At 44.2% G+C, this 71,914-nt stretch overlaps 1 protein-coding gene across 1 annotated transcript; it reads left to right on the top strand.

Moving 5' to 3' along the window:
• Positions 1-10,454: 10,454 nt before the first annotated feature.
• Positions 10,455-50,896, top strand: Aebp2 (AE binding protein 2). The gene is made up of 9 exons (XM_051173426.1): positions 10,455-11,179; positions 21,992-22,199; positions 31,421-31,528; positions 36,210-36,396; positions 39,333-39,457; positions 44,147-44,214; positions 45,650-45,763; positions 48,827-48,853; positions 49,383-50,896. The coding sequence occupies exons 1-9, from the start codon at positions 10,506-10,508 to the stop codon at positions 49,426-49,428; spliced, it is 1,557 nt and encodes a 518-aa protein (XP_051029383.1). The 5' UTR covers positions 10,455-10,505; the 3' UTR covers positions 49,429-50,896.
• The last annotated feature ends 21,018 nt before the right edge of the window (positions 50,897-71,914 follow it).

Genomic DNA, 71,914 nt, shown 5'->3' on the forward strand with positions numbered 1-71,914 from the left:
TGGTACACAGAAAATGCAGTTCTTGTTTGAGTTCAGCCAGCCTTGACTACATAGGACTCTTGTTACAAAACAGAAACAATTAAACATGAAGACACAGCCCCTTGACAGACAGCAGATACTCAGATTGCTGCCCTGTAAGGAGGCCCAGCCCAGCCCAGCCCAGTAGCCTCATGGATAGAAGTATTGAGACAATTTCCTCTTTAGATTTTAGTTCCATTGCCCCACCCCCACCCCCAACACACGCAAAACGCTGTACTGAGCCACAGGACCTCTTGAACTCCCTAGCTAGGGTTTTTTCTGTACCCCTAAATGGACAGTCTATTAATCCTTACCTCATAGAGTCCAGAAAATTATAGCAGCTAATTCAGGCGAAGGCCTTAGAGTAGCTCGTGGCCCAAACGGAGATTTCAGCATGTGTTAGTTTGTTGCCATTTCTGTCTCTGTCTTAGGCCCTGGCAGCTCCCATCTCTGGAAGGAAATGGAGTCACCAGTTAAGGTCTAGTGCTAAGGAAGCAAGGACATACTGAGCACCAACTACACTTGAAGAAGAGCGTGCCCCCTGCATGCTCCCTCCCTGCCTCCTCCTGGGAGCTCTGCGGATGATTGATTACTGACATTGCACTGGGAGGGGCACTAGACCACAGAAAGCAGCTCAGGTAAAGCCCCAATGGTCCCTGACAAAGGACTGGCTTGGATTGCAAAAGGCGTGTGTCTCCTTCTCAATCTGACCTGTACTCCACATCACCGATATAAAAGGTGTGGATCGTAAGATCTGAGTCCCTGCGGCTTCTGTCGACTGTCTACCACACAGACAGCTCTGCCCTAGTCGGCAAAGCCAGACTTTTTCCTTTATTTTTTTAACTCAAGAGCAGGACTTTCACATAAGCCTTAGTGTAATGTTAGTGTTAAGCGTCAACCTGAGAGCATCTAGAAACTGTGAGTTAGGTCTCTGGACATTCCTGTTGGGGATTGTTATTCGCTTGATTGGTTTCACTGAGATGGGGAAACCCATCCCCTGGGCAGGGGACCCTGGGCTACACTGGAGTGACAGAGTGACAAATGGAATTGAGCAATGACATGCGTGTGTCGACTTCTCTCTTTGGACTGGGCATGAAATGTCACCAGGTGCTTCAAGCTCCTCACGTTGGGACTTTCCTGCCCTGGTAGATTGTAACCTGGGCCTGCAAGTTAAAAAAAAAAAAAAAACCCTCCATGGCTTCTTACAGTTATGTTTGTTAGTGTGGGGACTGGGGTATGGTGAGCCATGGCATGTAGGTAGCGATCAGAGGACAGCTTTGCAGAGTTTGTTTGCTGCTTCTGCCTTTACGTGGGTTTGAGGGACTGAACTCAGGTTCCCAGAGCAAGCACCTTAACACTCTGAGCTGACTCTGGCTCCCTAATGTTGCTTGTCAGCATAATTTATCACAGCACTAAAGAATCAAAGACAGGGCTGGAGAGATGGCTCAGCAGTAAAGAACACTGGCTGTTCTTCCAGAGGACTCTGGTTCAATTCCCAGTACCTACATGGCAGATTACAACTGTCTGTAACTCCACTTCCGGGGGAGCCAACTCCCTCACACAGACAGACATATATGCAGGCAAAACACCTATGCACATGAAATAAAAATAAATAATTTAAAAAACAAAAGCACAAAGCCAGCAAACTCCTTATGTAGACAGGATGTCCTTGAATTCCTGATCTTCCTCCTTCCACCTCCTAAGTGCAGGAATTACAGGTGGATATGCCTCACTTAGCTAGCTAGCCATGTGCTGTGTGTCCTATGTAGGGCTGTGACTGTCCTGTGACAGAACCTTTTTGAAGTTACAGAAAAGCTTTTGGTGGATTTCCAAAGGCCCAGGAACGTGAAATCATAAATTTCCTGGGCATGGTGGCATATGCCTCCATCCCCAGCATTTGGGAAGCAAAGGCAGGAGGCGCTCTGGTCAGTACAATGAGACAGTGTCTCAGAGGGGCACAACGGGGCTGAGATGGCTCACTGGGTAAAAGCGCCACTAAACCTGGTGACTGAAGTTCAGTCTTGGAAGCCACATGGTGAAAACAGAGAACTGACACCAGAAAATGATGCTCTGACCCTGCGCACGCACACACACACACACACTCATACACACTCTCTCACACACGTGTGCACACACACAGGCTCTCTCTCAAACACATGCTCTTACACACACACACTCACACACCTCTCTCTCACACACGCAGGCTCTCTTACATGTACACTCAAACACATACACTTACACATACACTAACACACACTCACACACAATGCTCTCACACACTCACACACGCTCACTCACATACACATACACACACTCACATACACAGGCTCTTTCTCACACACACACACTCAAACACATATACTTACACACACACACCTTAAATAAATCTAAAGCAAGTAATGCTTTCTCACACACTCACACAGGCTCTCACATACTCACATACAACTCACTCACACAACACACACATACACTCACACTCACACAATACACACACACACACACCTTGAACAAATCTAAAGCAAGTAAAAGCCTGGTGGTGGTGGTGTGAACCTTTGATCCCAGCACTCGGAAGGGAAGGCAGAGACAGGCAGATCTCACTAAGATGCTAAGGTCGGGGAGCATTGAGCATAAGAGCAGCCTGGGCTAGACAGTAAGATCCTGTCTCAACATTATTATAGTTATTTTTTTTTATGGGTCTTTATTGTTTTTCCAAGACAGGGTTTCTCTGTGTATGTAGCCATGGCTGTCTTGGAACTAGTTCTATAAACCAGGTTGAGCTTCTTTGACTCTGAGATTAGCCTATTGCCTGCAGAGTGCTTGGATCAAAGGTGTGGCCACCTGTCTGTGTGGTGGGTGCAGGAGCTGGAGTTGTGAGTTGTCACGTGAATGCTGTTGACAGAACCCCAGTCATCCCCAAGAGCAGTTCATGATGTTCTAACCACTGGACTGCCTGTCTCTCCAGCCCCTAACACATCATAGGCTTCAATTTGCCAAGTTACAAGAGGGTGTTTCAGGGCTGACGATATAACTCAGTGGTACTTACTAAGCACATTTGTAAGTTCTAGAGTGAATCACTAGACCTGAAAAACAAGCAATCAAATAAATAAAAAGCTAGACTTCCCTTTTTCTTTCTTTTCTTTTTTTTTTTTTTTTAAATGAAAACTTTGAAACAGGGCATTTTTCATTTGAGAGATTGAAAAGAAATTTATGTTTATTTCTTTATTGTGTGTTGTGTGGGCATGGGCATGGCACCCGTGTGGGGGGTCAGAGGACAACTCTGAGGGAGTCATAACTTCTAACTCTGTGGGGCTGTTTCTCTCCTTCTACTATCTGGGATCAAACTCGGGCGTGTAAACTTGGCAGGGAGCACCCTCACCTGGTGAGCCATCTTGCTAGCCTTGTGTTTAGAATTTCATTTTCTTTTTCTGGAGGAGTCTCGTCATGCATTTGAGGCCATGGTAAACTACTTAGCGAGTCCCAGGACAGACCGGGTTCTGGAACAAGACACTTTGTAAAAATAAAAACAAAAGGAACAAACAGGCCCAGCACTAAAACCATGAAAAGCAGTGACTGGGTATCCAATGCGGCTCCTGGAGAGTTTGGCTAGGGTGCACAAAGGGCCTGAGTTCAATTCCTAGGACCCTAATATGTGTATGTGGTAGCGTATAGCCATGAACAGAACAGAACAGGTAGAGGCAGGGGATCAGGGGTTCAAAATCATCCTCAAGAACATAAGGAGTTCAAGGCCACCCTGGGATACAAGAGAACTACTTGTCTTAAAGAAAAAAAAAAAAAAAAAAAAAAAAAAAAGAATAAAATAAAAAGTGGTTTGTGATCCTTGAGCTAGGGGAACTGCATATCCTGCCCTGGCTCGGGCTCCTGGGCTATAATTTACATGAAAATAGTTCCTTACAAAGAGTGTAATGTATTTATGTGTAAATTAACTTTAATCTACTCTCTAGGGGAGGTGAGTTACCATTGGAGTTCTATTAGGATCTCACACTCCAGGGGCTGTTGGTTACAGGCTGAAGTGCCCTAATCAGGAATCCATACTCCCCAGGTGGCTACTTAACATTTCAAGATTCTTTATTGAAATTTATACCACGAGGTTCATTAATTAGCAGAAACGATGTCAGAAAAATATTTTCATTGGTCAAACGAATGCTGTCCCAGATGTCCCGTGGGCTAGGGTGTCCTCAGCACCTCGCCACTCTTTGCTGAGTGTCGAGAGAGAGGGAGCGTGACCAGAGTGGAAGTTTCATGAGAGCAGGGGTGTTTATGGGCTTTCTTCACCGCCACTTACCCGGCACAGAGAGAAGTTTGTGCAGACCTCAAGTCAGCTGTAGCCGCTTGCCTACCTTGACTGAGGTGGGTTTAGTGTCTGGACTAGGGGGGAAAAGCAATGCGGTGGTCTACATAGACCAGTGGCAAGCCGGACAGACTTGAGTTCAATCCCCGAGACCTACATCATGGAAGGAAAGAACTGTGTGCCCCATGGCACACGTGTATACACACACACACACACAGGAACACAAATGATACATGTTTTTAAAAGGAATTGTGTCTAGAAAGTAGACTTTAAATATACTCAATGTATGGGGAGCACGCTGCTTCTGAGCTTGTAGTCAAGACTCAGCTTGAGTCCCCAGGATCAGCCTCTGCTACCAGGCAATGACAGGCCTGCAGAGGAGGGTGGCTGCTGCTGCTACTTAGGTGACGCTCAGAATTTGCTCCTCTCAGGGACATACTTTGGAGACAAGCCTGGGGACATCGAGCAGATTCTTAGCCTCATACAAACAGCCATGTGACTGCTTTAAAACAACAACAACAAAAAAAACATTTTGTTAATGAAACAGATATTTGGAGGAATTTTCTAATTGTTGTAATCTACTACTGAATCAGCACAGTGGAGAGGGTGGGGGACTGGGGCGCAGGCCTTTTTGTTATCCCGATGCTCTGGTGCCAGAGGCAGAAAGCTTGCAAAGTCAGGCTAACATGGGCTACAGCAAATGCGAGCTAGACCGGACAGTTTAAGGAGGCCCTGTCTCCCACTGACAAGTAAAAGGGACAGGGCACACTTGTCAGGTGGCAGCTGAAAGCAGATCCCCAGAACCCAAAAAGCCATATGTGGTACTTTTCACAGCAGAAAGGAATCCATGGTCGCCTTTGGCTACACTGGGCGTTCCTGGCCAGCCTAGGCTACAGAAGCCTTATCTAAAACAAGGAGAAGTAGGAACAAGGAGGGTGAGGGCTTGCTAATTTGGGTAAAGGGTAAAGTTTTTAGTGGAAAGGGAGGAATGGGGAGGAAAGTTGAGTCACAAATGTCAGAAGTTCAAGGTCATCTTAGCTACATAGGGAGTTTGAGGCAAACTTAGGCTATAGGAACTCTAAAAATAAAAAATAAAAAAAAAAAAAACAATAAATATAAATAACCAGGGCAAGCTGGGCAGAGGTGTCCTATGCCATTAATTCCAGCACTAGGAAGGCAGAGGCAGGTAGCTCTCTGGGTTCAAGGCCACCTCCTACATGGAGCAAGTTCCAGGACAGCCAGAGTTACACAGAGAAACCCTGTCTCAAAACAAACAAACAAAACCAGAAAACAAAACAAAACAAATCCCCAAAACAAAACAAACAAACAAACAAAAAGCCAAGGCAAACCTAATCTGACTATGCAGTGAGACAGACTTGTAATATAAGCACTTTCTGGGGGAGGGGACCAAAAGTTAAGGTCAGGACAGGAGAGATGGCTCAGTGGTTAAGAGTTTGCTGAACTGAATCTTCAAAAGACTCGAGTTCAGGTTCCCAGTATCCACAGTGAATAGCTTGCAATTGCCTGCAGCTCCAATTCCTGCAGGATGCAATACCCTCTTTGGGACTCAAATTAATTAAATAAAAACCTTTAAAATAAGAATTCAAGGTCATGGCCAGGCAGTGGTGGTGCAGGCCTTTAATCTCAGCACTTGGGAGGCAGAGGCAGGCAGATTTCTGTGAGTTCAAGACCAGCCTGGTCTACAAGAGCTAGTTCCAGGACAGGCTCCAAAGCCACACAGAGATCTTGTCTCAAACAAACAAACATCTTAAAACCGCATTAAACAGGGATGGAGAATTGGCTCAGCAGTTAAGAGCATTGACTGCTCTTCTAGGCAACCCAGGTTCGATTCCCAGCACCCACATGGCTGCTGACAACTGTCTGTAACAACTCCAGTTCCAGGAGATCTGACACCCTCTTTTGGCCTCTGTGAATACCATATATAAATGTGATGCATAGATATACGTGCAGGCAAAATACCAGGACACATAAAACAAATGACAACAAAAATTAAACAATCTGGCCATGTAGCATACATCCTTAATGGGGGCCAGCGTGATCTACGTGTCTGCCAGTGCTAAATAGTGACACCCTGCTTTAAAAAAAGAACTAAATGAGAAATAGAGATGGGCAGACAGAGATAGAAAGGGGAAGAAGTTCAGGACCACCCTCAGTACAGAGTCTACCATCCATATAACCTTTCCATGAGACTTTTTTCTTTTCTTTTTGAGACAGGGTTTCTCTGTGTAACAGTCCTGGCTGTCCTGGAACCAGGCATACACTACCACAGCCCAGCTTAATATGACCTCTTAATGGGTTCCTGTGGACGTAGTCTCAAAGCAGCCAGGTTACGCTGACGGACATCAACTCCAAACCTATAGTCACACGAAAGATGGCACAGAATTCTTGTCAGTTCCTAGCTTTGCCGTCTGTGAGATGCACTCCCTCTTCAAGAATATTTCCTTTCAATGACAAGTCACTCAGGGGATGAGGTCATCCTGGTACTATTGATCTTGCTCACTGGGGCAGTATCCACACACAGAAGCTAAATAAAGGGACATAAGACCAAGGTGCAAGAATGTAGCCTGGCTGCCAACTTTAGAGAAATTTTAGAAGCATCTAATTTGCAGTGTGGCAGGAATCCCAGTTTACAGCCGAGGTGGGCCTGTCGCTCTGTGGCCAAGCACGCCTGGGCACGCCTGGTGACCTGCGTAGGCAAGGCTGAGACAAATTGGATTGCTTCCTAGAACAGGACTCATTTTGCTTGAGAGAATGAGAGGAGCCGTGTGAGGAAGACTTAGTCACTCGGTGGAGAGTCATAAATGTAGCTTGGGGTAGCTGTGACTCAAATCTGTCGCAAGTCTAGGCCCACGACAACCCATCTGGGTCTCTAAAGGAAGCCGAACTCAGAGCAAAGGCGCAAAGCACTTTGTCACAGGAAGCCTGGGACACTGGTTGCAGCTCTCCACCCCAGGTTTCCCCTAATAGTGCTGCCCGCCACCATGGTCTCAGTTTCTCCAAAGTTCACGCTGCGCTGGCTTTGCCCGTTTGGTTTGTCTTTCAGATTCTGGTAGACATGGTTGGTGCCCAGAACAGCAGTCACGTGTGGGAAGGCAATGGGATGGACTGTAGGGTGCTTTCTGGACCTCCCCCCCCCCAGTGTCTTAACTTAGGTGGAGGGTGGGGTGGGCAGGAGAGTCAGTGAGATCCAAGCCAGTGATAACTGGCCCCCATTTGTTTGAATACAGTGCCTAATCCAACATATCCCATGAAGTGATGTACTATAGGGAAATTGATAATTTTGCATGTTAGAAATTTGGGACCAAGGGGGTCGGGACATGGCTCAGCAGTTAAGAGCACTGACTATTCTTACAGGGAATCTAGGTTCGATTCCCAGCACCTACATGACAGCTCACAACTGCCTGTAATTCCAGTTCCAGGGGATCTGGGGAATCCGACAGGACACCTTCATACCAATGCACATAAAGAAAAGTTAAACTATTTTAAAAAAGAAAGAAATTTGGGGTCACAAAGAAAGTGGCCATCACTGCGCCGGAAGGGACTGAATTAGGTAACCACTCTTGATCAAGTGGGTGTGCTCATGAGGTTGAGCACAGGTGGTGGCTGTGCCTTTTCCCATTGGCTGGGGTTGGATCTCATGATCTTCTTCAATTGGCTAGAATCCTGGCACAGGAAACTGAGGAAAGCAGTCACTACTCCAAGGGCAAGAGGGTCCCTGCTCCAGGCCATCAGATTCCTAGTGTGGGTTTTATGGTGTGAGAAGGATTAGAATATTCGCATTACAGTTCTCAGCTAAAAAGACCTGGATTTCGTCTGTCAGCCACAATGAATCCTGATCTCCAGTGTGTAACAGAGCAACTGGCTCACAATCCAAGATGATTGACTCGTCTGGAAGAACGACTCTGAAGGTTAGTGCCTTGCGCGGTAGAAGCATTTATACACTACATTTGTCCCCTATCACTACTTTATTTTCTGCTTTCTCTTGAGGCAACTTTTGCTTTTGGAGAGAGGGCTTCTCTGTGTAGCATTAGGTGTCCTGGAGCTCGCTCTGACCAGGCTGGCCTCGAACTGCCTGTAATTCCAGGCAGTTGTAATCTCGAAAGGCAGAGATAGCCTTTGTCTGCTGTGCTGGGATTAAAGGCATGAGCCCACACACCCCCCACAGCCTGGCGGAGACAACATGTTTTGAGGATGTTTCCATCCGCTGGGGGAAGAACACTTTTGGCATGAACACATTACATGTAATAGTATCCTAAGGTTAGGGCTGTGGCCGTAATACTGGGGTGTTTGTGGTGACAAAGGCATCTACCTTGTGGCCCACACTAGCTGGTCTCAAAATTGCAGTAATTCTGCCTCACTAGAGTGCTGCGAATAGAATACCTTGTTAGGCTGTGTTGTCATTTGTGTGTGTGTGTGTGTGTGTTTTAAATTAGCCCAGTGAATTCTAGAAAAGAGAAAGTGCTCTCCCTGGGCGTGGGAGGAGCTGAGACTGTGTGCCCCAAAGCTCATTGTCGTTGAGAATGCGAGAGTGCATCTCAACCAGAGCCTCAGGAGATGTGCCCTGGGGTCCGGGTGTGATCTGGATTCTTTTTATCAGCTTTCCTCAAAATGTCCTGGCCTTCATTTTTACAAAACAAAGGCCCAACTTTTCCTTATCAAAAATTTTAGGAGGGTGCAGTGCATCCCTTAAAGCCCTTGGGCACTAAGGAAAGGGACTCCTGCCCCTGCACGGGGAGGGGCTTTTCCAGTAAGTTTGAGTGATCTTTTCCTTCCAGGCTTGCTTTCTTTCTTCTTCACGCCCCCCCTTTCTCTGTTTGAGACAGGGTTTCACTGTGTATCACCGGCCAGCCCAGAACTCACCACGTAGACCAGGCTGGCCACAGACCCTCCCGCCTCTCCCTCCCTGGCGCTGTTTTCTGTTGAGTATTCTGCCCGCAGCCACTCCTGTGCCCCACCCACGTGACCGGTGGCAGCGGTGGCCGGGAGAGGGCGTCAGACCGTGTGGAGTGGAGTTAGGGACAGTTGTGAGCCGCCTTGGGGGTGCTGGGAACCGAGTGCCGGGTCCTCCGGGAGAGCGCCCAGGCCTCTTACCGGCTGGACCATCATCACTCTGCGACTTCTTCGCAGCCGCACCCGAAATTTTACCAGGGGCTCCTGAACCTAAAAAATCAAAAAAAAAAAAAAAAAAAAAAAAAACCAAACAAACAAACAAAAAAAAAACTTCGAGGACCTTGAGCCAAAAAAAAAAAAAAAAAAAAAAAAAAAAAAAGAAAAGAAAAAAGAAAGAAAGAAAGAAAAAAGACAGAGAAAAAAGGAAAAAATCGCTAAGAAAGAAAAAAAGAGAAAAAAGGAAAACATCGCTGCCTACTTGGCCCGAGCTGCCTCCTCCCTGGCACCTCGGTTGGGACTTTGGGACAGGTGAGCAGGCCCGGCTGAGAGGGAGGCCGTGGCACCCTGTTGTGCCCGCGGGCTCGATCCCTCAAAGGAAAAAAGGAGAAGCCGACTTATTCTACTTCCCGCACATTTTCGTGGGCTGCCTGTCAGTCTGTGTGTCTGAGTGCGGCCAGACACTTGCTGCACTTAGGCTCCCTCCTCCAGGACACGCTCGCTGCCCACACCCCGTGGGCGGACGGCGATCTCCGAGAGGAGCACAGGGCCCCAGAACCCCCCCGTGACTGGGGCTCGCCCCGCCGCCGCCGCCGCCGCCGCCGCCGCCGCCGCCGCGCCCGGGAAGGCGTGGGAAGAGGCCGCGAGCGAGGAGCCCGGAGGGGCGGGGCCCGCTGGCTGCCGGGGGAGGGGGTGGAGCTGGAGCGAGGGGGCGTGGCCGCTCGCCGCGGGGGGGGGAGCCCGGCGCGCAGGCGCGCTGCCGCCTCCGCGTCCCTGCGCTCGCTCGAGCGCGCGCGCGCGTTCCGGCGCGTGTCCCCGCGCGGGCTCCGTAGCGCGTGTGCGGCCCCGACGCAGCCCCCCGCGGGCCCTCCTCCCCGCTGTGCGGCGGCGGCGGCGGCCGAGAGGAGTTCGGGGCGGGCGTTGCGGGCAGGCGGGCGGGGACGGGGAAGGGGCCGGGGCCGGGGAAGGGGGCGGGGGCGAGGCGGGGCGGCGCGCCGCGCGCGAGAGGGAGGCGGCGGCGAGAGGAGGCGGAGGAGCAGCAGGCGCCGCCATGGCCGCGGCGCTCACCGACATGGCCGACCTGGAGGAGCTCTCCCGCCTCAGCCCGCCGCCCCCCGGCAGCCCCGGGCCCGCGGCGCGCGGCCGGCCCGAGCCGCCGGACGACGAGGACGACGAGGACGACGACGAGGCGGAGGCGGAGGCGGTGGCCGCGCTGCTGCTGAACGGCGGGGCGGGCGGCGTTGGCGTTGGCGGCGGCGTTGGCGGCGGCGCGGGGGGCGGCGAGGCGGAGACCATGTCGGAGCCGAGCCCCGAGAGCGCCAGCCAGGCGGGCGGGGACGAGGACGACGACGACGACGACGACGAGGACGGCGGCAGCAGCAGCGGCGGCGCCGAGGAGGAGAGCAGCGCCGAGAGCCTGGTGGGCAGCAGCAGCGGCGGCTGCAGCGGCGACGAGGCGCGCTCGCTGAGCCCGGGCGCGGCGAGCAGCAGCAGCGGCGATGGGGACGGCAAGGAGGGCCTGGAGGAGCCCAAGGGGCCGCGGGGCGGCCCGGGCGGCCCGGGCGGCGGCGGCGGCAGCAGCAGCAGCAGCGTGGTGTCGAGCGGCGGCGACGAGGGCTACGGCACCGGGGGAGGCGGGAGCAGCGCGACCTCCGGGGGCCGGCGGGGCAGCCTGGAGATGTCGTCGGACGGGGAGCCGCTGAGCCGCATGGACTCGGAGGACAGGTCAGTGCGCCGCCCCGGGCTCCCTGCCCGGCGCCGGTGGCGGGGCTCGGGGGACTCCTCCCTGACTCTCTCGGAGGGGACTCCGCTCTGCGCGCACCCCGTCGAGGGGGCTCCTCCTTCCCACCTCCCGGAGCCGGGGCCCAGCCGGGCGCCCTCCGCGCCGCGATCCCCCCCCCCCGCTCTCTCTATCGAGACTCCCCGCCTCCGCCGAGGGGTCCGAGGGGACTTTCTCGCCGCGATCCCTGCCCCTCCTCCCCGACCCCGCCCGCTCGCCCGCCCGCCCTGGGAACGTCTCGGTCGCGATCTCCCCTGCCCCCCCGACTCTGGGACCCCAGACCCGGAATACTTTTCCCTCCGCGGTCTCCCGCTCCCCTGAATTCTCGGCCCCTCCCCTCCCCCAGATCTCAACTCGGAAATCCCTGGCGGCCGCCGCCGCGCCCCTCTCTCGCCGCTGAGCGGCTTCCAACTCCTCACCATCCCCCTCAACTCTCCTTTCCCCACCCTCCTTCCCTCGCCGCGGCTCTCTTTCGGACCGAAGGACGACTCTATCCCGGAGACAGCCCCCAGACGCTCCAGCCGAGCTCCAGAGGCCCTTGATGTACACCTCGGTACACAAGGTTAGCTTCGTGCATCGGTGTTCGGGAGCACTTGTCAGAACTGTAATTGACAAGTGTTTTCCAATATGGCTGGTCTCCTGGAGCTCACAGAGCCAACTTGTGCAGGGAGGAGACCCCCAACCCTGGCTTTTCTTTACTTCTGAGAAGACTGTTGGTTTGTTGTATGTAATCACTGCTCCCCAAATCCCTTACGTATGCCAGTTGTATCATCTCTAAGGGGATTTGAATGTTGGTCATCAAATCTGGGCGAAAGTTTAGACACAGAAAGACCATTGTGGAAAGGAACAGTGTGAATTGATGTCCTTTACAGTAACTTTGCCGAATCGGAAAGGATTGGAGTCACAAGATGCAGCCTCGAAGGTCTAAAGAAATTAGGATGTGGCTTTTAAAACGTCACTATATAGCCATACTTTGATGTGGGAGTCACGTCCCTCTCGGTGATTTTTTTTTTTTTTAAGTCACAGATGGGGGAGGTGTCTGAAGGAATTCGCTCTTTTCTAGAGCTTGTTAGAAGTAACAATGCACTACCATTTTTCTAGATAGAACATTAAAGAAATTTTGTATGCTTAGACTGCCGCTTTAATTTTTGATTGCTTTGTAGAATTTCATAATCGAAGCAGTCTATTTTTAATGTATTTTTAAGGAAATACCATGTTCCTTGTGTTCCTAAAGTAACTTAGCATTTACCTTTGGCCATCTGCTTGTGTTTTGATGAGGAAGTTATAAGCCAATAGTGTTTTCTCTCCTTGGGTTGTGTTTGGGGGGGGGGTGGATGTCTGGCTAATAACATTAGCCCATTTGCTCTTACTTGAGAATCCAGTCTTTCCTACCTACCTACCTTAGCCTCTGAGTGCTGGGTTCACACCCACCAGCATGCCTGGGTTTTGCTTCGATTTTAAGTTTAAGCATTCTGAATTCTTCAAGAATTCTGGTTGCAGACTAATAAAGATGAACATGTTATAGTTAATGATACCAAAATATTCTGAGAAAAATTTCAAGAATTCTTTTGACACTTTGAAACCTAGACGAGTAAATATTATTCTGACTCCTCCAGCATGCTTTACAACAGCTTTTCACTCTGTAGCACAGTCTAGTCTGGAATTCACAGAAATCCTCAACCTCCCAAATGCATGAGCCACCTTAGATGTAGCTCAAGAAATGGATCTTGCATGGGTGTAAAACAGACTGCTCCTTAGAAAAACACAGAAAATCTTGCTGAACTGGGGGGGATGTAGTTGGAGATAGTATCTTTAAAAAAAATTAAAAGCTCATGTGGGGCAGCCTATTTTGTGGGTCGCTCTCAGCTTTAGGAAGCTGCTACTCAGTAAAAAGCTTGTCTGCTCTTGAGAAACACTAGTTGATTCAAACTACACAATTATTTTAACTTCCATTTAGCAGTTGGGGAAGCAAATTGAGTCTCACTGAAAACAGTATTTGTGGAGATGTAGCTGGATGTGAAGCAAGGTTGGAAACTTCTCCCTCACAAGAGTTGGAATAATTCTCTTTTAATTTTTAAAGAAGGGTTTGTTCTGGCTTACAGTTCTGGGGGTGGTACAACCTTTCCTTGTCGGGAACACATGGCATGCTGAGTCTCTGTAGATCAGGCTGGCCTCAAACTGAGAGATCCTCTCCTGCCTCTTCCCATTGGACAACACGTGGCTGAGAGAAAGCCTGGATGGAGTCTCACCTGCGTGCAGCGAGACGTGTAGGGAGCTGTCCACTCCATGGCTTGTGGGAGCGGGAAGGTGTGGCTGGAGGGGCTTAAGGCTCTGTCCTAAACAAGTGCTCTGTCTTACAAGGGTCGATGCCCCTCCCCCATTCCTTCCTTTCAGGAGACTGGGTTTCTGGTTAAGCAGGAGTTCAGTAACTTGCTTTCATTTGGTACTGAATGTCCAATTTTGATATAACTCAGTGAAGAATAACCTTGATAACAAAAGTTCAGATAAGGTTAAAACAATAATCAAACAAGCATGCTTCCCTTTTCCTTTAATTTTTTAAAACATTTTTGTATTGGTTCGTGTGTGGGTGTGTGTATGTATTCCTGTATACATACCATGGTGCTCTTGTGGAGTTGAAGGAGGACTTGCTAGTTCTCTCCTTCCATCTTGGATGGTCTGTGGGAATCAGACTCAGGTCAGCTGGCCTTGCAGCAAATGCTTTTACCTCTTGAGCCACCTCATTGGCCCATTTTTACTTTCATAGTGAATGCTTTCAGACATTGGTGTCTGAAATAAAATGCTATTGTGATCATTTCAGGGTAGTAGCTTTATCACCTGTGAAATTGGATTGTATCCTTGATGGTTTTGAAATACCCTCTGTTGGCTTTGAGTTTTTATGTTTCAGAGTTGGTTCAAGTTTGGAAAAAGACCCAGTTTGGTTTTTGTTTGTTTGTTTGTTTGTTTTTTGTTTTGACAGAGCCCAGATCTGATTTAGACTGGCCTGATGGCTCACTATGTAACCTAGACTAGTCTCAAACTCTGGCGGTCTTTCTGCCTTTCAGCCTTAGTCTCCTGACCGAGTGTTGGGTTTACAGTTGAGCTATCTATATCATGCTGTCTAACATCCAACATTCTTGACTTCCCCTTTGGAGTGCACTCCAATCTGTGGATTCTCAGTTGATTTCATGGAAGGGAGTTGTAAATTTTGTAATGCATGGAAACATACAATAGCTTAAAAGTCCTTTTAAAAGGTTGAGACATTTCTGTGACAGCAAGCCCTACCACATCCAGCTCAGCAAACTTGATTAACCAAAAGTGAGAAATGTTAGATTTTGTACTCTGCCTGTCACATTTGCTGTGGTTGAAGTTGCAGTGGAGGGTTTAGTGCAGTGGAACATAAATGCCATTTCAGCATGGACCACTTAGGCAGTCTGTAAACAGCTTAGCTGAGGAGTTAGCTAGTGCCTCAACACTTCCATAGGGCGGTTTGTATGACATCAGTATGAACTGGATGGCTTTACCTAGATTGGTCTGGGAAGGAGATAAGGGGAAGCCACAGAGCTCTTTGAGCCTGGTAACCTCTGGTAAGTGTTACTTAGTTTGTGTGTGGGTGTGTGTTTTGTCTGCTGTTGTGTCTGTGCCACTGTGTGCTCGGTGCCATTGGAAGCTTTGGGATTGGAGTTGTAGGTGATTCTGAGCCCGTCGTGTGGTTTTGGGAGTACAACCCAGATCCTGTTGAAGTGATCTGAAGCTTCTCCGTGTCTTTTCTGTTTCTGTTTTAGTCTCTGAGACATTTAATTTCTTGTTCACTTGTGAGTGAAAGAAACAAGCTTTTAAACCCTCAGGACTCTACCATTACCTGGGGAGTGTGGTGCACTCCTATAATCTCATCATCACTTGATAGGCAGAGGCAGGAAGACCATCCTTAGCCAACACGAGTTCCAGGCCAGACAAGGCTTATATCCAGATCCTGTCTCACCCCAGCCCTACCCCCAAACTGCAACCAAATGCAAACATAACATAGTTACTGCTTTTCTGGCCACTTTGGGGGGTGTGGGTGTTTGTGGTGGCCTGAAACTTAATGTTTAGCTCAGGTTAGCCTTGAACCCATGTTGAGTCACCTACCTAGGCCTCCCGTATGCTGGAGTAACAGGCATGAGCCACCACTCCCTTAACATTTTTCCCACTACGTTTAATTGCTTGTGTGTGTGTGTGTGTGTGTGTGTGTGTGTGTGTGTGTGTGTGTGTGTGTGTGTGTTTCTGTGTATTCTGGCATTAGAATTAGAGGACAACTTGTGGGATTTGGGTTTTTTCTTTCATTATGTTGGCACGTGGGATTGAACTCATGTCTGGATCTCCTGAAGTTATATAGACAGTTATAAAACACCATGTCAGTGATGGGAATCAAACCTGGATGTCCTCACTGATGAGCCAACGCCCTAGTCCCCTACCTACACTTTTTTTTTTTTTAATCTTATTTTATTTTATTAAGGTCTCATTTAGTCCAAGCTAATCTGAAACTCACTTTGTAGACCAGGTTGGCCTCAAACAAATTGGGTGCTAGGGCCGGGACTATGGGCATGATATCCCCAGCTGGTGGCAGGTTTTAAAAAGAATGTTTTTTACCTTTTTCATACATTTATTTGTGGGGAGATCAGATGAAAACTTGGAGTCAGTTCTACTTTAACTTCTATATGGGTTTTGGGGATTTAACTCAGGTACCCAGGCTTTGGCAACAAGTGCTTTTACCCACAGAGCCATCTCAACGGCCTGGCAGGAGTTTTTATTTACTTTTTGGTTTTTCGAGAAAGGGTTTGTCTAGCCCTGGAACTAGCCAGCCTCGAACTCATGGAGATCCACCTCAGATTTTTTTTTTTTTTTTTTTTTTTTTTTTTTTGGTTCGTGTGTTTGTATCTGCTGTGTTGGGTCTGTGTGAGTGCAGGTGCCTGAGAAGCCAGGGACATCAGAAAGAACCCTTGGAGTTGATTGTGAACCAGCCCACGGTGTGGGTGCTGAGAACAGAGCTTGGGTCCTGGGCAGGGACTGTCTTTAGCCCCCAGGAAATGTTTGTAACAAAGGGTCACATTTTACTGTATAATCGTATTAAGGTTAGGTGTTTCCTTGTTCCTCTGAACATGATTGTGATTGCTTCTGTCTGCAGCTAGATGAGAGCTGTGGATGAAGTAACGCTGAAGGGCTGTGTACTTGAGGGACAAACTCAGTGAGATGTGCCTTGAGAGTGGCTGGCTTGTTCTCCGTAGACTGTGTCATCATTGTTGCATAAAGTCCCTTTTGACCAATTTACTGAACGCTGCTGGGTCTTGGGGAGAAAAATCCTTTGTCTTCCCCTAGAGAAGTCATTGTGGGGATAGGCAGTAATCTTTTTTTTTTTTTTTAATTTTGATTAGAAAAACCCATTTTTGGCTGTTTGGTTTACTGTGATAATGGGTTGTAATTAGAGTAAAAATAGTAATACTATCTTGGTTTTGGCTAATGATTTTTAATGTGTCTGTAATTTTTTATATCAGCTCAGTGTGACAGCCATATGTTTTACTTACCTTAAGCCACCTCTCCAACCCCTCATCCTGAGTTTTTAGTAATTTAGTTTTTGAGGTGGGTGTCTCACTATGTAGCTCTGGCTAGCTTGGAACTCACAGGGATCTGCCTGTCTCTCAATGCTGATATTAAAAGGCTGCACCACCGTGCATAACTAAAGCAACCCATCTCGTGCATGGCGGTGGTATATGTAGGTGGGAAGAGGACCACCTTTTACCTGCATGGTGCTTATTTGTTAACAGCTAAATTCAGGAATCTAGGATCTCTTGTGTGGTCCTAAGGTTATCTACAATTTTCTAAATAGGTTGTTCCTTTTTTTTTTTTTTTTTTTTTGAGACAGGGTTTCTCTGTGGCTTTGGAGGCTGTCCTGGAACTTGCTCTTGTAGACCAGGCTGGTCTTGGACTCACACAGATCCATCTGCCTCTGCCTCCTGAGTGCTGGGGTTAAAGGTGTGCGCCACCTGGCTAGGTTGCTCCTTATTTATTACTCACAAAGTTGAAGGTTTTCTAGATATGGCTTTTCTTGGGCTGTTATAGAAAGACCCTGAGTCAAAAACAACCCAACACTCACCAAAAAAAAAAAAAAAAAAGAAAAGAAAGAAAAAAAAAAGTAAGATTATATTGTTTACTATGATCCTATTAAATTCCCATAGACCTATAATTTCCCCCTCTGTTTTTACCAGATTTCATTCCATATGTATGGTCATTGGATGTTTGTTTCATTTTGTTTATTTCCCCTCTCCCATTTTGAGACACAGGGTCTCTCATTGTATGGTCAGACTACTAGCCTGGAATAGACAGTTGATCAGGCCGCTTGTCCCCAACTGAGATTCCTCTTAGGTAACTTGAGGTTGTATCCAATAGACAACAAAAGCTAACTTGGAGACTGACTGCCCTTGAACTCTATATACAATCTTTTTGCCTCCCTCTGAAGCACAGGGTTTCCAGGTGTGAGCCATGCACCTGGCATCTGGAGGCCAACCATTTTGTGTTAGGTCAGAGCAGCTGGTGAACCTCCTCCTCTACTGCCTGAGGGTCACAGACACGTCACACCAGGTGGCCTGTGGTCTGTCCTGGAATATGGGAAATTTGGAATACTTGTTTTACAGGCTATGAATGTACCATACATGCATGAGTCCTCAGGTTCTGTCCCTAACTCCTTATATCCACTAGGAGTTTAGTTTGTAGGTGAATTGAAGGGGTCTTAAAGATTGTGGTTTTCATTAATAAAGGGGAAGCCTGATCTGTTTGACATTAGGGGAGTTCTTACTTGGAAGCCTCAAATCAGAACCTTCATTCCATGAAGGGTTTAGAGTATGCATCCTCTAACTCCAGGGTATCATAATCCTTTGCCTTTACGCTAAGAGCTCAGTGGTTTTCAGCGCTCTAATATAGAAGTGCTGTTATCACAGTAGTGTACATTTTGATGGTGTTGTTGAGAAAATAGAATTTAAAAGCCATTTACAGGGTACAGTCCTGCAGTTAGAATAAATTCTGGTGTTCACTATTGCCCAGCAGGGCAATTACTGTAAATAACAGAATAGCTGGGAGAGAGTTTTGGGTATACTACAAAGGATGATAAATGTTTAAGGTTATGGCATATTCATTAGCCTGTTTTGCTCATCATCCATCCATTGTACAGTTATTGAAACATCACTGTACCCCATAAATATGTACAGCTATGTATCAAAGTTTTTTAAAATTATGAATTTCCTGTAGTAGATAAAAGTTTTTTCCTCAAATAAAATTTTATATGGAACCCCAAAACATAAAAGTTAAAATGGTATTAGATTAGAATTGATTAGGGAGACAGGTCTTGAAAATTGTTATTTATGTTACATTCTAAATTACTTCATGTGAAGGCATGGGTGTGGAGGTCAGAACAGCTTGCAGGAGTCTGTTCTCTCCCTCATGGGAAGTCTTGAGCATGCTGACCAAGAGCCTCCTCACTGAGCTAAGTCCCTTAGCTCTGTCATTGTTATTTTCTGTGTACTTGAGAAAGTCTCAGATTGTAACTCCGATTAGCCATGAACTCATGGTGACCCTCTCCTCCAACTCTCAGTGCTGGGATCACAGGTGTGAACTACCACGTCCAATTCCAAATTGAATGTTTCTTTTTAATTTGAACCTGACGGTGAACTTGCATTTCATACCCTCCTGCCATCGCCTGCTAAGTATTGGGGCTGGGATTGAAGGCATACTACCATGCCTGCTGTATGTGGTGCTAGAGATTGAAGCCAGGAGTTCTGGGCATGCCAGGTAAGCCATCTGAGCCATGCCTCTAGCTCTTTTGTGGGGGGCGGGCTGTCTCCTGGAACTCACTTTGTAGACCAGGCTAGCCTTGAACTCACAGAGATCTGCCTACCTCCGCCTTGAGTGCTGGTATTGAGGCATGTGCTACCACCATTCTACTCCCTTTTTCTTTTTGTTAAAAAATTGTTGCATTTTATTTTGTGAGTGTGCCTGTGCGTGTATGTGTGCATTCATGTATGTATTTGCATATGCATGCTATGTACTGGCATGCTTGTGTGTGTAGGCACTAATGTGGAGGGCAGTCAGAGGGACAGTTTGCTGGAGTTGGTTGTCTCCTTCCACCATGTGGGCCCTGGAATTGAACTCAGATCATCAATCAGGTCTGGTGGCTAGGGCTTCCATAACCCACTTTGAACTTTTTCTTAATAAAAATGTGAGGGACCAGGTGTGATGGTGTAACTGTAATCCTAGCACTTAGAGGAGGGACATGAGTTCAAGGTCTGGGCCAACGAGACTGTCTTAACACCCACAAACTGAAACATACATCTTGACAGTTGTGACTAGGCTGGTATGGTAGTGCACACCTGAAATTCTGAGGCCCAGGAGCTTGTGCTACCTAGCAAGATCTCACGAAGTAAAATTGATTGATGGGCGTTTCAGTCTTTTTTTTTGTGGGATAGTGATTAAAATTAAAGTTTAATCAGCACCAGTCTGGGCAGCATGGCAAGGCTGTCTCAGTTGGGGGAGGGGCGGGGTGGTATCACGATAGCTCATCAGGTAAAAGTACCTCTACCAAGCTTGATGATCTGAGGTGTTGGGAGCTGGGGTCTACGTGGTGGAAGGACAGAAATAATCCCTGTGAGTTATGTCTCCCCCAAATAAATTATTTTTTAATCAATAACTTCATTTTATTATCTACCATTCAGAGATCTCAAAAATTCAAGCAAGTCTCTAAGAAGTCCTTTAGAAAGCCATAGATTATTTGGGAGTTATAGGCATGAAACTCAGCCTCAAAAATAACAAAACCAAAAAAATGCTATAGGCACAAAATGAGGGGTAAAGAAATCTCTATCCGCTGAGGCAAAAGCCAGTTACCTCAACACCAGGGAGCCTGAGACAGGGTGGGCTCTGGGTTACAGGCCAGACTGACTGCAGAGTGAGACCTTGTATCAGAGAACACTATATATTATTTTTTTGTTTTTTTCCCCCGAAGGCAGGGTTTCTCTGTGTAGTCCTGGCTATTCTGGAACTTGCTTGTAGACCAGGCTGGCCTGGACCTCAGATATCCACCTGTGCCTGCCTCCCAAGTGCTGGTATTAATGGCATGCGCCATTGCCACCTCACCCAAAAAAAAAAAAAAAAAAAAAAAGACTGAAAAGATGGATTAGCAGTTAAGAACATTGGTTTGTACTTTTTGGAGGGTTCAATTTTCAGCACCCACATGGTGACTCCAGTACCTGTAACTCCAGTTCCAGGGATTCCAAACACACACTTAATCCCAGGATTTGGGATGCTGGGACAGGAGTGTCTCTGAGTTATTGGGCCAGCCTGGTCTGCATGGACATCCAGGAGTATATAGAGAGACCCTGTCTCAAAAAAATGAAAATAAAAGAACAAATGTTTGGTAGCATTGCTAGTTACCCTGCACTAGTGGGGTGAAGGCCAGAGAGGGTCATGAAGAGCTTGATTTTTTGGGGGGGGGTTTTGGTTTTTTGAGACGGGTTTCTCTGTGGCATTGGAAGCTGTCCTGGAAGTAGGTCTTGTAGACCAGGCTGGCCTCAAACTCAGAGATCCACCTGCCTCTGCTTCCCAAGTGCTGGGATTAAAGGCGTGTGTCACCACCGCCCAGCGGATAGTTTAATTTTAAGGTCATGCTACATACTGATCTGATAGCTAACCTGGTCTACAAGGTGATCAGGAAAAAGTCAAAATTGCAGCCGCAGTCAGTGCAGACAGACAAGTCACTGAGCTGGGTCCCCTAACATGCAACTCTGCAGGTGTAGAGATTGAGAAATCAGTCTTTTATTTTAGGCTTGGTTGTCCGCCATGCCTCCTTGTATTGGTACTCAGGCGTCAGAGCAGACTGAGTCTCTGGAAGGCCTCCATCGTTGTGGGAAGCTGCCCTGCTGTACCCACTGTGCTTGATGTCACCCGACTCCTGGGAGTTCATGGAAGTGAACCTGACTTGGCAGCCTTGTGAATGTCAGCAGTCTGTGCTGTGTTGGTAGAAATCTAGGCTGAGCTGGTGGGCTGGGCCAACACAGGCTCTCAGTTCCTCCCCTGCTCCCATTCCAGCTTCTGTCAGTTCCCTCCTGCTTTTGGTCAGGTTAGGCTAGTACTTTGCATGTGCTGAGGTGGGGTGTCCATTTGGGAGTGTGTCTGCTTCCCAGTCTTAAGGCACTGAGGATTCAGGATGTGGGAGGTACAGGGGATGCAGAAGGCTTTCTGTCCTGATTGCAGCAGTTTCAGTAAATCCAATTTTTAAAATTCCAAGGACTAGAAAAGTCTTAGGTTATTGTAACTGTGTGTGTGTGTGCGCGTGTGCGTGTGTGTGTGTGTTTGACTTGTAGGCTCCATCCAGTTTGTGCTTAGGATGATCTCCCATTACCTCTATGTCCAGACTCTGTTCATTCCTTTAAGATTTATTCACAGTGGATCTCATTCTTTCCCTAAAGCACGCTTCACATTCTTGCAGCCTTGCCTCAGCCTCCCACTTGCTGTACTGTAGTCAGTACCCATGGTACCCAGCCCTGTATTAGATTATGAGGACCTCTTGTGTTTTATCTTGTATTTCATTGGTAGCTAATTTCAAAGCGTTGCAGTTAAATGGAGAATATTGGTCAGTATGTGTTATTTGTATAGAGCAGAATGTATATAATTCAGTATTTGTGAGATCATATTCTTGTTGGTAAATTTCTAGGAGTAACAGCCTTTTTCTTCTCTTGTAGCATAAGCAGTACTCTAATGGACGTAGACAGCACAATTTCCAGTGGGCGTTCAACACCAGCAATGATGAATGGACAAGGGAGCACTACTTCTTCAAGCAAACACATTGCCTATAATTGTTGTTGGGACCAGTGCCAGGCGTGCTTCAACTCTAGCCCAGACCTGGCAGACCACATCCGTTCCATACACGTAGATGGTCAGCGCGGAGGGGTTGGTTTTACCTTTTTTTTTCATTCTGTTTTGGTTGTATTTATTTATAATTGCTAATAGAATTTTATTTTTCTCTTCATGAAAGGATTTGGGAAATTTTCCCCCACTGCCACCCCATTTTCTGCTATTTTCCTATGTATTTACTAGGATTATGTGAAGTAGGATATATAATTGGGGGGGGGGTTCAGTTTACTCCTAGGTAATGTTTAGAAAAAACAAGCCCTTTGAAGCTGTAGTTCTTAGGAATGTATAAATGGATGCAGTGAGCCCCAGGTTCTGGCACTGAAGGGGGAGCATCTGGGGCTGAACAGCAGTAACCCTTTGGCTCTTGGAGAAGCCTCATAGCTAGCTCATCCTTTGTGACCAGTGACTGGCCATCTTTCCTAAGGTCAGGTGTCCACGTAAAAGGGTGTGTGATTAGTTAGTGTTCACCAAATTTTGTCGTCTGTTACCATGGGATGGATGGCAGTGAACACAGCCAACCAAGGTAGATCAAAGTACTACTTTTTTATTTCCTTGCCATGTAGGGGCTTATGTAGCCTCGGGTAACCTTGCCTGAGTAATTATGCTTTAACTATATCTAGTTGACCACAGTTAGTACATTTTCAAAAGTTAACATTACCTTGTAAATACACAGATAATACTAGGCCATGCATCTATTAGTCTGCCTTTACTGTTTTTGTTTATTTGAGGTAGGGTTTTATTCTCTATGTGTCCCTGGCTGGCCTAGAGCTTGCTGTTGTCTTCACTGTGGAGATAATGCTAATATGGTTAAAACTGCCATAGTTTGAGTCCGATTGATGCTAAAAATATTGGAATGGAGTATGTAGTTCCAAGAGAATGCTGGGACAGGATGCAGGAGACCCTATGTTGAATCACAAGGACTGGAATAGACAATCGTGGAAGAATCTGTAGCATTTTGATCAGTGGAATCATCTTTCAACCTTCCTTTAAGGTGGGCACAGTGGTGCATACCTTTAATCCCAGCGTTTGGGAGACAGGACCAGATTGATCTCTGAGTTTGTAGCCTGGTCTACATAGTGTGTTCTAGGATAACTAAAGCTCTACATAGTGAGACCCTGTCTCAACCTCCCTCCCCCCAAAACCAAAAAAAAAAAAAAAAAAAAAAAAAACCACCACAAACTCATACACACACACACACACACACACACACACACACACACACCCTAAATAATTGTCCTTGTAGAGATGTGATGTGTCAGCAATGCTCCTTATACCCGAGGAGTAAATAGTTGTCTTAAGTTTCATGTCTGAGTAATCAGTGAAGCGGTACACTTCTGCTTGGTCTACTGGGAAATCAGATATATTAGTATCTTACCATATCTTAACCATAGTGCTTTTCCTGTTACAGATATGCCCTTTTTAAGACATGAGTTTCACTGTGTACTCCACAATCCTGCCTTAATTTTATACTCAGATTGCAGTTGGGTACCATCATACTGCCTTTTGTGAGCCCATGCCTGTAGTATTTGCTACTTACTTCTGTGGCATAACCTGTTGTAGCACTTGACTTAGCTACTGTATATAGGATTAGGATTGCTGTTTACATAGAGATCACGCAGCATTACATTGTAGGTAGGAGAGAATTGAATTTTGGATGTTATGAATTAAATTGGCACACAGCCTATATGAATATTCTCAGCTATTTAAAGGCATGTAGAAAAAGTGAAGTTAGACTAAGTTTCCTTTCATGAAATAAAATTGAAGTTCATTATTAAAAAGTTTTATGTGCTAGTGAAATGGCTTAGTGGGTAAAGGGGGTTGTTCTGTGTTCTCCACAGGAATGTTGTGTCTCAAGCCACACACCACACAATAATCACCATTTAAACAGGGCTGGAGAGATGGCTCAGTGGTTAAGAAAACTGTTTGCTCTTGTGAAAGACCTGGATTCAGTTCCCAACACCCATATGGTGGCCCACAGCTATGCATAATGCCTTCTTCTGACCTCTGAGAATACAGGCATGTAATGTTACATTTACATACATGAAATGAAACATGATGCACATAAAAGAAAAGTAAATAAAACAAGCAAAAAAGCCCAGTCATAATAATTTGAAGAGTTTTTGGGTCTAGAGAGTTGGCTTAGTGGTTAATAGTATTTGTTAGTCTTGCAGTGGACCTGGGTTTGGTTCTCAGGACACACATGATATTCATACCCAACCATAACTCCAGTCTCAGAGGTTCCAACCCTCTTCTGACTACAGGGACCAGATGTTCAAGTGGTACAGACACATGCATAGAGAAAGCACTCATACACATAAAACATCAGTTTTAGTGTAAACTTAAACATATGCAGTAAAGAGGAGAGGTAGAGGCCTATCATGAGCCTAAACTGCCTGTGTATAAACGCGGAGGGTTTAGGCAAACGTGGAAGGCCGCGTCCACGTCCTCCAACTAGCTGTGGCATGTGTGCCCATACTCCATGCATATCAACCACATACACGCACGCACACGGCAGACACACGAGAGAGGAATTTAAAGCATGAATAGAAGTAGACTTCTTTAGGAAGGGAAAGTACATACTATCTGGGTATGGGCTTCTCTAGAAGGAGGAGTGATGGGAGAAAGATAGATATAGGAGAAGGTATGAGTTTGTTAGCAATAGCCATATACATATAATTTTAGTGACTCGAGGTTTCATTTGTTATTGTTGTTGTTGTTATTATTATTATTAGAGACAAAGTTCTCTGTGAAGTCTTAACTGTCCTGGAACTTGGCTCTATAGGTCAGGGTGAACTCAAATTAATAGAGATCCACCTGCCTCTGCCTCTCGAGTGCTAAGATTAAAGGTGTGCCACCACCACCCAGCTAATTGTTTTTTAAAACTTAATTTTATATATATATATGAGTATTTTGCCTGAATGTATGTATGTGTACTATGTGTTGAGAACAGAATTCAAGTCTTCTGCAGGAGTAGAAAAAAAAAAAATTCAAACACTCTAACCTCTGCCTTCTCTGTAGCCCCCTCATTAGAAGGGACTTTGTAAATTGTGTCACTTGATAATGTCATTTGATAAATGTAGGTACAGGTGTCTTAATGGTATTACAGAGCCTGTCATGAAACCTTAGACTTTCTATAATTTTAGTGAAATGAACCTGACTCAGTGTATTACTTTTTTATAGATATGACCATTTAGCTCAGTGGCTCTCGACCTTCCTAATGCTGCACTGTTCAGTACAGTTCCTCATGTTGTGGTGACCACCCCCAGCCATACAATTATTTTGTTACCACCTCATAACTGTAGTTTTACTACTGTTGTCTATGTTAATATCTGATAGTCAGTCCCAGACTTACAGGTTGAGAGCCGGTGAGTGCGACCACAGATTTTACAGTGTAGAATCGTCTAGTATGTGGGAGGCACTGGATTTGTCCTCAGCACCACCCCACCCCACCCCACCCTTTGTCATCCTATTGCCAAAAAAACGAGTGATACTATTTTGATCAAAAAAGGGGCACTGATCTTTGAGTAATTATTAGCTGCTTTGCTAAATGGAAGGAACAAAGAAATATAGAAATGTACATCGTGGTTTGCACACCAATCACTGGTGTATAAGCTTTTATTTTTAATTCAAGAAATTATGTTGGATCATCTTAGAGTGAAGTCTGGGACTGATGGTATGTCAGACAAATACAAGCCCTAGTCCCTGGGTCATAAAAAAGTACAAGAGTTTGGTACTTAGGATTATGAGACAGAAGAAAACAGAGTCTTACTATGTATTCTTGCTCACCTAGAATAGTCTGTGAATATCCTTTCCCAGTTTCCTTTAGAACCTAGCTGTGTATATCGGGGGCTGGAGACATGGCTCGGGTTAAGAGCACACTGGCTGCTTTTACAGAGGTCCTGAGTTCAGCTTCCATCAACCACATGGTGGCTCACTTCTGACGTGCAGGTATACATGCAGAGCACTCACACATAAAATATAAATTAGAAAATGTATGTATGTATGTATGTATGTATGTATGTATGTATGTATGTATGTATGTATGTATGTATGGTGTTGTACATCTCCTCCCTGACCTCTCACAAATGTCTTGATATGGCACCATGAAGCCCAGGCTGGTCTTAGACTCTTTGTAGTCTTTCTTCCTCAGCCTATTTAGTTCTGTAATCTGACTAAGCTTTTTTGGTTGCATTTTGTGTCTTGAGGAATGAATATTTGTTGGTCAAAATAAGAATATGTTTTGCAATGACTTATTTAAGAGTAACAAACCATTTTAACTTTTTTTTACATCTTAATTGTATATGTGTTTTGTCTATATGTAAGTTTGTGAGTCACGTGTGCAGTGTCCTGTAGAGACCAGAAGTCATCCCAAAACTCTGGGTTTACAGATGGTTGTAAGCCATTATGTGTGTGCTGGGTATGGAAGCCAGGTCCTGTGGAAGAACCCTTGGTGTTTCAGTGTTCTTTGGTAGATTTTTTTTTTTTTTTTCTTCTTTTGAGGCAGGGTTTTTCTGTGTAGCCCCGGTGTTCTGGAACTTGAGATCCACCTGCTTCTGCCTCTGGAGTGCTGGTATTACAGGCATATGCCATAACTGCCTTTTTCCAGTGTTTTTATCTGGGGAGCCATCTCTCCAGCCTCAAGAGACTGTTTTTAAGCGTGTAATTCAGTGGCAGTATGTAAATTTATACCATTGTGTAGTTTTCATTACCCATCTCTATGGCTTTTCTGCTATCTCAAGAAGAAATCTCATCCCCTTATCAATGGATAGCTGTTTGGTGACCACTTTCTGTCCACATTTTCTTCCAGTGCTGGAGCTAAACCATAGGTTAGCTCGATAAACTTAACACTGAGTCTAGGCACAGCCTTTTTATACCTTATATGAGTAGGGAATATCTGACTTTGATTGCCTAGTGATGCTTTTAGATTTCTTTTTTCTCTAAAGGTTAAAGTGTCATCATGAAACAGAAAAAGATGAGTTTTACTGGAGTAGTAAGGTGGTAGGATTTAAATACTATATTATCTTCTGGTTTTTGCCCCCCCCCCCCTTCTTCTGTAATCCTTACCCTGGGAGAAATAAGAGCCCAGTAGTAATAGTATAGAGACATCTCCATCTCTGTGAGCTTCAAGTTGTCTCTGTTGCCACATCCATGTGACCTTTAATTTTAATTGGCTACTGAACAGTTGATTTTCTTTTCTTTTTAAAAGTCAGGCAGTGGTAGCACATGCCTTTAATTCCGGCACAAGAGAAGCAGAGTTGGAGGCCAGCCTGGTCTACAGAGTGAATTCCAGGATAGTCAAAGCTGTTACACAGAGAAGCCCTGTATGAAAAAACAGACAAACAAAACAAACCCAACATTTAAAGATTCATTTGTATGGATGTTTTGCTTATGTGTCTATGTATATTTTTATACATGCCTATGGATGGTTGTGAGCCACTATGTGGGTTCTGGGAACTAAAACCAGATCCTCTGCAAGAATAGCAAGTATTCTTAACTGCTGAGCCATCTTTCCAACCCCTTTAAATTTTTTATTTATTTTTATGTGTATGGGTGTTTTACTTACATGCATGTCTATGCATGTCTGGTGCCTACATTGACTGGAGATATAGACAGTTGTGAGCTGCCATTTGAATGCTGTGAATTGAATTCTGGTCTTTGTAGAGAGGTGCTCTTAACTGCTGAGCCATCTCTGTTCAGCACCATTCCCGATGGGCTTATGTGGATGGGCTTATTAGAGATTAAATTACTTAAGCGATAGGTTATGAGTATACTTTAGAGAATTATGTGGAAAACCTGGGTGTTACATAATCCTAGCACTCAGGCTGAGGTAGGGATATCTAGGCTACCCTGGATTAATATCACAGAATAGCAAACAAGATATAAAAACCATGAGAATGTTTTGTATAATTAAAAAAAGAAGGATAAAGATGAATGTTTTGTGTTAAGTGTGTGTAATAAGTTGTGTCTGTACTCTGGGCTCTCAGTAGTGGCACAGGTGTCTTTTTGAGATAGGCCTGGAACGCTTTGGGATCATCATGCTGGCCTTGACTTTGTGATGCTTTCTTCCCCTCTGTCTCCTGAGTTCTGGTCAGCCTGTTACTGTGTGTGCTTTGTCCAGAGTTCCCCAATAATACATAAGCTTCCCCATGTCTCCTCAGACTGGGCTGTGAAGGTATTGAACTAGCTAACCCTGAATTGATGTATAGGACCCATTGCTGAGTCTGGTGAAGTAGACCTTTAACGCCAGCACCGGGGAAGCAGTGAGAGTTGGGTCTTGGTAAGTTTGAGGTTAGCCTTGTGTACATAGCAAGTCCCAGCCAGGGCCAGGTGGTGAGACCCTGCCTCAGACAACAAGAAAACGAGATCACTTTACATTAGACATGGTTTAAAAAGTCAAATACAAAAATATTTTTTAAGGCCAGAAATACTGGCATTTGCCTGCTTAGGAGGCTGAGACAGGATGATGCCTAGTTAGATTCTGAGGTTACATGTGAGATTATCTCAGAACCGAAAAATGGGCTGTTGAGGTGATGGCTCAGTGATTAAGAGCACAGGCTGCAGAGGACTTGGGTTCTGGTTGTAGTAGCACTTAACTTGGTAAAACACATAAACATTAAAAAAGGCATTAAATAAAGTAGCATGAAGTAAACCATAGCCACACATGAAGAGCTACAAATGTGCATCTAAAATCTTAGGTTCTGCCTTACCCTCTTTTCAATTTTGTGTTTTGAGATAGGGTCCCTCTAAAAGCCCTACATTTCCTTAGTTAAGAGTAGTCACTTGAGATTTCAGATTAATAAAGCAGATATGTAAAAATGTTGGCACATAAGAGGTTGAATGAAGATAGAGGTCACCCTGAGCTACACTGTGGTACCTATGTCAGAAAACCAGCCACCAATCAATTCTGAGACAGAGTTTCACTATGTAGACCAGGCAGGCCTTAAATGCACAGATCTGCCTGTTTCTACCTCCTCAGTGATGAGTTTAAAGGCATGCTACTCATTATATCCAGTAGGTTTACTTTTAAGTAACCTTTAAATTATCTGTTTAAATATGTTTGTATTACATTTATCCACTGTTCATTGTGTGAGAGAGAGTGTGTGTGTGTGTGTGTGTGTGTGTGTGTGTGGTGTAGAGAGAGATCAGAGGGCAGTTTGCCAGAATTGGCTCTTCTACCATGTGGGTCTGGGGATTGAACTTGGATTATCAGGTTTGGCAGCAAATACCTTTGCTGATTGAGCCACCTTACTGGTCTAAAAGTAATCTTGGAAACGGTTTTTCTGGTGGCGTGTGTTGAACATGAGTAGTACCCTGTGATTTACCCCTTGAACTTCATTTGTAGCCCAAGCAGGCTTTGTATTCATCTTCCTGCCTCATCCTGCTGAGCAGCTACAGTTACAAGCCTGCTCTGCCAGCCTGGCTTAAAGGAACTTTTAAAACTTGGACTGTGAAACATAGGATGAATATAGGAGGGCCAGGAGTCAGTGAGGAGGGAGAGGAAGTGTTCCGGAATGCAGTGTACGTGTGGTACCATGGGCTCAGTCACCTAGAAGGGCAGCCAGCAGTGATGCTGTCTTGCTAGAGTAAGTTCTGTTTGAGACAAGGTCTCATGTAGTCCAGGCTGGCCTCAGATTTGCTTCTATCTCTCAGTTGCTGGCATGGGTCATTACGTGGGTCATGTTTTGTGTATTCTAGGCAAGTACTCTGCCAACTTCAGGGTCACACAGCAGTCCCAGACCTTGCAGTGCCTGCTAAGGAGCTGGGGTCAGGCCTGTGTGCTCTGTATATAGTGCTCGTGGTACTGAAGTGGTTCTGGGTGTGATTGTTGTTTTAGGAAGAAGACTCTCAAGTAGATTTTTTTTGTTTGTTTTATTTTGAGCCAAGGTCTCAAGTATTGTTTTGAGGCTCAAGGTGCCAGCTCTTTTAGGGCAAGACTGCAATGGGACAGTTGCCAGTGATGGGAACACTTGTTGGATCTAGCTGACTTGCCCTGCTCTTACCTGAGAGGGGGAGTGTGCACTGAGAAACAGATAAAGATGCCAGGAAAAAACAGACACATAGGATAGAGTTGAAAGGGTAATCTAGTGAACACTGAACATGCCAAGTTTATTCTTCACCATTCTTAAATACCCCAGAAAAAAAAAAAAAAAAAAGGGGGGGGGGCATGCCGAAAAGACTTCTTTATCCAGATACAAGGAACGGACTTTCTTCTTTAATTCTCCAAACATTTGGTAACCACACCTTAGACTTAATTTCTTGTAATCCGGCCTTGAAGGTCAAGAGTAACTACATTTCAGAGCAAGTCTCTTGTTATTTCGAAAAGACATCCATGACTAAGACCAAACATCTTACAGTAGCCGTGCCTTAGACCATTAGGTCTTATGTCTTTAACCTTGGAAGAGTAAGGACAGTTTTGAACTCTCTGACCTTAAGCCAGGATCAAACAGAGCCGTCTCTGTGGGCTCTGGCAAATACTCAGGAAATCTCACTAAGGGAAAGTTAGGCTGGAACTTTCCAGACTTAGTCAGATTTGGTTTCCTGAGGTTGAGAATGTCGTTCTTCACAGTGATAGGTCAGTTGTACTTACCTCTATATATTTACTTTAGAATTAAGATAGCTGAAAGTAGCTGGGCTGTGATGGCGCACACCTTTGATCCCAGCACTCGGTGGCAGAGACAGGTGGATCTCTGTGAGTTCTAGACCAGCCTGGTCTACAAGAGCTAGTTCCAAGACAGGCTCCAAAACCACAGAGAAACCCTGTCCCGGGGGGGGGGGGTGAGGGAGGGGGGGCGGCAAACAAACAAAAAGATAGCTGAAAGTACCCATGAGCAGAAACTTTGATAACAAAAATATTTCTTTTAAAATTTGAATGTGATTTATATAAAGTGTGATTTTTGACTCATTCTTGATGTTAAAAGCTTATTTACTAGTTAATGTTTATTGATCATTTTCATGTTTTCCTGGTATTGAGAAGTAGCAAATTTATTATAAAATCGTAAGTAAAGTTGTCTTAGTGTGTGGAAATTGTCGTCTTTTGTGACTTCATCCTGAGGGGTCTGTAGGTTTCTCCCTAAGGGAGAAGATGCACCATTGAGAATCGGCGAAGCTCCTCCTGGTTGGGAAACTATAGAGTGCAGTGTGTTTTGATTGTATGCCAGTCAGTGGCTTTTAATCAGTTGAAGATTTTCATCATATTTGAAATTTTGAGTGACGAGAGTCTTTATTGAGTTAAGTGACCATTGTTCCCCTTTTAACAGGTGTTCGTTTGCTTGTGGAAAGGTTGTAAGGTGTATAACACCCCATCAACCAGTCAGAGCTGGTTGCAGCGGCACATGCTGACACACAGTGGAGACAAACCTTTCAAGGTATGTGTGTGCGGGCTTCCTAAAGTCATACTGTGAACTCATCTTCTTTCTAAAGGTAAAGTCTCACTCTGTAATCTTAGCTCATGTGACCCTGGAGCTCCTAATGTCGGCCAGGCTGATTTCAAAGTTGCCAATGCTGGTGCCTTGGCCTCTCCAGTCTTTTAGGTTACAGGCTGAGCCCCCATGCCTGGCTGACCTGTGTACTGAGCATGCTTTGACCCATTGAAACAAACGCTTTCCCACAGACTTGTTCCCAGTGCCTTCTAAAACATGAAAAGATCCCTTTGTTTGAACATTTTTATTGATGTTTAAATTACAAAAGTAGCTAGAGATAAAGATAATAAAACTCAGTTTAAAGAACAGCAAATTCACTGTTAGATGAGGGTCCTTTAAAACAGCAAATGACAGGTAATGTTAAGCAATATACTGTCAGAGGTTTAAGCCTTATTAGCAGATAATACTATTATGGAATAAAGAAGCTATGGAAAATAAATGTATTTTTAAAATTCAGTTTTGAGGTTGAACATCATTGTCAAATAGATGTGTTCTAGAAAGTGCACCACCCCCTTTTGGGACAGGGTTTCTCTATAATCCTGGCTGTCCTGGAAATTACTGTATGGACCAGGCTGCTGGCCTCTTAACTCACAGACATCCTCCTGTTTTCTGTCTGAGATTAAAGGAGTGCATTTCCACCTCCCGGGCATGTTCTGGGAAATCTTTAAAATGTAAGTTTCTGGAAGAATTCTTTTGACTTTTAAAATATGAGAGAATACTTTGTTTTATTTATTTATTTTTTCGTTTCTTGAGAGAGGCTTTCTCTGTATTGCTTTGGAACCTGTCCTGAAACTCGCTCTTTATACCAGGCTGGCCTCGAAATCACAGAGACCCTTCTCCTGCCTCTGCCTCCCGAATGCTGAGCCTTTAAAGTCCCAGCACTCTGGAGGCAACACCCGTGGAGAGTACTTTGTTTCCTAATTATGGCACGCATATACCACAGAATTCAGAGGGCCACTGTAAGAAGTCCAGTAACTGTTAAAACCATAGTTCAAAGTGAGCATCCATCATGCATGGAGACTCCTTTGGGTTTTGTTTGTCAGAGAATGTAGTCATTCTTGGGTTATCTTAAAAGGGAACATTCAGAACCAGAGGTGCATGCACGCAGGCCTGGGGAATTGCAAGGATGAAGCGGAAGCATTGTATGAGCCTAGGAATTTGAAGCTAGCCTGGGCAACATGGTGAGGTGCCCCCTCCCCCCATTTTGTTGCTACTGTACTGTCTTCCTGCATATATAATTACAATTTTGTTTCATTAATTTATCCACAGTTCAGCTTTTTAGGAACTGGAACGACAGATAAATACAGTCCCTTCCCTCTTTCCTCCCTCTGCCTTTTGTGTCGGGCCTTGCTGTATGTTCCATTGACCCAAAGTTTCCAGTATAGCAGCCCGGGCTGTTCTCCTGCCTCAGTCTGGGTGTCGTTTACAGGCATGTGCGCCCCCCATGCCTTGGCCTTGCAGAAAGTTGAGTATGAACTATATAGTGTGTAACTGCTGAACTATTTTAAATACAGTGTTCTCATTTATGCTGTAACAAGCTTACCCTATTAATAGCTTTTATTATGTGAATTTGTGTCTCTTGGTTTTGATTTCATTCTCTTGGACCACTAAACACTTTGATCCCTTTCTGCTCTATTTGTCCCTTGCCATAGGTCACTCCTGTTCTGATATCTGCTATCTTGCCTTAGTTGTGTGAGCCCTCAGCTCTGTTTTTTCTTTCATCCACTAAATTATTGGTAAGATTAATTGAAATTGTATGAAGCAGCCGTTTTCCCCTTTGTATAAAATGGCTGTGTGAGGTTCCACAGAAGGGTTAACCTACAGTGTTTCTGTCTCTCCCTGTTTCTCATTGGCTGTGGATTGTCTTCGATCTTTGTTTGCTATTAATTTAGCTGTCTGTGGACATCTTCCACTCACCTTTGGATTGCACACATGCACTTGGTTTCTGTGTACACAATGTCTTGGTATTACCAGCATTTCTGATTTTGGCTAAGAAGTTTGAATAATCTTACCTATTGTAGCTTGACATTTTGATCTTTCCAGAGATAGGACCCAATGGTCTTGTGCACATGAGGTCAGCGCTCTGCTTCAGAGCTCTGTCTGGCTGTGTTTTAATTTCTTAGATGCTACTGAGCATTTTCATGTGCGCTGTCTCTGTCCTGTTTAAGTCTTTGGCCACTTAAAAGTTTTGTTGACTTATTATCAGATTGTTTGTTAGTTAATAAGTAATGTTTTTGAGTCACCTGCAGTGGCTCACTTCTGTGCACGTCAGTTTGAAGCTGAGAACAGGATGCTCATCATGAGGTAATTGTTGAGATCCTGGATAGCCTGAAACTCAGGCGGTCCTCAAATTCAGAGAGCTGCTCCTCCTACCTCAAGTGCTAGAATTAAAAGCATGTGCCACCAAGCCTCACTAAAGCTTTGTTGTTGTTGTTATTATTATTTATTACTATTATTATTACTACTACTATTATTATTATTGTCGTGTGTGTGAGTGCACTCATAGACATGTGTATAGGTTCCTGTGGAGGCCAGAAGAGGACATTGGATCTCTTGAAGCTGTCCAATGTGGGTGGAGTTTGAACTCCAGTCAGTTTCAAGAGCAGTTCTTATCCACCGACATCTCTCCAGACAGGAAAATTTAAATATTTATGTGTTTATAAGCATGTCTGGGTGTATATGCTTACACATGTGTGTGTGGAGGATAGAGTTCATTATCTCATTTTCCTGATTGCCAGGATGTTTCTTCTTTTTGTTTTGTTTTTAACTTTTTGGTGTTTCATTTTTATAGTTATTTGTATATCTTAGATATTAACCTGCTGCACTGAAGCTTTTTGATTTTCTGTAATTCTTGGTTTTATTTCCTGTGTTAATTAGAGTCTTGTTCAGAAAAAAATAGCTGTGCCTATATTATGTATGTGTGTGGGTGAGGGACATACATGTTCCTATCTAGGTCAGATAGTGGCAGTGGGTGTTTTCCCAGTTGCTGGTGGTCTGGACTACCTGACCCTGCTTGTCTTTGGAAGTGAGGTACTGTGGGTTGAACCAGGCCTTGTGCACTCTGTAACCAACCACTCTGCTTATTGAGCTACATCCCTAGTCTCTATCCACCCAAGGGAGGCCTCTCATTGAGCCTAATCTCACCAATTTGTCTAATCTGTCTGGGTATCCTTCGTTGGGATTATAGATGTATGCTTCTGTGCCTTGTGTGGATGGGCTGCCAACATCCAAACTGTGTCAGCAGATTTAACTAGCTGACCCATTTTTCCAGCTCCTGTGCTTATTTTGAAGTACTTTTTTTTTTTTTTTTTTCTTAGCAGCTTGAATTTAGGTGTAAATGAAGGTCTTTTGAAAGTTTGTTTGACTTGGTTTTTGTGCAAGGGGAGATGTGGTTTAATTTCATTCTTTTGCAAGTGCATATTCTGTTTTGCTAAAATCATGCGTTGAATGGGCTTATTTTTCTTTTTTTTTAACTTATTTTTTTATGTGCATTGGTGTTTTGTCAGCATGTATGTCTGTGAGGGTTTCAGATCCCTTGGAACTGGAGTTATAGACAGCTGTGAGTTGTTTGTTATGTGGGTGCTGGGAATTGAATCTCCTTTAGAAGAGCAGCCAGTACTCTTTAACTGTGAGTCACCTCTTTAGCCCCAGGCTATTTTATCTTAATTGTGTGTTGTTGACTGATTGTATTTAAGTTACTTGAGGAAAACTCCATTGATAAGATTGTCTTGTCTTACAATCTAACCCTCCCCTTCTCTGTGTACTTGGCTGTCCTTCAACTAGCTTTGTAGACCAGGCTAGCCTCAAAGATCCTCTTGTCTCTGCCCAAGTGAGCATACAGCTTGGTACTTTGCAAAGGGAATCAGGACTGTTCACGTTTTCCAAAGTTAGGGTTGATAGTGTCTTGTGTGGTGGTGTTTTGGATGTTTAGTGCTGAACTTTACTAATTACACATTTGTAGTTTATTTTCCAAGTCAGAAACTAAGTAGATTGGATCTGAGAATGTATTCTAACAGAGATTAGATCTAGAAATCTAACAAATAAACAAAAATTTTCAAACTCTATTTTTAAATTTCTTTCCTCCTCGTTAAAACAGTATATAGAAAAGCAGGGAGGCATCTGAAGATCCTCCTTCCAAGTGCTGGGATTAAAGACATTCACCACTGGTGCCCAGCTGCTTAGTTTATAATTTATTGATGGTGTTGCATGGCTTTAATCCTAGCACTCTTGGGGGAGGGGGGTCAGGCAGGAGGATCTCTGAATTTGAGACCAACCTGGTCTAAATAATAAGTTCTAGACTATCTAGGGTTTGATAGGGAGATCCTTTTTAAATATAAATACAATCTAGGGATTAGAGTAACCATTGGGAGTCAGTTTCTTGTTATGGTTATAAGCATGGTTTATTCAAAGCCATCTCTAGGCAGATGATCCCATAGGTTTTGTCTGGGTGCAGTAGAGAGGCCGTGAAAACAAGTATTAAAGTGCGCGTGTAAAAGAAAGGCTTCCTGTGTCTTTTCTAGGACCAGTGTTGTGCTGCAGTGTACTGCTGAAAGCATCCTTGGCCTGAAGCTGTGCTCACGCCTCATGTGTAACCCTGACATGACAGCCTTCTCTTTCTTCTTTTTAGTGTGTAGTTGGTGGCTGCAATGCCAGCTTTGCTTCTCAGGGAGGGCTAGCTCGCCATGTACCCACACACTTCAGTCAGCAGAACTCCTCAAAAGTTTCTAGCCAGCCAAAGGCCAAAGAAGAATCTCCTTCTAAAGCTGGGATGAACAAGAGGAGGAAACTAAAGAACAAAAGACGGCGTTCATTACGTAAGTGTTCACTTGGAGCCTTCGTGTGGAAAAGGGCTTTAAGGAAGTCTGGTTTAACTGGTATTGAGTTCAGCTTGTGTGGGATAATATGGTGCCTGTCTGTCGTCAGCATAAGAGTCTAGTGACAAGTGTCTGTAGAAGCAAAAGGAGTACTAAGTGTTTGTGATTGTAGAATATAAACTATATATATTCAGAGAATTAGATACTAGTGGTACTTTGATTTGTTATACTAAGTTAGGAAAAGTTAAAACATGGCAGTGTTTGTTTCTACAAGTACTTGAGAAAATTTTGAGCATGTCAGAAATAAAAATCAAATAAATTAAGTAAGCTATCAATGAAAGTGTAGAATATGTGTGAGATGTGTTTGTGACATGAACATATGTAAGGAGTTATGTTTTTCCTGCCACGCTGGTTTTGTCCTACCACCGCGCCAGCCCCAATGAACACACTAGACTCTGTATTATACACAGTTCTATTGGCCCGTTACTTGTTTCTTATCGGCTAGCTCTGTCTTAATTATTAAGCCATTTCTATGTATTTCCACCTGGTCTCCTTACCAGGGAGTGCGGCAGGCGTCTGGTCTCCCCGGTCTCTCCATGCTGACCCTTCTTACTACTTCCTGTTTCCTCCTTGTCTCCTAGTCCCGCCTACCTTGCTTTCCTATTGGCCAACAGTGCTTTATTCATTAACCAGTATGAGAAACATACAGAATGACATCTCCCATCATCTTAATTTCTGGGTTATAAAATATTCCTTTGCTATTTGAGGTTAGAATAATTAGATGATTGGTGTACCGTGCTGAGGGTAGGAATTAACCCGAAAGAAACCTGGAGACTGCCGGGCACCATCTTAAGTCTCTGGAGCGAAGAGACGTTGAGTGGAGCGCTCTGGGTGATGAGTGAAAGAAGGAAGGGAGACTGATGTGTGCAAGGAGCCCGCAGGCTTGACTGCGGAAAGAGGGAAAGGCAGACGCAGGACTCGGGTCACAAAGCTGGTCTCTAAAACACTGAAAGTTTTGTTAGTGCAAAGATACAGCGATTGGTCACAAAGGAGAAGAACTTTTTGTTTCTCCTGAATTGTTTCCTACAGTTTGTCTCTGAGGGAAGTTAGGCCAGTAACATGGAGGCAGAGGTTGTCTGACAGAGGCCATCCTGCCACCAGTTTGATGGTGTACGTGTGATCCCTGGAGCCCACATGGCGGAAGAAGAGGATTAATTAGTCATCTCTCTGACCTCCATACATGCACCAAGGCACTGACATGTTCCTCCCTCCATCATGAATGTGAAACAGGAAAAAGAAAACTGCTGAACATTGCAGTGGAGACCCGGGGCGCTTGCCCCTCAGTTCACACTGCGTCCTCATTTCATCTATTCACAGTTCCCGCTACTTAGCAGTGCTTACACAATTGGCTTCTCTTTTAGACAAGGTCTCACTGTAAACGAGGCTGGCTTGGAACCCACAGAGGCCCACAGCTGGGGTTATAGGTGTGTGCCACCAATCCAGGCCCCTTTTTGCTTTTTTTTTTCCTTTCAGCTTAGCCCAGGCTGGTCTCAAACCCTTGATCTTCTGATTCCGCTTGTGCCTGCTCAGCATTCTCAGAGAGCGAAGGTGCTGCCGTTCAGCACCCAGTCACGCCTGGCACTGGCGGATGTGCCTGAGGAGATGTGCTCTGACCTGCAGTTTCTGTTAAGGCCAGCTGCTGAGGATGGACAGGTGTGGATGGAAGGAAGCACTTGTTACTGTTTGGGACTCGGTTTGTTTGTTTGTAGAGAATGAATGTTTGTTGCTCTTGAAACTTTAAAACCTGGAAAGCCTTTCACTTTTCGGAACTGCTGTACAGACAGACAGTGCTGTGGTTTGAATTCTGTTTTTCCTCTAAAATACTGTTAGCATTTTACTCGGGTAATTCATCCTGGTCATATACGCATACTTCTTTCCTTTTCTCTTTCCAGTCAAGGCTGGATTAGAAACCAGGGTTGTCTTTACTTCAACCCCCACAATGCTTAGACACAGTGCTTGGAGACCACATAATTTCTGGGTGTCTGAGACTGGATCTTGCTACATTCTCTGGGCTGGCTCTGAACTCCTGATCCCAAGAGCTTAGAGTGAGCTTCTGAACCTGACTTAACTGTGATTTTATTTTGATATACGAAAGAAGAGGTTGTTATGTGTTTGAGACCAACCTGGGCCATGTGAATGATTTCAGGCCACCCTGGGCCATACAGTGAGACAGTCTCAGAAATCAAAGAAATTATTACAAAAAGAAAAGAACAGTCTGATGAAGGTTAAGCCGTGTGTGTGCAGTTATATAGTTGAGAACTGATTGAGACTTTGAGCTTACTGTTACTTAGAAATGCATTGACGGGGGTAGAGTGCTTTGTCTTATGTGTGGGGAGGCCCTGGCTTTAATCCCTAGGATTGTAGTCATACCTGGCTGAGGTAAAAGGATTATTTGAGCCCTCCAGTGTTCAAGACTTGACTGGCAATGTAGGTGCCATCTCAGATTTTTATGTGCAATTTCATGTTCTTACTTAAAACATTTATTTGTATTCAAGAAAACACTGGTTGAAAGCATGAAAATAATATTGCTTTTTTCACACTGGGAAAGATTTTGATAGCATATAAAAATGGAATGTTCATGAAGTCACGTCTACCTTGTTACACAGGTAGATGCTGAATGTAGAGTGATGGAGGATGAGGCTAAGGAGCTGGGGATAATGGAGTTGTTGTGTTCATTATACTTGGAATTTTGCCTGTTCTCACATTATCAGAGCTCTACACTTAACACAAATACATGGGACTAGGCACTGGGCAGGACTTGCTAATCTCTCCAGTTAAAGCTGCGTTTCTCCTGGGTTTGGAAAATAGCATTTAGCAGATTTTTCTAAACTGTCCGTAATTTTGTTTTTTTGTATTGTTTTTGTGTTGACTTTTAGCGCGACCACATGATTTCTTCGATGCACAAACACTGGATGCCATAAGACATCGAGCCATATGCTTTAACCTCTCGGCTCATATAGAAAGTTTAGGGAAAGGACACAGTGTTGTTTTCCATAGTACTGTAAGTATTCTGTTTTTCTTTCAAATTATAGAGACTTGGGGGGAAAAGTAAAAGTTGGCTTTTATGATATGTTTCTAAATTGCTCAAAATTTAGGAATTTTTGTTATAGTCACAAAAATTGTTGGATGTGGTAGTGCATGCCTGTGATTCCAACACTGTGTATGTGGAAGCAGGAGGATCATAGGTTCAAGGCCTGCCTGGGCTACAGAGTAAGTATAAGGCTAGCCCAGGCAGCAGACTTACTCAAAATGAAGACTAGGGATGTAGCTCAGTGATAGAACTCATTTCCTAGCATGCATGAGGCCCTAGGTTCAATCCCCAGTCCCTAGTACCAAAAGCCATAGCCAGGCAGAGCTGGAGGTGGGGTGGGGGTGTAATGGAGGTCATCAGATCATGAATCCGGAAGAGATGTTATAATGTGCTTTGTTGTCAGGTATACCCAGTTTCCTAGAATTGTGGCGGCCAGCATGCTGTAGAGAGTCAACTATTTCTTGAGGCTAGGTTTTCAATCCAGAATAAGCAGAATGCCATTTTGGAAAAAGCAAAACTATAATAAGATCATTTTAGTTGTGGTTAGCTAGAAACTAATTTTGTTGTCCATTCTTTTTAAAAACAATATTTAATTTTATGTGTATGTGTGTGCATGCTTGTACACTGTGCGCCATGTGTGTCCGGTGTCTGAGAAGGTCAGATATCCTGAAATTGGATTTAGGAACAGCTGTGAGCTGGTTGCTAGTATTTGAACTCAGGTTCCCAGGTTCCCTTCCAGGGCAGCAAATACCCTTAACCTCTGAGCCAGCAGCCAAAGAGACTCTAGTCCTTTTCCACTGGTTTTTAAATTGGTATAGCTTTGCAAAGGTCTCTTGGTAAGACTTCTGGCATTTTGAATTCTTAGAAAAATAAAGGTGTAATTTTGGTTTTTAAAATTATTATTGGTGCTGGAGAGATGGCTCAGTAGTTAAGAGTGATTGCTGCTCTTGTGGAGGACCTGGCACCGCGTCAGGTGGCTCATAGCCATCTGTAACTCCCAACTCCATGGGGGCCAACTCCCTCTTGTAGTTTACGGGCATTCTGCTCACCCCTCCCCTTCTCATACATACACACAGAGACAGATAAGAATCTTGATTGTGCAGAGTCATGATATGTGTGTGATTGCTTTGGACTCAGTAATTTCCTCCATCCTTACATGGTTTCTAGGGATTGCATTCAGATCTCTAGACTTATGCAGCAAGTATCCTTGCCAATTACCACTTCCCTAGCCTAGTCTTCACTTTGAAATATGAAATATGAAATATGCTAGAAGTGGTCAACTTTTGCTTTCTCTTTCAACAAAATGGAGATTTGAAGTATTAATTGTTGGGATTGATCATAAATTGACATCTTTATCTCCTATAATGAGATTTCTTTTGTTCAGTTTTTGGAGTATGAACAGCATAGTTAGAGAGGTTAAGAAAAGTTAAGGAAAACACTTTGAATTGTTTACATAATATTTCAGGTTTGACTATGCTTGGGAAAAAAACAAAACAGCAACAACAGCAACAACAAAAAACCCCACAGGTAGTAAATATAAATGGAGGGAATAAAGTTGGAGATAGATGAGAGGCAAGTGGGCAAGTCAGTAAAACTTGAGTAGTCATCAATTGATAAAACCACTCAGCGAAACCATAGAACATATCATTGTCACCTGTGTAATTCACTCATGTTCCTGTGCCCATGTTACGAGTGTTAGGAGTATGTTTTCCCCTGCCAGCCTGGACCCACAGCTGCGCCAGCCCCAAATAATACACAGAAAGGCTGTCTTTCATATAAAGCTGTAGGCCAGTTACTAGTTTCTTATCAGCTAGCTCTTTCTTAAATATTAACCCATGTCTATTAATCTAAGTACTTCCACGTGGTCTCTGTCCTCCATCTTGGATTCTCCTCCCTACTACTTCCTCTCTCCTAGTCCTGCCTATTTGGCTTTGCATCTCCCATCAGTGCCCATCCTATGGAACCTACTGGCTTTTGTTTTTTTGTGTGTGTGTATGCTTTTTTGTTTTGTTTTGTTTTTTGAGACAGGGTTTCTCTGTAGCCCTGACTGTCCTGGAACTCTGTAGACCAGGTGTGTGTAAGTGTAACTTTGGTTTCTGTGTAACAGGTTAGTAAGGCAGAAAAGGAACCTGGGGTCAGTAAGATGGTTCATTGACCAAAAGTGTTTGCCACCAAGCTTGCTAACCTGAGTTTGCTCCTTGGCACCTACCTGGTAGGAGAGAATGGAAGTCTACGAATTCCCCTGACCCCCATATATGTGCTGTGACATGTGAGCACCTACACCTACCTCTCTTTCATAACACACAAATAAATACATGTAAATTAACGAGTAGGAGCACACATCTTGTCTTGCAGTGGAAATGTTTTGAGAACACACCGACAAGAACCTTAGTCCTGAGTCAAGCTTGAAAGAAAGGTGGTTTTAAGACTTGATTGAGCCTTAGCTGTGTAACTCCAGGGCTGGGAAGTGAGGTAGGAAGATGCCTACCTTATCTTATAAGAGCTCCTTATCTCAAAAGGTATGGTGCAGAAAACTCAGCAACAACAGAAACTACAGTACAGTGGAAGGGTGCCTTAGTGAACGAGAACTCTTGACTCTGGCCCTAACAACCTGAGTTGGATCCCTGGGACCTACATGTTGTTGCACACTGAACTGTCCTCTATATGTGCGCACATGGGCAAAAAATTATTAAATAAACAAATAAAGCCAATGCTTGAGATATGTTTTGAGAGGGTGGTGGTGCATACCTTTAATCCCATCACTTGGGAGGCTGAGGCAGGCAAGCTCAAGGGCAGCCTTGACTACAAAGTGAGTTCCCAAACAGCTGTGACTGTTAGAGAAACCCTGTCTCAAAAACAAACAAAAAAACCACCAGCAACAAAAAAGTGTGCTTCACCAAGCCTGGCCTTAAAAATAACTATTTAAAACAGGAAGAGACTTTAGTGTGTGTGTGTGTGTGTGTGTGTGTGTATCTGCATGCCCCATCATTTTTTTTTACCCCTATGTATTATGTGTGTAAATAATCCCAATTAAATTAAATATCCCTGTCGTTTTGATGATAAGAAAGTAGGGAATCCTCCTTCTCCAAAAGAAAGGAAATGAGGTTAAGAATGTGGAAATTAAGGACAGTCTAGTGTATGTTGTATGCTTAGTAATTGAAGGATGAAGGATGCCAACCCGCACATACATGAGCACCAGGACCTAGACTGGGAAGAGGATAGACAGAGTGTAAGTAGAGGTACATTACCTGAGAAAGCCAAGTGAAGGGTAGGACATCCTTGTGAGTTAGAGAGGAACCAGCCACCAGGTTCTCAAGGTATTCGTTTGATAGATACCAATGTATATTAGTACAATCAACCTTTACATAATAAGGAAAAGTTTGGGGCACAGTCTACACAGACTGGCTTCAAATCCCAGACTTCAGCTTTCTAAAAATGCACTAATGCACACAAACCAGACCAATGAAGCATACATTTAATCTTGCATTAGGGAGGCAGAGGCAAGATAATCTCTGGAATTCTAGGTCAGCCAGGTCTACATAGTAAGATACTTTCTTAAAACATTTCTTAAACACCTACTTTAAGCAGAAATGCTTAATACAAACTGTAAATATGAGTATTCTTGTTACTAACTGTTGTAGGAAATAACCTCAGTGTTTAGCGTTTAGACTGGTTTACATGTGCATGTCTTAATTGAAGTTTTCTCCAGAAGAGGTCACCAGATCCCCAGCTTCCAGTTGGGTTACTGTGATCTCCCGGCTTTCGTTCTCATTGTAGGGTTCTGCTTTTAGTACCTCCACATCTACTTTTGAGTTATACCAAGTCTAAAGTTAAGGCATTTATGTTTTTTAATATAATGGAGAAGTAACTGGATTTTGTTTAAAGTTCTGTTTTTTAGTTGTGCTATGTTTTTAGAATAACATTGTAGTATTTACTTGGCTATTTGTAACTTGAATTTGGTACATGGTGTAGAGATTGACAACACCAGGTGTCACCTTGGCTTTCAGACTGCTAACATGACAATGGTTTGATACAATGTCTAGATAGGTAGGTGAGTTACTTATGGCAGACCCACCACATAGGGCAGTAAATGCCCAGGTAGACACATGTCTCCTTGTGAAGTAGATCTTCTTTGCAGCAGCTTTGGGTCTCCAGAAGCCCAGGTTACTTAGGAGCTTGGCCCTCCTGCCTGGGATTATAGATGTGTGCCACCAAGTTTGGTTTCTTACTCACTGTTTTACCTGTGTCAAAAAGATCAGAAGACACTTGGGAATTGGTTCTCTTTCCCCATGTAGATCAAGAGTAAAATCCAGCCTTGTAGTAAGTGCTTTTAACTGCTGACCCATTGTGACACTCATTAATTAATTGCTTTAACATTGTTGCTTGGAGCTTAAAAAAATTCATTTATTTACTTTTAAATTATGAGTATACATTTCGTTATGTTCATGTAAGTACAGGCCCAGTGGTGATTTCAGTATTGTGGGAAGAGGTTGGAATGTGTAAAGCAGGTGTGATAATGGATTTTGTGGTGGTAGTGCCTTTCCTATGTTGGGTATGGCCACTTCAAATTCTTCTTAATAGTCTAGAAAAATGGTGTTTTATAGCTTTTTTTTTTTTTAATTTTTTTTTTTTTTTTTTTTTTTTTTGTAATGTTACTAGGTAATAGCTAAGAGAAAGGAGGAATCTGGAAAGATAAAGCTTTTGCTTCATTGGATGCCTGAAGACATGTAAGTATTTGAAATACTGTGTGTAAAAAATTTTATTCTGCCAGGCAGTAGTGGCACATGCCTTTAATCCCAGTGTTTGGGAGGCAGAGGCAGGGGGAAATCTCTGTGAGTTCAAGACCAGCCTGGTCTACAAAGTTCTAGGATAGCCAGGGCTGTTACATAGAGAAACCCTGTCTCTTAAAATTATTTAACGTATTAAAATATAAATCTTAAGATAAATTGAATTATGCTGTTCTCTGAGGTTGTAGAATTGGCAATTGAACATTCTAGGAGATTTTTATACTTTTTAATTAACTGTGCCCACCTCAAGGAAGTTTCTGATGAGGCCTGAGAGGGCCACTAATCAGTGTGGAACCTTAGTGTCAGCAGGAGATACTCATTGGAGCTTCTGACCTCTCCTGCATGGCTGCTTGGCCAGGTTATAAAGCACAATTGTCTTTGTGGAGTAGGTCTCAAGTTCATTTAGAAAGCTGCTACCTGGGTAACACCTAAGCAGCTGTCAGGGTCTCTTCCCATGACCCACTCACTGTTGGTGAACTTGTAATCACCTGCCTCCACCTCTTAGAGTGATGGGATTAGAGATGTGAACTACTATGCCTGTCTTATACAGTTTGTTTGTTTGTTTAAACAAAAATAGGGTTGGGTAGGGATTTGAGACCAGGTTGCATGGAGCCCAGGCAGGTTTTGAGTTCTTGACTCTTCTGTTTTCTGTTCCGGGGCTTGTACCATGCTGTGCTTGATGCTGTTTTAAAAAGATAAATTTCTAAGTTTATTCTCTTTTGATGCTGATCTTTGAGGAGCCAGGTTTGATTCCCAGCACCTACATGGCGCCACATGGCATTCATGACTCCAGATACCCTCTTTTTGCCTTTTAGGGCATCAGGCACATGCATGGTGCACAGGCATAAACATAGATAGAACACTCAAAATAAAAACAGATCTTTTTAAATGTCAAATTTAAATGCCTTTACAATCCCACTATTATAGAAATTGCACAATACAGATATCAAAGTACTCTGAATGTTTTGTAGGATTAAATATCTTAAATTCAGAATTTGGTCACATACATGCATTATATTTTCTTTCATTTCATGTGGGTTCAGTCTTATGAGAGGCCTCTCCTTTGCACTCCTGGTATTTGCTGTATTACTGAGTTCACACACTGATGGAGTTTTCCTTTTTTAGTGAAGAAACAGTGAGATTTCCATTGACTTCACTTTGTTAGAAGCCAGGCTGTACAAATTCCTAGTCTACCCTATACCTCAAATGCTGTTCATTGGCTGTGTGCTGTGGTCTGTGTCTGGTCCTGACTAGATGAGATGACACATCTGTCTTTGCAGAAGCACATAGGTGTCCCTGTCAGAGCAGCAGGAAAGACTGAGGATAAGTCTATGATAACTGTACATCACTGGCTTTTCTTTTCTTTAATTCATAGTCTGCCAGATGTGTGGGTGAATGAAAGTGAACGACATCAGTTAAAAACTAAAGTAGTTCATTTATCAAAGCTACCCAAAGATACTGCCTTGCTGTTGGACCCAAACATTTACAGGTAATTTACTCTGACAGTATGCTTTCTATTCTGAATTGTCATCTTGTAGTTTTCTAAATTTCAGGTAAGTTGGGATTTATTTTTTGAGTACATACTGATTACTCTTTATCCAAAATGCTGTGTTTTGTTTTTACCTAGACATGACTAGTTGAACATCTTTGATCAGAATGCTCCAGTAGTCATGGTGGTGACTCTGCCTTCACTTAGCTGGGTTTCTCTGTCCAATAGGCATTCTAGTTTGTTAGTTTTTTGTTTTGGTTTTTCAAGACAGGGTTTCTCTGCATTACTTTGGAGCCTATCCTGGAACTTGATCTGTACACCAGGCTGGCCTTGAACTCACAGAGATCCGCCTGCCTCTGCTTCTCCATTGCTGGGATTAAAGGCGTGCGCCACCAACACTCAGCTTTTTTTTTTTTTTCCTTTGAGGAGTGCAGGGTTTGTAAGGCATCAGGGTCTTATGTGGTTCAAGCTGCTCAAACTTGCTATGTAGCCAATGCTGCCTCACCACCCAAGTTTTGAGCATTATATCACATTGTTGTTCTTTGCTTTTTAAAAGCGTGGCTGTGATATCACAAGAGCTAAGGGTTTTAGAATGATAAAGTTTATTTGGCTTAAATTATGTTACACAAATATTTTGGAATTAATTTTAAAATGTGATTCTGAGACTGGCTCAGGAGGAGTTAAGAGTACTTGCTGTTTTTGCAGAGGACCTGAGTGTTCTAAGCACATGCCCTCATCCACTTGTAACTCCAGCTTTAGGGGACCTGATACCTCCTGGCTTTGTGTGGGCACCAGTACACATGTGATACTCAGATCCCGCACATACATGTTATCGAAAACCTTAATTTAAAAAAGACACGAGTATCTGTATTTAAATCAGACTCTTGTAGGTCTAAAAATAACTTGAATATGTCTTAAATTTTATGTACTTCGTCTACTTTCTCCCAAAACTTTGAAAGGAGCAGTTTAAGTAGCAGTGTGCCTACTGAGTTCTTCAGAGGCTCCTGTTTCTAAGCTTGGCTGACTGTTCTAGATGGCGGTGCTAGGAAGAGAAGTGGCCAGGAGCTTTCCTAGTCACTTTTGTAATTGCTTGGTACACAGCACAGCACCCTCTCTGGGGCCAGGGTCTCCGTGCATAGATTGGAAACTGCAGTAGGAAGTCCCATTTCATCTGCCCAAGGTTACACATGTTGCTCTATCCAAATAACATAGACTACTTGGGTGATGAAACCAGGGATTAAAAAGGCACTTGACTTTATTCTTTTAGAATGAGGATACATTTAATGTATTTTTTTTTAATATGAATTTTTATTTAAATTAGAAACAATCTTATTTTACATATCAATCTCCAATTTCTTATGAGAATGGATTGGCCAGAGGTAAGATGATACTGATAATCCCAGTTTTTTTTTTTTTTTTGGGGGGGGAGACAAAGTTTCTCTGTGTAGGCCTGTTTGTCCTGGAACCCTGGAACTCGCTCTGTAGACCATGCTGGCCTTTGCTCAGAGACCCACTTGCCTCCGCCTCCTGAGTGCTGGGACTAAAGGTGTGTTCAACCACTGCTGCCACCACACCACCCAGCATATTTTTTTAACTGTCATAAAATTAGCTAATTTGGGGTGGTGCAGGTTAGAGTGGTGGGGATCAAACTGAGGAGCACCGCATCCTCCCTGCTGGTTTACAGGGGTTCATTGTAGCAGTCACAAACACCCCAGGGGCTCTGCTCCTCCAACTACACTGCTGTCTGTGATGCATCTGGTGATATTGTGTCAGGGTTCTTATATGAGGCATTCTTTTGAGAGCAAAATGTTAACATTCACTGGCCTTACCATGAAGGAATGTCAGGACTCTTGGGTTTCTCTCCCGCCCTTCCCCCCTTTTTAGATAAACTATCCTTTGTGGAAGGAAGGTGCTAACTTGTGAACCTGGTGTCCTAGGAGAGCAGTGTTTGGGGGGAGCTGGGCTGCTTTAGTGCTGGTTATGAACGCTTTCACAGTTGACAGCCAGATGAGTCTCCTTGCTTATCCCTGCTCTTCTCCCTCCCTCCCTCTGCCTTTCTCACACATCAGCTTGTTTTTGTGCTCTTGTGCTTTGTGGGAAGCAGTTTAGATAGCTTAGTGAAAATGATTTAAAATATTCTTCATACTTAGAATTCATGTTCAGAAGTACTGATAGAAACGAGGTTGGCTGGTTCAAGATAAGCGATTCTTTTGTTTTTTTACTAGAAGTTTCTTGGGAAATGAGGATGTCCTTAAGACGTGCCTTTGTGTAGCCCACATTATCCTGGAATTCCACATTCTCCCACATCAGTCTCCTAAGTGCTTGATTTATAGGCCTCATCACATTTGGCTTGTGTGTTAACTGTTAAAAACAACCAGCCAGAATGAAACACGCCCCCCCCCCCCCCCCCAAACAAAAAACGCCTCACCATTGGATTTTGTCTTTGTTGCTGCCTTCCCTCTGAAGTTGGAGCTGAGGAACTTTAATGTGGTGCAGGCAGAAAGGTCAATTGTTTCTTGGTGTGAGATGTGTCTGGATTTTGACTGGGAAAACTATTGTTTCCACTTGTCTTTTTGAGGACCAAGTCCTTGCTAATATATACATTTCATAATGAAAAGTAGTACTGTTACAATACAAAATACACACTTCACTTCCAAATGAGACTATAAAGAACATTTCATTGAAATTTAAATATACATTAGATGTGGAACTCTTGATAAATATTATCAAGAGTATCAGATTACAGAGACTTTCATTAAAAGCCATGTAAATAAACTTGTGTTCATTCTATCTTTATATTTTAGGAATAATTACTTTTGCTTCCAGTATACATATTTGCTTCCTGAGACAGGGTCTTTCTGTGTTGCCCCCGATACCCTTAAACTCCCGCCTCAGTCTCGAGTAGTTGGGGCTGAAGGCATGCAGCGGCAATTGGAAATCCCTGTTTATTACGGCCTGTCACTACCACTGTGCTCAAGTCGACAAGTGTTTGTAATATCTCTTTTGAGGTACTCAGTGTTTGTGATTCAACTGAATAAAGAATTTTTCTTTTTCTTTTTCTAGAACAATGCCGCAGAAGAGGTTGAAGAGGTAAAACATAGATAAATACATAAAGCAAGCAAGCGGGGCCTCCTGCAGTCCTAGTCACTGACAATGGGCTTAGGAAAGTTGCACAGTAGAGTCAACCCCTTCCTCTTTTATTTTTAAGTCCAGTATTTAGAGTAATATTTATGCTGAGTGTGGACACTCTGTGAATGAAGTAGGTCTTCTGTGGAATATATTAATATATTACTGTGGTCCACATGACATGGAATGGCGCTGTGGGAGACTGCGCAGACACTCTCTGGCAACTCAGTTGAACAGCTTCTCAAAGGCTTTGCATGCTCGCTGCTTAAGCTGCTTTTTTCCTCCCCTTAGTGATTACAGTAGTTTTATTGGAAAGACGAACAATTGCCCTTAAAAATACCAAAAGCACTGTGAGATACTCTTCTTGACAGTGTGCATTGATTTGAAGTCCTAATAGAAAATATTTAGACAGTGGAAATTATTATCAAGAGATAATTAACCTTCCAGTTATGATAAATAGATGTGATTGGTTGCCATTTGTGTTCTTTTGCAGAACTCTGATAAGAAAAATGTTCAATTTGTATTTAAGCAAACAGTGAACGACATTTGCAATCAACTAAAATTCGTCTATCGAATTAGGTCTGAGAATTACTGTTAAAGAGTGTTGCCGTATGTCTGTTGGCTCCCTTTTCAGGACTAGGGTCTTTCATGGGGTACAGTGTGTTATATTTACCTACATAACTACTCTTGTCAATGGTTTTTGAAAAAAACCTCAACTTCAAAATATTTGAATAATCTTCATATGTTCATTTAACCTGTGACTTAATTAATTTTTTTCCTGAGGAAAGTGTTGGTTTTTGAATTTTTTTCTTAATGTAAAAAAAAAAAAAAAAATGTATTTTTTTTAAAGTATCTTCAAACCGAATCTTTTATGCACCAAAGTTGGTTTTGAAAAGGAAAATAAAATCACTTTCTTGCTTGGCACGCAAGAAGCCATATGGAATTTTTTTAACTTTACAGAAATGGAAATATGTGTAACTTGTCAGTACTGTATCAAACAAATGTCGAATAGAGATAATAGAGCGTTGCTTGTAAATAATTCAGCAGATTTGTAATATATTTTTCTATTATGAAATGTACTGTAGATGTTTTCTAGAGGCATGAAAGTCAATGTATATATTATGGTAGAAATAATATTGACGGGAATTGTAACTCACTAGTGCTGCCAGAGGGATTGCTAACAAAGCACCTTTAACAAGAGATGTCTTTGCAGACTGAAGGGACTGTGTACTACTGTTAATGTCTAAGAACAAAGCATGGGACGTCCTTCCAGAAACCGAGATGGAAGTTCGGGCACTCACCTCTGACAGTGACTGAGGTGATCGCCCCTCACTGTGCGTGGGGAGCACATGGTAACACTGTACTGTGCAGTCAGACTGCAGGAAGAAAGCACTCCTCACCCACCAGTTCTTGCTTCCTACAAGGACAGGAAAACCAGCAGTTTTTATACTCATTTTTTTTTTTTTTTTTAAAAGAAAGGTAGACAAAAATATAAAATTGGTTTGGTTTTAAACCAATTTTGGTTTTAAAATGGGAAAGGTTCCATGATGCATAGATCATTTCTCATTTGCTTAAAAAAGAAAAACCACACACACAAAAGTTAGTGAAAGTATTTTAGGCTTGAACAGGGCAGGGGTAAAGTGGTAGACGGGACTGAGGAGCCCTGCTGGGGAGGACACTCTGGAACTCGTCTAACATGCTCTGTAGCAAACGGGAGTCTATTTTCAGAAGAAGAGAAGCAGTGTGTTCTTAACTGTTATTTTTTCTTTTGCTTAAGCACTTCATCATTAGTTTTATTCTCCATCTGCGAAGTACTCTGCAATCTCCTTTGTTCCTTTTAACTTTTGGTTTGTTATAACATTGCCAAATAGAGGTGTTTCAGACATAGAGTTTGTACCTGTATTTTTATTTTACTGTCTCATGTTCTTGTAAGTCATTCTCAATTGACCGATGATTGTAGACTTTGCTTGAGTATTTTTTCTAATAAAACAAAGCAAATCACATTTAGCTTCAAATTGTAACAATTCAATTTAATTTTAAGATGATATCTGGAAATACACATCCAACATTTTCTTTAGGTGTACAGAAATTAATCACTATAATGTATAAAGAAATGTAGAAGTTGAAACCATATTTCTGGCTGTACTCAGTTATTCATGGTCCCTTTTCTTCTGATGTGACTTGGGTTTGACACTGTTACTAGCATACCAAAAAGAATATGAAGTAAAGCCAAGCTAGTTTTATAGCTTGTATGTATGCATATTCATTCATTCACTCACACACACACACACTCAAATCTGATTGGAAAGTGTGGACATTTTAGTTTGTAATGTTCATGAATGTTCTTACTGAGCTCTGCTCTTCCTCTGCCCACACATGACATATTTTGTGGTGGGCCTAGGATTATGTTTCTTTTTCCAAATCCACATCTCGTCCATCGCGGACAGTCTGCAGCCCACAGACACATTTATTCATTTTCATGGCTGTTCCTTGATATTCCCCTGGAGTGGAATATTGGAGTAGTGAGGCCTTAGGGGCCTGTAAGCCCGATGTATTTAGTGTCTGCTTTATAAAAAGATGCTTGTTCTTCCCTTGTATAGCTGATAACAATGTTGGAGCAGTAAGCATAGACCACAGGGTTTGCACTTAGTAGGGTAGGGTAGTGTTGACGTTGGTTGTGAGCACAGTGTTGAGTGTCTGAGGTCTTCTCTCTCTCTCTGTCTCTTACACACACACACACACACACACACACACACACACACACACACACACACACACACACACAGAGCAAGTGCTCCCACCGGCCCTAGGCACGTGGCAAATGGGTGGAGCTTTCATGTTGGATTTTTTAGTCTGGAGAACCAACCATTTCACCAAGTGTGTTTTGTCTTTCAGAGATTAAATGAGAATCTGTAAGTCATATTCTGCGTTTCAACCACAAGTAACACTGGTTTTATCTGAAAGAATCTTGAAATACAAAATATCGCAAAATTTTAAAGTATTTTTTATTTTTCTACTAAACCTTTCCATACACTAATGTGGTTACACATTAATTCTGATGAAAGGAAATAAAGAGGACCATAATTAACCCTCAAGTATTTTCAAATGTGTTGACAATAGAAGGCACTGGCTAAGCCTGCAGTTTGGACGAAGCAGGAGGATTACAAGTTCAAGGCTAGAGTGGGACCCTGAGTCAGAATGAACCAAAAAGGACAGAAGAAATGTTGATAACTATAATTTTTCCTCTGTGTCACACATGTTAGGAAAGTAGGGGACATTGAAGGTGGCTTAACAGTAAAGGTGCTTGGTGACTGGCCTAATGGCCTGAGTTCCATCCTTGGGATCCACGTGGGAGGGGAGAACTGATTCTGAAATTGCCCTGCCCCCTCCAAATAAATAGACACATTAATAACATTTTAAATGTGCAAATCTCTCAAAAAGGTAGAATTCAACATCGTTTAAAACATGTTCTCTATCCCTTTTGAATTGTTTTCTTGATGCACGGTTAACAAGAGATGTGAGATAATATTTTATATTGAGTGAAAATCAGAATGGGTAAATATGCTGTTGAGGTAGTTTATGTAGTCAGTCACAGCTTTAATTTTTTAATTTTTATAACAGCCTTGTGTAAATTCTAAAGGTAAGCCAAATTTTAGTCTATGTAGATTTGTAATGCAAAGCCTGACATATTGATTTGTCTAAAGAGGCCTCAGGTTACAGAAGTACATATACATAATATATATATATATAGAGAAGAGACAAAATTTATTTATAAAGAATAATTAAAACCATGTATTGATTTGGAAGGGATTTTTTTTGAGAGCAGTGGCAGTTGTGGGGTTTTAATTTAAGATATTTTTATATTCTATTTCATAAAAGGATAAAATTGAAACAATTTTGTGCATAAATATTTTTCCTTAAGGCATTTTGCAATTCTAACATTGCAGCTCTAATATAAATATCATTTGCAGAGTTTTTCTTTGTAATAAAAAAAAAGGTGAGACCATTTTGTAATTTCTAATGTTTCCTTTTGATCCTCAGTGGCCTTAAAGTACAGGCATGAAATGCTGTATTCTGTTTTTTTAATTGTTAAAATTAAAAAAAAAAAAAAAAATCCCTATCTTGATCTCTTTCCCAAGTCGAGTTTGTTAATCTCAAAAAAAAAAAAAAAAAAAAAAAAAAAAGGCAGTTTAGAGCAGGGATTTTTTTTTTCTAGGTCAGGGTTGTTTCCCCTATAGCGAATTGCTTCTTACACAGTAAGCAAGATGTTGATAAGTGTGTGTTTACAATCCCCATGACGTTGTCCTCAGTGTTTGTCCCACACAGCCTGTGCTGGGGCTGTGCTGAACAGTAATTGCAGTGTTTAGAGTTGTAAAGAGGAATGCTTGTATGGTAAGGTACTGTGGAGAAGAACCACGGGGCAGAAGACGCTCTAGGGTTGAGATTAGGGGCGATGTCATCTGCTTTTACATACAAACTTGAGGGACCTGTGCTTGGATATTTAAACATCCTCACTGTGATGGGTTATTGATGTCACGTTTCAAAACCTCAGTTGTAATGTAATTATTCTGATTTATTTACTCATTAAAGAAAGCGTGTTTTTGGCAGAGCCCTTGAAGAGTAGTAAGACCTTGATGAAAATCCTGTGAGTGGCGCTTCAGTGACCCTGTCCTGAGGGCCTGCCTGGCCTGTGGCTTCTCTGACTATTGTCATGGCTGCAGAGCCTTGCTGTCCTCTGCTGCAATGTTCTTTCCTTTATTGTTTACATTCTTTGGCTGAAGAAAATTTGTTTTTAAAAATTTACAACTTTATAATGATTTCTATGTTTCTTGTAAAGAAAGATTTCACAAATTTATATTTGGATGCCTGTGGTTCTTGTGTGTGCTTAAGATGATTACATTTGGGGGTCTGAAGAATCACGTTTGGGGAAGTTACAGAGCCAGGGAGTACTAATAGAATAGAAAACACGAGGGCCTGTGCTCTTGGCAGGTGTACACTTGAGTGGAAGCAGCGTCTTACACGGGGCTAGGTGAGCTATCTCCCAGGGAGCTACCTCCAGCCCTGAGTCCGTTCTTGATTGCTGGGCCCAGTGCGGATAATTTGGTTGGGAGCATCATTAGATGTTGTGCAGTGTTGATCCTCTTGCATTTTCTTCAAACAACGGGAAGCCTCATTGGCCAATTGTGCAAGCATGGTGGGCACCAGCTTGTAGATGTTAGCGCGTCTCAGTTGTCTGTGTGGCGCACATGCCCGCTCCTAGGTCATCTCGGTGACCTGACTTGTGAACAAAAGGATATGGTTGAAATTGCAGTTAAGGAGGAGCACACACACTTAACAAATGCCTCTGAACTGAGCTTAAAAAAGTGAACAGTGCAGTCAAAAGATAGACAAGTATGAGTCAGAAATGCTGAAAACATGAGAATATATGAAATTGAAAAAGATGGCTGGCGGGTGGAGCAGCGGTGAAGAGTTCAGTGCTGTTGCCGGCGCCCTGGGTCAGTGCCCAGTGCCTGTTACGGTTGCTCATCGCCACCTGTGACTGCAGGTGCACAGGGCCCAGCATTCCCTGGGCTTTTGTACTTCACCCACACAAACTGTTGCTCATGAGTGAAAACTGATCTGTGACCAGCGTGAAAGCCGCAATCAGAACTGAGAGAATGGTGTCAGGAACCTACCCTGTCTTTCTCACTGTCTTGGTTAAGTAATATACAGAGAATTAGTCACATCATACCTTCGATTTGCCCTCCCTGGTTCCTTCCTTCCCCGCATTCCCTGCCTTCTGCTTTCATGACTCAGGTCTCATTCCTTTCCAAATTCCTGATAGCTCTTTCAAAAAATGTAGTAAATATCAATGTTAATCTTTTTGTCACTCAAGTGTAATTACCAAATGGAGAAATGTTGACAATGGAGGAAATTGAAGTTTCCAATTTTCCCTCTGAGCCATTTGTAGTTGAAGTAGGTGTCTGGAGCATTAGAGAGCAGCCGACGGAAGGTATGAATTGGGTGACTTGTTTGACTAGTCTCGTGACTTGTCTTTTTGCATTGCTGGGGCCTGGAGCCCTGTGCTTTTGAGGCTGCTACTACCCTGAGCTATACCCAGAGCTCCTGCTTACCTGTCACACGGGTTCACTGTAGCGCAAGCCCTTGGCTCTGGCTGGAATAGCACTCTGGTTCGTCAGATTTTAGGTACTGTGTGATTTGGGATGGATTTTCCTACACTCCAGGACAAGTCATTCTTGGAAAGAAACTTGAGTTAGCAGTGCGATGTATGAGGTGATGTTTAGATTCCACAGGATTCAAACAGTATATTTTGCAAGTTTTAGAAATGTATTTCAGCCGGGTGGTGGGGACAGAGGCGGGTAGATCTCTGAGTTGACCACCAGCCTGATCTACAGAGTTAGTTCCAGGGTAGCCATGGTTGTTACACAGAGGAAACCCTGTCTCAAAGTGTGTGTGTGTGTGTGTGTGTTATACAGAAAAACCTTTCAGTTGTGAGTTCCTTGCCCCTTACCCCTCCCACACTGGGAATTGAATTCCCAGTATGCCTCCACACCCTTATTGAGATGCCTCATGTTAGTCTGGGCTGGCCTTGAACTTAAGTCTTTTTTGCCTCAGCCTCCTGAATGCTGGGTGAAAGGTATTTTGGCACTTTACCTGGCTCCAGTAACTTGATCTTTAGACGTGTTAATGGGAGTTGGCAGTAGGTATGCAAATGCTATGTAGAAATGGGGCTGAGTGAATTTGTGATGTGATTTTTAAACAGTTCGTAAGCTCTTGGGAACAAAGTTATAAAGGAGAATTTATGCAGACATTTAAGAGAAAAGAATTACCAGCCCAGAGCATAGCAAGTATAAAGCCCAAGAGACTAGAGAAGAATGTTAAGGTATATACATTGTTCACATACTATTGGAGACAATTCTAGGTGCTAGAGATGAAAAAACTTTAAAAAAGAAAAGGACAGTGTCAGCTTCTTGGATCTTGACTGAGTTTATATGAAAGGAATTTATCTGTTAAGTGGAAAGTTAAGATCGGGCTAGGTTTTTTAAAGGACCATGGCAGGTTGGAAGAGGGCTCCTGTGCATCTATGAGGACCTGAATTCAGACCCCCATCTCCCAGTCCACATAAAAAGCTGAGCATGGCAGTATGCGTTTGAGGCTGGAGCCTGCTGGCCTGCCGGTCTAATTGAAGTGGTGACAAGTTGAGGATACCCTGTACCAATGAGTAAGGTGGATGGTACTGAGGGAGACACACATGTGTATATAGTACATACATAAACATTCCAGCACCCTTCCCCACACAGTCATGCTAACTACTGAAGAATGAAATTACACAAGGCGAGTCACAATGATGAAGTGCAGTCAGGATAGTATCTTTAAAAACCTGGCTAGAATAAAGGTAGGAAGTGGTTTTGTCATTAAACCCACAATATGCACTAAAAATGTCTTAGAGAAGTACTTGTCTTTGGATATTCATTTGAGATCAGCTGTTGGGAAATGACTCAAGGGCACTTTGCTCTAAACTAGGCCTGGCTAGTGTTGGGAGCATAGTGCACAGCTTTGGGAGGAGCTTTGCAGGAATGAGACTGACGTTTCCCACCTTAGGTAGGGTTCCTTGCTTGTTTATCTCTGAAATTGTTGCACATTCCTTTTTGTTTGCTTGTTTGTTTTTTGTTTTGTTTTTCGAGACGGTTTCTCTGTGGCTTTGGGGCCTGTCCTGGAATTATTAGCCCTTGTAGACCAGGCTGGCCTCTAATGCACGGAGATCCACCTGCCTCTGCCTCCCGGATGCTGGGACTAAGGGCTTGTGCTGCCACCGCCCGGCTTGTTGCACAGTTTTAAAGATGAGTTAACATTTGCCCTTTCTGTAGAAGTCTGGGTAAATCTGGGCTTAATCAGGATGGTGTCAGGACCTTGGACAACTAAACAACCAATGAGCAGGTGGGTACAACCTATGATGTAGTGTAGTTTTGTTGCTGTTCTGAGTCAAGGCCTTTGACTCACAGATACCTATCTGGCCTGCCTCTGCATCCCCAGTGCTTGGATTAAAGGTGTGTGCCACCACACCCAGTGTGACTTCTAAACTTTCTCCCTTCATCCCCCATAAACTGGTGTGCCAGATGATAAAAGAACAACCATTCTATGGTTCGAGTCACTAATCAAAACTGCCTTGCCTTCCTGTGTGCCCATACCGACGCCATTTTACATCCCGAGTCCTGTGGAACAATGGGGTTTGATCCCTTTGACATTATTGTGTGGAAACAGAATAGACACCAAGTATCAAGTGCCAGGCATTTCTGACATCCCAGAACTTGGGTTCTGTGACCTTCTAAGACCAGGGTTCTGCCCTCCGCTTTTCAAGGTGTAAGAAGTGCATAATACCGAACCAGGTCTCCTGACCGTGTGTGTCAGTTTTGGGGCCTGGGCAGTCTATGGGACCTCTGGTAGTGGAACCAGTATTTATCTCTAGTGTATGAAGTGGCTTTTGGAGCCCATTCTCTTTGGAGGGATACTCTGATCCTAGATACACGATGGCGGAGGGCCTAGGTCCTGCCCCAAATGATGTGACAGGTTTTTGATGGTCCCCATGGGAGGCCTCACTCTCTGAGAAGTGGATTGGGGGTGGGATGAGGAGATGGTGGGGGGAGTGGGAGGACAGGAAGGAGAGGGAGGTGGGGTTGGTATGTAAAATAAGATTGTTTTTAATTTAAAACTTAAAAAAAAAAAGTGTGCTCTGAGGGTACAGTGCTTCTGACATCACATTTGGAAACTGGAGAAGTCATGGAACCTCACTCCTTAGGCAGAGATCTTTCGTTTTTCTTCCCCTTTCCTTCATCCCTCCTTCCCTTCCCCTCCCTCCCTTGACTTTAGTCCAGACTCACCCGGGCTGTCCATGAGGTTGCATCTATCCTGCCTGAGCCTCCCACAGCTTATAAGATACACGACAGCGTGTCTGGTCAGCTTTTTACATAGGATATAAAAATTCTAGGTTAAAGTAGGCTATAATAAAATGTTTCTTTTACCTTTATACAAAGATATATGAAAAAAAAAATCCTTAAAAACCGGTCTTGCCTTCCTGAGTAGCATACTCAGGGTTATCCAAGTCCTACCTAAGTAGGCGAGTAGGTGGGGAGAGCTCTCATTAAAATAAGCCTGGGCTAACCATGGCCTTTTGCCCCCTTTATAAGTCTGTGTGTAGAAGGGCTGTTGGTTCCCTGAGCTTGCTTGCCTGCTTGTGAGAGGAAATTTTTGCCTTTGGAGGGGATATCGGGCTATGGATTCAAACATAATATGGAAGGGACAGTTAACTTGTTTTACCAGGGAAACCTCTAATGTGTGGCAGGCGGGATCCCTTTAAACTTACCTGCTGGCAAGGTGTCTTAGCCCACTTCCTATTCCCGTGACAAATGACCCGAGATTCAGTAGCATAAATAAACGTTTATTTTGCTCTTGAGAGTTCAAGAGCGCGGTAGTGGCATCCGCATGGCATCGCATGAAGAGAAAGCCAGCTTGGTAGCTGTGACTCCCGAAGCCTCCCTTGTCATCACGACCCCCACCCTCATCCAGTCACACCTCCCAAAGCCTCACCACAAATTAGAAAATCAAGTTTTCAAAAAGGAACTTTGGGAGGATGAATTCAAACCACTGCGTTTTCTAAACCTCAGTTCCGCGGCCCACAGTCTTTCCCCGGAAGCTTGCTAAGCGCACCCTCCCTACCCCCAGCTCTTTTGTGAAGCCACATGGCCCTTGAAGAATGCTCCACAACTGGGGTGGCTTCGAGGTGACAATGGTGATTTTCAGATTTACAGCCAGTTGCAGATTTGAGACTCGGAGCTGCGTGCCAGTGTCTGTCACGGTGGTGGTGAGTTCAGGACGCAAGGGCATCCGGTGCAGAGGGCAACAAGCTTCCCTGGTGGCTTCGTGTGTTTTCTCTAAACTACATTTGTTATTTTGTTGCTGTGACAAAATGCTTGGGGGGGGGGGACTAGCAGGGAGGGAGGGCCTGTGTTCTCCCTGCCAGCTGAAGATACTCTCCATCACTGAGGAAGGAAGGCATAGCAGCTAAGGACACTAAGTGCAACACCCTCTTCTGGCCTCTGCAGTCACTGCCTGAACATGGCGCACACAGGCCTTCACACAGGCAAAACACCTAAACATAAAAATTTAAAATGTAAATTACTTAAACGTATTTTATGTATGTGTGTGTGCCTGGGTGCATGTATGTGCACTGCAGGGACCTGCTCAAGTCAGATCCCCCGGGACTGGAGTGACAAGTGTTTGTGTGTCACTACCTCTGTTGCAAGAGCAGCCAATAAATACTCTTAACTGCTGACTTGTCCCTCCAGGCCTCCTTTTCATGCAGCCCAGGACCGCAGCCAATGGCACGCATGATGTTACTTACGTGCAGAGTGGGATTTCCCTCCTCAGAGTTCTCTGGAAACGCCCTCACACATAGCAGTAGGGTGTGGCTCTAAGGGGTTCTCAGTCCCAGTCAAATGAACAGTGAAGATTACCTTTCACAATAACCAAGTACTGGATGGACTTCTTCACTCTGGGTCCCGTCCCACCCCATCCCCCACCCCCGTGTGTGTGTGTGTGTGTGTGTGTGTGTGTGTGCGCGCGCGCGTGCGCGCGCATGCTTGTGCATACATGGGTGCACCTTCCTTCGTTCCCTTTCTTTTTCTTTTTTTTTTAAGTTTTCGAGACAGGGTTTCTCTGTGTAGCCCCGACTGTCTCAGAACTCACTCTGTAAACCAGGCTGGCCTTGAACTCAGAGCTTCTGCCTCTGCTTCTCAAGTGCTGGCCTGTTGGGCGCATGGTTCTTTAGCCAGTAATGTCTTACTTAGCCTTTCTTGATGCTGCTGGCAGTGCAAAGCTTTCAGGCTCCAACGTTCCGGCCTCAGTGACGATCTCTCCTTAACGTCTGCACATTTATTTCCTCATGTTGCTGATGTTTCTTTCATGTCGCCCCCGTGTCCTCCCCCCCCCAGTGACTTCCCTATTGTTGATGATTTCTGACTCGAATCCTTTCTTTGCTTAGAAATAAAGCTGCCTGTGTGTTGTTAGTGTTGACCCTGACTGCTGAAGAGATTGCAGGGAAGGCAAAGCCCAACCTTTAAACTGGATCAAATCCCTGGGGGATGGGACAGGATGGGACAAAAGGGCCCCGAATCACCACTGAATTTACTTTCCTTGGCTACAGAAACGTAATAGGATATATAAGGATGTTACCACGTTTTTCTTCGTTTTTGTTGATTTTTTTTTTTTTTTTTTAAAGAATTCTATCTTAGCAGGTAAGAGTGGGCATTGCTCTTGCAGAAAGCCCTTGTTCAGTGTGAAGTAGCAATGTCACGCGGACTGTAACTCCAGCCTTGGGAGAGTCAATGTTCCTGGCCCCACAGGCTCTGGTACTCATGACCACATACATGTAATTATGTGTGTGGACACATGTCATGGTGACGCTGTGGAGGTCAGCTCCTTGCACCTTACGTGGGTTCAGGGTTGGCCTCGGGTTCCCAGGCGTGCGCAGGCTCTCTCTCTGCTGAGCGATGTTGCTGTCCACCCTCCTCTTGGTAAGTCTTGTCCTTGGCTGAAGAGAAGTCATCACTTTGGTCATATGAAATGATTTAACAGCACACCCCCCAAAAGCCAGCAAATATAAAGGAGAAATAATACCCAAAAAGAATAGAAGGCAAGAAATAAACTCAAAGCTGAGATGGATAGAATAGAAACAAACACAAGGAATTAATGAAATCAGGAGTTTGGTTCTTTGAGAAAGTCAGTAGGTTCCTTGGCTCCTCACTCCTTCCCCAAAGGCTGTGCCTGCAGGATAAGACCTTTGTGTTTTCTATGGCCATGGAAAACACCATGGCCAAGGCAACTTACAAAGAGTTTGATTGGGGGCGGGGCTTGCACATGTTTTTAGAGTGTAAGCCCATGACCATCATAGTGAGAGAGCATGGCAGCAGACAGGCATGGAGCTGGGGCAGAAGAGGGACGGAGAGCGAGAGAGAGAGACACACACACAGAGAGAACGTTTGCTAAAAGTTCCATCAAGCTGTCAAATATATGAGCCTAAGGAGGCCGTTCTTGTTCATATCCCCACAGTCCTATATATTTAATTCAGTGCATTGCCCCTGTAAAATTAGGGGTGTGTGTGTGCTGAACTTTTCTAGATCAATATGGCTGTTGATTTCTGCACAATGCTAGCTCAAAATAGTAAACTGTGTGCTCCACCCCTCTCCACCAAACGGACAGTAGAGCTAGCTAGTTTCCAAAAACTTGGAAATGCAGATTAGATGTGTAAGGGTGTAGCTCAGCTGACAGAGGCCTGTCCAGCAGGGAGCCCTGACATTGATCCCTGGTTCCCTATAAACCAGGCGTTGTCTCAGATGCTTATAGTCCCAGAACTTAGGAAGTGGAGGCAGGAGGACACAAGTTCAAGGCCATTCTTGATTATGTAGCGAGTCAGAGCTCAGCCTGGGATATATGAGGGACTACCTAAAATTAAACAAATACTTTCAAATTTTATAAATAACAGCATGAAATACATATATGGAAAAAATTAGCAAAGACATTGAGATTTGTGAAAACAAAAAGATACCCTAAATAATTATGTTGGAAATGAAAAAGTCAATGAAGCAAAGCACAGCAGAAGGTTCACCAGCAAACAGGACCAAACTGATGAGAGCATCAGGGGTGGGGGACAAGGCTGAGGAAATTCTGTATTTCCAAGTCAGCAGGGGGAGAAAAGAAACCCGTAAGCTCTGTGGGGTGTAACAAAAAGAGCGCACCTAATAACTGATGGAGAGAAGAAGGAGCTGAGATAAAAACCATGCACAGGGAATTCAGTTCATGAAATCGTGGAAAGTCTCCAAATACAGAAATAGGTAGCTCCTCCAAAGCAGCTTTGTAGAGCCCCAGACATGTGTGAACAGAGGTGAGCCTCCCCATGGTTTACACTCAAAGTCAAATAGAGAAAACAATATTAAAACCAGAGAGAAAAGCACGACTCTCCTGCAGAGGCAAACCCATCGAGATCAAACCAGATCTTTCTTGAGTAGCCCTAGAAGCTGAAATAGCTCAAGTGCTGAAAGAAATGGCAGCCAGGAAGACGACTCCTGTAAAACTATCCCTTGACTGATGGAGAGAGAAGGATGCTCTGAGGCAAATACCAAGAATCCCAGCACTGGGGGTGGGGGGCAGGAAGATCTCTGAGTTGGAGGCCAGGCTGGACCACACTTCAATAACTGCTTTAAAAACACCAGTTAAGGCAGCTCTGACCAGTGAGCCAGAATTGTAGAAGACACTAAAATGAATACTACATACTAAGGAGGAAGAAAGTCTCAGTCACAGGGGAACAGGAAGAAATAAATTTTGTGGAAGGAAAAGATGAAGGATGTCCACCATAGAAGGACACCTCTAATACTATATACGAAAGGGAGCATGGGAACAACAACCCACCCAACCAAGACCAAACCCAACAAAATCATAGGGATTAGTGTATGTATGTATGCATGTTTCCTCGATAACATCAAATGTAAATGGACTCCAGGAAACAGACACAGACTAGCTGACTGGATTAAGAAAACTAAACCTAACAACTCAACATCTCCAAGAAATACTCCTCGCTGGTGAAGCCACCGAGGACTGAGGAGTATGCAGTCAACCATGTGAATGGAAAACAAACTGGACTGGCTCTTTTGATAGTTGATCAGATAAAGCTCAAACCAAAGCCAGTTGGAAGGCCACTGCATATTAGGAAGAGAATAATTAGCTAGTTCACTACAATTGTAAACTTGACATTAACCACCTGGTAGGAGCTCCAGATTTCATAAAGCAAACACTGGAAAGCCACACACACCCTGATCCAGTAATAGCAGGTAACGCCATCATCACTGGCTATTTCACCAGAGCTAATGGTTGGATGAAGATAAATAGGCTCAACAGTCAGACTCTACCTAAGAGAAACAATACATTTTCTTTTCTGTAGCTCTTGGGACTGTCTCTAAAACAGATCATGCTCCGAGCTCAGTGTGGTGATGGTACCTGCAATCCCAGCTCTTGGGAGTTGAGGGCAGAGGAATCAGGCAAGAATTCAAAGTCATTCCCAGCTACTCAGTGAGTTTGAGACCAGCCTAGGCTGAGCTATATAAAATACTGGCTCCAAAAGCAACCAAAAGCCAGGTGTGGTGGCGCGTGCTTTTAATCCCAGTGCTAGGGATTCGGAGGCAGGCCGATCTCTCTCCGAGGTCTGGTCTACACAGTGAGTTGGAGTCCAGACAGGGCCACGCAGGGACTAAACCCTGACTTGGAAAACAAACAGAAACGATGACGATGCCATTCTAGATCATGAAGCAATTACAAAATACAAAAAAGGTGGTGCTGGAGAGATAGATGGCTCAGCTAAGGGCACTAGTTGCTCTCACAGACGACTGAGGTTTCTCAGCACTCACCCCGTGGCTCACCACCATCCACCCATAATTCCAGTTCCGGGGGAAGTCATGCAGTCTGCTGACCCCCACAGGCATCCGAGTCACATGCGGTAGCCGATCTCTGTGCAGAGGGCCCCTGGACTGTGTAAGCCTGGAGAAAGTGAGCTGAGAATTGCCATGCAAGCATCTGTGACTGCTCTCAGTGACTACAGATGACTGGTTGTCTCAAGCTCCTGCTGCTGTGACCTTGCCCACCCTAAGGGACTATAACCTGAAACTAGGAGCCAATATAATCTTCTTCCCCACTTAAGTTTCTGTGGCCAAGGTATTTATTTTGTCACAGCAAAAGAGAAGAATCTAAGATACCAGTGAACGGTCATCACGTGATCACTACTCTGTCCCCTCCTTTGAAACTCCTTTCTCTTTCTCCTGAGAGCTGCAGTTATATATATATATATATATATATACATATATATATATATATATATATATTTTCTCCATCAGGACCAGCAGCCCACAAATAGTGACATGGGTTATGAGAGCTTGGCCTTAGCTTAGGATTTTTGCTACCTAGCTCTTATAACTTAATTAACCTGTTTCTATTAATTTTCATTCTATCGCGTGGCTTGGTTGCCTTCCCCCTGCCCTGTATGTCCAACTGATTCCCCTCCCCATTGGCTTCTCCTGCGAGCCTTGACTCCTCCTCCTCTTCATCTCCCTGGAAACCCCGCCTATTTCTCCTGCCTACCCACTGGCCATCTGGCTCTTTATTACACCAATCACAGAAGCACATCTTCACACAGTGTACAAATATCCCACAACAGAGAGCTTTGCTTTATTTTTAACTATTTGACAATGAATTTATTTATTTATTTATTTCGCCCCATGACTCAGGTTAGCCTGGAACTCATTATGTAAACTCATTATGGTGTGCACTTTGTAGAGGGCCTCCCTTCTCAGCCTCTGGAGTGTTAGGATTGGGATTGCAGGTGTCCATCAAACCGAAGTCCGGTCCTTTGCTGAACCTTGAACTCACTGATTGGCTGGGTTGACTGCACTTGGGACCCACCTGTTTCTGAGTCTCCAGGACACTTTTTTTTTTTTTTTTTTTTTTTTTGAGATAGGGTTTCTCTGTAGCTTTGAAGCCTGTCCTGGAACTAGCTCTTGTAGATCAGACTAGTTTCGAACTCACAGAGATCTTCCTGCCTCTGCCTCCCGAGTGCTGGGATCAAAGGCATGGCCACCGCTGCCCGGCCACTTATTTTTTTCTTTACGGTACTGGGGATTCGAACCGAGGTCCTCATGTTTGCAAAGTCATCATAGCTATCTAGTGTGTATATGAGTGCATATATTTATTTATAGATGTACATACTTTAATCTAGGTTCTGGGGGCTGGAGAGATGGCTCATCAGATAAGAGCGCTTGTTCTTGTAGAAGACCTAAATTCAGTTCCCGTCACCCACTTGGTGCCTCACAGCTGTCTGTAGTCTGTAATTTCAGGGTTAGGGGATGTGATATCCTCTCTTGGTCCCTGCAGGCACTGCATGCATACAGTGCACAGGCATACATGCAGGCGAAACACCCACACACACAGAACTGGACTCCAGATTCTGCATATGAGAAAACACGGTATTTCACCTTTCTTCTTCCAAACCGTATACACACACACACACACACACACACACACACACACACACACACACACACGGAGATGGGGCTGTAGGAATGCGTGCAGAAGTTATACCTTGGGAAATAATGGCAGTGCCCTTCTATCTGCTGCCTTGGGGAGACTAGGGGTGGGTGTCTGGGGCAGAGCGGTTGGAGCTCTACTTCCAGAACTCATAGTTAGGGGGTGCTCAGTCCTCCTCTTGGGGAGAGAGGGGCAAGCCTTGGGGTCAACACCAGGACCCTGGTGAGTCTCCCGGAGGCTGATGAGTCTGTGGAGGGAAGGGAAGGAGATGGAGGCCCCAAGACCTCTCCTCACCCTTCAGGGCCCCAGCCATGCACTGTGGGGTCTGATCAGCCCACACACTAAGACGCCAGGCTCTGGCAATGTTCAGCTTGGGTATGGCAAGGCCCATCAGCTTCTCTGTGAAGAAGTCTTAGGATTCAGGTCATGTTTTACCCTGAGGGGAGCAGCATTCTCAACACTGGTGAGATCTTCCTTCTCCATTACTTGATGGGAATACCCCATTTCCAAATGCGCGTGAAACCGATCCGTGGTAGCTCATCAGGCAGGCTAAGACGTCTCGGTCCCCCCAACTTCCCATGAAAGATGAAGATCGTGAATGTTGAAGGAAGAGAAGGAGCTCTGGGCCACACCCACACTGTGCGGCTGGCAGGACCACGTGGAGCCAGCATCTTAGTTGAGCCTCGTGTGTTTTCTGTGCCTGACGGACTGCTCGTATGAGGATTTGTAGGTGTGAGTGAAGAGTGGTGAAGAGTATGGAAGAGTGAGATCTTTTGTACTTCATTAAAAAAAAAAAAATATCGACAGGGAATAGGGAGACCACACTAGGTGACTTACATAGACTTTTCTGAGCTTTTCCAAGAGTGCCGTGGTTTAAACAGGATTTTATAAACTCCACTGGGAAGCTACTGATTGTTTCTGTGGGAAACTGTGTTCTGACTTTCAACTCTGGATGTCTGGAACATGTCTCCACCTGTCACAGTTCCAGAAGGAGTCACAGGAATTTCGCTGTTTGATGTCAGAGATGGGAGCTGTAGTCTCTTCTCCCAGAGGCTCCCCAGAGTATGAACACATGTGGTGTAAGCGCCGATTTCTATCCCCATGGAGAAGGGAAATTTTCTAGTAATAGAAACCATGTTTCTAGTGCCACAGTTCTGTCCATACATATCTTATGGAGAGACAAGAAGCTTGGAAGCTGCTGGAACGGAGCCCAGAGCTCAGGACTTGAAACAGTCAGAGTTCTCTTGCCTGTACATGAGGCTTGGCTTCTTCCCACGCTGGCCAGGACTGGGTATGGCCGACAATATCCCCGGATCTTGGCCTATCTCCAAAGCCTATCTGGCACCAAGTGCGACACTGATGCAGTGTCTCATTTCCCTTTTCACTCTGGGGACAAGCGAAATTGGCTCCATGCCTGGGAGTGCCCTGTGAACTTGTGGGGAGGGGGTAAGGCTAAGCAAGGCCAGCACCTGGCAGGCTCCGTCTATGCTTTGAGAGAATGTTGTTTCTCAGTGGCTTAATTGGTTAGCACTAGAAATGGAAATATTTGATCTATCTTGCACAGGTTTGGTTTACAAGAACATCTGAAAAGTGTACCAGCAGCGCCTAAACGTTTCTTGTTACCACGGCCTATGCATAGAGACTCACATACACCCAGAGCCATGCGCTCCGAGTCCCATAAGCATGTCTCACGTGTCACAGTGTTGAAGCACCTAATGGTACCTTTCTCTGCAAGCGCCACAGGGACCGAGTGATTCGTGACTCTATGTATTCACACACACAGAAATGGGAGTGTTAGGTGTGACAGAAGGGTGAGTGGGCAGCCCCCTCCCATCCCCATTTACCCTTTAGAAATTTAATTTCCTAAGGGCTGGGATCAAAGGTCCAGCAGCGTCTAGCTCGTGTGAAGCTTTACATTTAAGCCATAGTACTGCTTAAGACAAAACAAAACAAAAAACCCCAAAACACCACTCCCCAAATTCTCTCCAAAAACAATAAATGAAGAGCGAAAGTTAAGGGCTAAAGTGAATTGAAAAGATTGAGCGTATCTCTAAGTGGCTGTAAGCATGACGGCATATCTGGGCAACTTCCCTAACTGGGATGCTCTGTTTAAAGCATCTCTTGGCCTGCACTGTCCATTCTGCACTCAGAGGTGTGGGCACATGGGAGCCATCTGCGGAAGACATCTCTGATGACCTCTTCTTCAGCTGACAAAATACAGAAACCAAGGGTTGGAGGTCTGTCTAACCCCAGCTGTACAAGCCTTTCTTGTATTGCTATGGACTCAGGCACTCACCAGCCACAAAAAAGGGAGTTATGGCATCAAATGAATGAGTAAATTCTTTCCATCTTGGGAAGTATGTAACAAGAATGTTTTGTTTTGTTTTTCAAATGGACATGATGGCATCTAGCTGGGGTTGACATTGCCGTTCAACACCAGACGGTTTTTTTCTTTTTTTTTCTTAACGGACTAGAATAGGCAAGATATCGCGTTCACTGCTCTTGGGAGATGGGAGCAGGAGGTTATGAAGTTTAACTGCCTAGTTACTCTAGTTAAGTTCAAGGCCACCTTGGGTTTTATGAGAAACTGTCTCAACTGGAGAAAATAATATTGAAATAAGGATATTTGCAGCGATTGTTTAGGACTGGTTTTGGTGAGAAATGGTCAAGGCAAGGTTTGTCCCTAACCCCTGTCTCACTATGTAGACTAGACTGGCCTTAAACTCATGGAGACCCACCTACTTCTGTCTCCCAAGTGCTATGATTAACGATGCGAGCCACCAGTATAATTTTGCCCCTTTGCTCAGAGACTTAATGATGGTGGTAGGACTTGCCATTAAACCTAGCACTTAAGAGGCACAGGCAGAAACAGGTGGATCTATGCGAGTTCAAGACCAGCCTGGGCTACTCAGACCCTGACCAAAAAAAAAAAAAAAAAAAAGACAAAAACAAAATCAAAGGATTGTGAGAGTTTCTCAGATGGCCAGCTGTATACAATCCTACCCTAATTGCACATGGCTCCTGGGAGGTGCTAGAATGTGAGCAGAAAGTTAACGGAAGGGGCGGGCCTCCTCCTATGCGGCTGTGGGAAATCATCAACCATGCAGGGCCGAGACTTTTCCATGGTGTGACCTCTTTGTGTAAGGAACCCGTCATCTCTGTAAGTAAGCCCAGTAAATTCACTGGTTCTCCAAGCTGGATTTTGTGGAGCTGAACTTTGGTCATTGGTCCTTATAAGTAGGGCATAGATGTTTGCTTATACCGAACCCCACCCTCCTAGGGAAGGGATTCTGGAGACAGCAGGCATTTGAAATTTCATCTCTTGGACTATGGGCTGGAGTCTAGTCCCTTCCTCTCCTATCTAGAGACCGTGATTTCTACTAGTATTTTGGGGTTGTTTCTGTCATTTTTGTCCTTCTGAACCTTATGTCTGGGAAGTAGTTTCTCCCAAGATCCTCGCTTGGGGTACACTGAAAAACCATCTCCACTCACTGAACCAACCCTCTCTCTGGAGGGTGTGTCTCGTTCTACGTGCCCTTCCCTGCTTTAAGTGGCACCATTCCAAGGACTGGGGGCCTAGGCTGAGTAAAGAGGAAAAAAGAGGAAAGAGTGGAAAGCCAGTGGGGCATTGAATCCCTTTCCCTTCCTGCCCCACTCGGAAGTTATGTCAGGAAGCATCCTCACATCAGTGAGTGGCCACGCCTCCCCCCATGGGGGGATGGGGGTGGACCCGGAAGTGACTACCACAGGCACCTTCCAAATGGTCCAAATGGAATCCGTCTCGTTTCCACAAACATTTATCTTTTGTTTGGGTTGCCTTCTTCGTTGTTGTTTTCATACCCTTGCCCTCTGTGTGTGTGTGTGTGTGAGAGAGAGAGAGACAGAGAGAGAGAGAGACAGAGAGACAGAGAGAGGAGGGAGGGAGCATGTGTGCAGTTAGTTGTATGTGTGGAGCCCAGGTCTTCTTCTGTCCCCTGGGGATTAAATTCAGGTTATCAATTTCCCTTAAGATACAGAGCCATCTCAACCTCTGCATCCCTCATCTTCTTCTTATCTCCGTAAAGGGCGTTTTCAGCCATCAAAGCCCAACTTTGAGTTATTTTCTTCACCTTGTTTGGCCTCAATGCTAATCACTGAGCCCTGTGAGTTCATTGCTCTGGGTCTCTCGGGTGCTTGAAGCAGGACCCAGGTCCTCTGCAGGGACAGTAAGTGCTGTCTACACCTGAGCCATTTCTTCAGCCCCTGCTAAGGGTGACCAAATGCCACCTCTTGCTGTTCCCTCCAGCAGACCAGACTGTGTTTTCTTCAGTTGCTGCAATGGCCCCCAAGTTACCTCCCACTCTTATTTAATCTTTCCGCTGATCAGAAGGGCGCTTTTTAAAATTCCACAGTTGATCGGCTCAGCTGTGGAATGTTACATCCTTGAGTGGACAAGGATTGCATAATTCTCTAAGACCAGCCTAGACTGGAGCTGGGGAAGCGTTGCCCCACCCGCATCAGTGATTGACAGAAGGCAGAGCAGACAGAGGGCTGACTGTGGCCGTTTGAAGTTGCTGCATTCCCGTTTTGTGCGAGGATTTAAAGGGTGACCTGGGATGCTGGGGGTGGAGGAAAAGATTGATCTTGAGCCTCGGGATGGAGAAACTGGGATGAAAGGAGCAGAATCTGGTAAGGATTGGACTGAGAAAAGAGAAGAGTAGAATTAGAATCATAACTTCTGCTCCTAATGAGTTGGCAAGCAAGAGGGTTTTTTTCACGAATGCAAAGGAAATGATTTGTTATAAATCCCAGCAGTGTCTGTAACCACCCACTAGAAAGATGTGAAGAAAGGGACCCTCGCAGACATTCATTGCAAAGGAGGAGGCAAATCTAAAACAGGGCTTCCTTTTGATGTTGGGGCGAGGAACACAGAAACTCAACTCAGAAAAAGTGGGGCTCATTCATATATTCTGTGCGCGCGTGTCTGTCTCTCTCCCTAAACAAGAGAGCCACTGCCATTTTCATGAGCTTGGGATGGTTGTTTCTGGCATCTGCACAATTATTTCAAGATAAAGTGTGTTAGGTGTTGGAGTAGACCTGGACGGAGCTGGAGAGTGGGTTCAGTCAGGTAAGGTGCTTGTAACCAAGCCTGAGGTCCTATGTTTGATGACCGGACTCACATGGTGTAACAAGAGAAGCAACTTCTGCAAGTCATTCTCTCTGATCATGGCACCTGCACACTCACACATGTACACACACACACATACACACACACACACACAATTTTATTTCTTTTTTTTTTAAAAAGGGTGTAGACCTGACTGGAGGCACCCACGGTTTGTGGGCCATGGGTCAGTTTGCTTCCTAAATGGTTAAATGTGCCTGTTCAGTATAAAAGCCAAGAAAGCTTAAAAAAAAAAAAAAAAAAAAGTCCAGTGTGAAGACCGACCGACAGTAGACAAAAGGTGGTGACGTCATGGCTCACTCTATTAGGCACAAAGACAGATGAACTGCTTAAGAACCAAAGCCCCATTTCCTGAGCCGGGAAGATAGGATTTATGGGAAGGAGGCTACACATCTATTAAAACAATCTGTCTCCATTTGAAATATAAGCATTTGAAGCTGATGGCGATAGGAGAGCCAGGAAATAACTTTTATGAAATAGTAGTTTCGTTGCCATGTAGCCAAAGATACCACCATCAAAAGCTTACATGCAATGCCTTGGAGTTACATATACTACAAAGAGCAAACCAGGGAAGGCATCTTCTGGTAAATATGAATTAGAGTTGGTGAAGGAAGTTCGGCAAAGCGAGATGATAAAAAGGAACAGTGTAAGAGAGGATCTAGACCAGGAGGCCCCAGGGACCCTCTAGCAGAAAAGGCATCCTCTCCAGGGCTGCTGGTCAGACATTTACATGATCGTGTGGTGGAGTTTGCCCAGTACACTCTGATTCGATCCCTAGCACTGCAAACATAAACGTCGTATCATGCGATGACATAGACCCATCATGGTTCCTGTGAATACTGGCTATTCAAAACAGTGATGTGGCTTCTATCTCATGATGCGTTTCTCATAGCTTAGCCCTGCCATTAAGTGATACAGTATTGTGCTTAGGAAATGAATGCTGCAGAACTGTGCGTAACTAAATGGTTTCGAATTCATAGTGTGCGTGTGTGCGTGTGTGTGCGTGTGTGTGTGTGTGTGTGTGTGTGTGTGTGTGTGTGTGTGGTGGAAGGTATGGTGCACTCCTGGCATTAAGGGGTTTTTTGTGCACTGTAGAAAGAGATATTTTAAAAATCAGTCATTAGAACTTTTTTTTTAAGATTCATATTTGACTGTATGTTCTAAATGTTTTGCCTGCATACCTGTTTGGTCATTGTGTGAGCCTGTTGAATCCCCTGGAACTGGGGTTATGGATAGTTGTGAGCCTCAATGTGGGTCCGCAAAAGCAGTAAGTATTGATTAACTGCTGAGTCATATCTTCAGCCCCACAAACAGATTTTTTTTCAATAAATAAATTTCCAAATGTGACCATCCTGTAGAGACCAATGAGACAACAATGTCCTTCTGGGCGAATCTGCTCAGACCTGGGTCAGGGCACAATATAGAACCGGACCAGAATATAGAACCTGTGTCTCATGCCACAGGGTACCAATCCCTGTACAGCGGCGGGCTGCATCGGTAGCTGCTTGAGCATAGGCTGCGTGTGGACCTGTGGTTTAGGGGAAGGGTTTAGTCGTGTGAACTTGCAGGACACATTTTTGCAGAAGCCGAGGAAGACAAATCCGCTTCACCACCCCAGCTTGAGCAGATACATGGAGCTGGTTCACCACCAGCTGGCAGCTCAGAAACCAAGTTTCCTGCAGGTATTGGAACTGCTTGCGGGAAGTCACAGGAGGTGGTGAGCCAAGCCCCATATTGGC

The sequence above is a fragment of the Phodopus roborovskii genome, unplaced genomic scaffold, assembly GCF_943737965.1.
Source record: "Phodopus roborovskii unplaced genomic scaffold, PHOROB, whole genome shotgun sequence".
Taxonomy (NCBI): domain Eukaryota; kingdom Metazoa; phylum Chordata; class Mammalia; order Rodentia; family Cricetidae; genus Phodopus; species Phodopus roborovskii.

What these genes read in the sequence shown, in the direction of transcription:
- Aebp2 (XM_051173426.1), top strand. Translation starts at nt 10,506, where the DNA reads ATGGCCGCGGCGCTCACCGACATGGCCGACCTGGAGGAGCTCTCCCGC. An exon ending in GTGTTGTTTTCCATAGTACT is followed by an intron (nt 39,458 to 44,146) that starts GTAAGTATTCTG and finishes TAATGTTACTAG; the next exon opens with GTAATAGCTAAGAGAAAGGA. An exon ending in TTGGACCCAAACATTTACAG is followed by an intron (nt 45,764 to 48,826) that starts GTAATTTACTCT and finishes TTCTTTTTCTAG; the next exon opens with AACAATGCCGCAGAAGAGGT.